The following is a 72,089-nucleotide window of genomic DNA, read 5'->3' as shown; positions in this document are numbered from 1 at the left end:
AAAGCATTGCAAAATGCAAACGTGTAAAAGACAACAAAAAGGGGGGCAATGTTTTGCTTGGCCCTGAGGGAGGGGAAGTGGCTGGGCTGGGGTGTGGGGAGAGGAGGGGAAAAATATGGGGAAAGGGGCTTGTGCTGAGGGGAGGGGAGGAGGTCAGGAGAAGAAGAAGAAAGGGGAAGGCACCAAGGAACAGGGGTGCAGGAGAGACAAATCCCAGGGGGCCAAGTGCAGACAATGAGGAAACGGGCAGAAGGGGAGGTGTCAGTGGGAGGGGGGAACAGGCTGATGCTGGGAGAGGAGAGGGTACGGTCACTGGGGGCTAGAGGGAGGAGGGGGAGGTGCTGGGAGAAGGCTTGAAAGAAGGGGTGGGCATGAGGAAGGCGGGGACGAAGCAAGGCATGTGTGAGGGCACAGGGGCATGAGGGGAATGGGGGCAGAGGGTGTTGAGGGGGTAGGTATCAGGGAAAAAGAGGGCAAAGGGGGCGGGGCAGTGAGGGAAGGGGGAGGAACCAGGAGGGTGCAGGTGCCAGGAGATTCTGCGGGTGAAGCAGAAGGGCAGACACCTGCAGGGGAGGGACCAGCATCAGAGGAGAGAGGCAGGGCAGGTGTGTAGAGGGAGGTGTTAGGAGAGGGGATGAGGAGGGGTAGCTCATTTGATCAGAGTGGGGCTACTGGAGGAGTGGGCACAGGGGGGAGAGAAGGGCTGGTGGAGAGGGGCAGGTCTCAGGAAGGCTGAGGGCAGCGAGAAGGGCAGGAGTCAGGACAGCAGAGAAGGGTGAGGGGTTGGGGGGCAGCAGGCACCAGGGGAGCTGATGGAGCAAGGAGAGGAAACATGGCATCAGAGGGAAAAGGTAGAAGTTTATTTATTAATAACTTGGGTGATATTTATTAAGAACGTACTAGTAATTACTGTTCTTATTCTTATTAGGAATTTATGCCATTAAAAAAAAAACACTTTTTGGGGGGTGGGGTTGGGGGGAGGGTGGCGAGTCCCTTTTTTGTCTGGCAATTAGGCTTTTCCATAATTTGTCGAGCCCTGGTTATTATCATCAAGTTATTAAAATAGTCTTTCATCCTGACCTGAATTAACAAATCAGACACTTCCAGACTGCAAATGCACAGACTTTGAATGAGTTAATGTTACTGTATTTTTTTCCCCTGTGGGACAGGATACATACGAAGCTTGATCTGTAAGCAAGTATCATCTCCATGGGTGCAGGTAGCATTGGTTGAACACAGCAAAGGACTATTTGCGCAAGTGTAACACCTCAGAGCATATCCTAAACAAGAAAAGAATATTTGTCATTACATGCGAACTAGTTACTTTCCTAATACAAATTCAAAATTCTCATAATGAAGGACTTTTCAATATCTGTTAGACCATTTTAAATCCTCAAATAAAAAAGACTATACTACTTTAAGTAGTGCAAGAGCCTCTTAGATTGCAAATTATTTATAAGTCTCTCAGTTTTTCACCCCAAATTCAGAAAAACAGCAGCTGCATATGAATAAAGCAAATTGGGACTGCAGCCAACTGCTGCAATGCATAGATTCAGCCCTAACCTTTACCAGTCCAGGGATGTTAACCTTGAGTTCGCTACATCTTTGTTTCACTGGTGGTATCAATGCAGAACTTCTCATCCTTTTAATCAGGTGATTTGTCCTTTCTCGTTGCTGTTTGCCCCACACCTCACCCCTTCTTTCTTTCCATCATCCCATCTCTTCAGTTCCCATGCATGTGCCCATAAATCTTCAACACCATGATAGTGACATTTTTCCTAATCCTGACTGCTAGCACATCCCCTTCCTATCATTAACCTTTTTGTATCTCCTGGTCTAATTTCCTTTTTCTATCTAAATTATCTTAGGCATGAAGTAGGCCTTAATCCTGAGGCATGGGTTATCTGTAGTGGTATAAGAAGGATCTTATGTGACAAGTGAGGCTTTTTTTTTAATTCCATATTAGGGGGCTGCCCCCTGCTCACTATGCTCACCAACCCCCTGCTCTCTGGCTGTGAAAACTCCCTGCTTGTTACACTCACCAGACCCCCTCTCTGACTGCTTTAGTGGCTAGAGAGCCTGATGAAGTTATTGTGTCATAGGAAAAAATTTTTTTAATTAATTTAGAGAGAGAGAGAGAGAGAGAGAGAAAGAAGTTGCATGATAAGCCTACATTTGAGCAAAGAGCGAAGGAAAGATCTTGAAAGGCAATTCACTATAAAGTTAAACCTCATTTTTGGACAGATACTTATTTTAGCTTTTTCTGTTCTCCTAGATATAAGGATAGAGGGAGGAGACACCACTTTTCTATGTCCCTGGAAATTTCTTATAATAAACACAATGTTGGGAAGATTTGGGATTTTAATACATGAATAAGTTATTTCCTTGCACATTCAAAGTGCAAAATGTTGAAACTGAGAAGAATCTGGTCTTTTGAATATATTTATCTCTGATTTAGTCCAGTCAATGCAAAACCCAGAGATCTTTCCAAAATCATCAACTACAGGCAGTAATGATGGGATAGAAGATGGATTCTTCAATGGTACAAAAATGTCATTATCATATAAACTGATTTAGTTTGCTTTCCTGATTATAGCCAGACTTTCAGTGATGGAGTGATGAGGAATACTGTATACAATATTACCAGTGATTCGAGCGAGACATTAAAAGACAGGGGCAAAAGTAAGCAGTATAATTCCATTAGTTGATCATGAAGCAAGGGGAGAGTTGTACACTATAATGGACCCAATTTGGGAATACAGATCAAAATCCAAATTTGTTTAGGATAGCCATTAGATAAGATCATTCAACCCTATCAATTCTCTGCACCTAGAGATAATGCAGTGGAGGGGAAATCTGACATCTGAGCTTGCTGGATCAAGTGAGTGATTTTTTTTCCTTGTTTTCTTAGCAGCCATTCTTCCTTTAAGGAAAACAGCCTGATCTGTGGGTATATTTAATGGGGTGATGTGTTCACTTGTGTAGCTAACTTTTTTATATTGATTTTGCCATCTGTGATCAATAGAAATATGAGACGGAAGGCATCACAGTTGCAACCACCCTTATTCTTTTTAATATTAAAGTAATGAAAATGCGTATATCCTAAGACATGGTTCCTTTATGGAATATTTCAGTGAAGACATTTGAAAAAATAGGTCTTCTAGTTCAGTCCCCTGCACTCAAGGCAGAACTATGTATTAACTACTAGACCATTTCTGGCAGGTGTTTGTCTAACCTGTTCTTAAAAACCTCCAGCAACAAATTCCAACACCTAGGAGGCAATTTGTTCCAGTGCTTAACCACTCTAACAGTTAGGAAGTTTTTCCTGATGTCTAACCTAACCTTCCCTTGTTGCAATTTAAGCCCTTTGCGTCTTTTCCTAGCCTCTGAGGTTAATGAGAACAATTTTTCACCTTCCTCCTTATAAGTAATCTTTTACAGACTTGAAAACTATTATGTCACCCCTTAGTCTTTTTTTTTAATCAAAACTAAACAAATTTATTGTTTTAGTTTTTCCTGATAGAAAACAAGACCTAAATAAGGACTTTTCAGCTTGGAAAAGAAGAGACTAATGGGGTATATGATAGATGTTTATAAAATGATGAGTGGTGTTGAGAAAGTGAATAAGGAAAAGTTATTTACTTGTTCCCATAATATAAGAACCAGGGGCCACCAAATGAAATTAATGGGCAGCAGGTTTAACACACATAGAAAGAAGTTCTTCTTCACACAGCCAACCTGTAGAACTCCTTGCCTGAGGAGGTTGTGAAGGCCAGGACTATAACAGGGTTTAAAAGAGAACTTGATAAATTCATGGAGGTTAAGTTCATTAATGGCTATTAGCCAGGATGGGTAAGGAATTGTGTCCTACCCTCTGTTTGTCAGAGGGTGGAGATGGATAGCAGGAGAGAGACCACTTGATTATTACCTGTTTGGTTCACTCCCTCTAGGGCACCTGGCATTGGCCACTGTTGGCAGACAGGATACTGGGCTGGATGGACCTTTGGTCTGATCCAGTATGGCCATTCTTATGTTCTTAAGCCTTTAATCATTTTTGTTGCTCTTTTCTGAACTTTCTCCAATTTGTCCAGGTCTTCCCTGAAATGTGGTACCCAGAATTGTACAGAGTACTCCAGATGAAACCTTATCAGTGCAGAGTATATTGGAAGAATTACTTCTCGTGTCTTGCATACAAGATTTATTTTGATATATCCCAGAATGATCAGGGTTTTTTTGCAATTGTGTTACACTGTTGATTCATATTTAGCTTGTAATCCAACATAACTCCCAGTCCTCTTTCCTAGGCATTGTTCATTTTGTACTCCTAGGTGGAGTACTTTGTTTTGTTTTCATTAAAATTCAAAAGGATCTGGACAAACTGGAGAAATGGTCTGAGGTAAATAAAAATGAAAGTTCAATCTCTTCTTCTAAAGCACTTGAAACTCAGATTAGTATTGTCTGCAAACTAAGTGTATTCTCTGTGTCATTATTTAAATCACTTATGAAGATATTGAACATAACCAGACCCAGGACCAGTATGCCCTTCCAGCTTGACTGAACCACTGGTATCTGCTCTCTGAGAATGATTTTCTAATCAGTTATGCACCCACCTTGAGCTATCTTTCCCTAGTTTGTTTATGAGAAAGTCATTCAAGACAGAAAAAAAAGAGGATAAAGGATAAATTCTGTGGCCTTTGTACATAAGTGTTTCAGCTTTTCTGGCAGCATTCATTAATGTTATATTATCTTTGAACTTCAACGTCTTGAATATGATGGGTTTGAGACTGTCTTGCACCAGGCATTTGAGACACTCTTTCATTATCTAATGGAGGCAACTGTGGTGCCAATTTAAATACGTCAGAGAGCAGTTTCTGAAGGAAGCTGATAATATCCTTCTCCTCTAGTCTCTCAGCAATGCCCAAGAGGCAAAGATTGTGTCTTCAAGATCTGTTTTTGAAATCATCCTATTTATCCTAGTCTAAGCTTTAAGGAGGCAGTTCCTTCTTTAATTTCCTTAATTTCAATGGCAGCCTTTTGTAGCTAATTTTCCAAGTGAGTTATTTGGGATTTTACATCACATGCATCTTGAGAGAGGCCACACATATCTTTTGAGATTGAATCCAATATATCAGTTCGGCAGGGCTCGCCAGGTGGCGGCGAGCTCTGTTTGTGTGCTGTGTGGAATAATTTAAAATCGAGGGCAGAAACTTATTACCAGTTTGCCAGGAAAGTAACTGTTAGAGATGAATTGATGTGTTTTGGAGGTCTGAAACAAGGCAGCCATTCTCCTGCCAGGTGCCATGTGACCCACTGCTTCTTCCTTTCCCCAGTCCTTCTTGGGGAAGGAAACAAAAGCTCCAAACCCAAATTTCTTTTTCCATAGGTTGCCAAAGGACTAGATAGAAAAATCAAGCAAGAAGGGAAAGGATGGGAAGGGCTAAGAAAAGAATGGAGCAGGAAAAGTGCAAATCCTACCCTTAAAAAAAAAAACCCATACCCAGTTCACACAGAGAGACAGACAACTTTGAAAAGTCTATTTTTAAAAGTTTTTTTTAATTCACAATTCAGATTTTTAAATAAAAAAATTAATCTTGACCACACCAAAGGATGATCTGTAAGATTTCTTTAGCAAGTACCATCCTCCTGAAGGCAAAGTCTACTCTACACAACAGAAAAAATTATCCTATTTAAAAATAGAATCTAAAAAAAATAACTGAAATTTAAATTTGCTTCCACCAAATATTGTTTTTATCCCGTTGTCCCCCAATTCTGCCCAATACTTTGTATCCAGTTTATACTTGGCAATCTTCTGCTGATATTATATCAATGAAACAGGATATTTTGTTCCTATACTGTGATGGGATGCTCGCTGTATATTTGCATTCCTGCTTCAGCTTGAAAGCTTTCTGTTACAGAAATCCACCTCCACCCTTGGACCTGCCCTCACCACAGAAAGCAACACTGATATGTTTATATAAGCTGCACTGCTCTCTCCCTCCCCAACTATCAGTAACCACATTTTGTACTTTTGTAATGTGTTCATTCAAAATCTGCAGGATACCTACCAGAATTGCAATAAGCAATCAGAACAATGAAGACAGTGAACAGGATACAGTTCATTTTGTTCATATTTCTTCCAGATTCTGGAAGTAAGAATAAATGAAAAATGGTTATATGTTCCTTAATTTATAAAACTGAAAACCAATGAAAGTTCTGATTCAAAAAAAGACTAAGGTCTAGTATTCTGAACATGTGAATAGGAGTCAGGAAGTCCCAAATTCTAATCTTGGCCCAGACAGATTATTTTTGTGACATTGGGCAAATCACATTACTTTTACATGCTCAGCTTCCTTCATGTGTAAAACGGGGATGATAGTCACTTACCTTACAAAAGGGATGTACTGAAGAATAATTCACTGGTATTTGATACAAAGTTTATTGACATCAGAAGGCTTTGGACAAAGCCCTTGACATTTGCAAAACATTAAGATATCACATCTGCAAAGAATTATTGGATACCAGAGACAGTTGTGGCAGATACCCAGGAAAAGAACACTAGAACATTGTGTCGTCATGAGGCAGTGCCCAGACATGCCTAATTTACTGACGTCTGCTCTCTGTGTTTTCTATTTTTTTCTTGATAGCCTACCAGACCCAAATTAGACTTGCCTGTTGGAGCACAATACAACTCCTGTTTGTAGCACATTTCCCCCCTCCCACCCATCTTTTCATCTCAAGTTGTTTGGCTGTTTGAGTATGTGTCACAGAGCACCAGGGGCTTTTTTTTACAGCACATCTCATCTTTACTAGATGCATCATTTCATGAACAAGCTTTTAAGGCTCAGTACAATTCCAAAAAGAAAAGGGGAAGGGAGAAATAAGGGGACATCCACATATATGTATCCCTAAGACAACTGTGCCAAAACCAATGGCACAAGATTTCATGGGCAAAAACTAAGACTGGCAATTAGTAGGTGTTAATGCCTGGGATTAACACAGGGCAGAATTAATGTGTTAAAAAAATTAACTTGCGTTAATCACAGATATCTGCAAACCAGCATGAGCTGCTCCAGAGCCTCTCTGGAGAGGCGTAGTAATGCAAACTGCCACCAGGGGGAGAATGGAAAAACGAAGCAGCCAAAAAGGAGGAAAAAACCCTGAAGCTCCAATAGAGGAGTAAACAAGAAAAGTTTACCCAGAATCCCTTACCCAGCTGTTCTGTTCCTCCTGTGCCTGGCTCGGGGGCGGGGCTCGTTCAGAGGGAGGGGTGAGTTCATTTGGATGGAGGCTCTGTGGGGTCTGGCTCAGGGGGAGGGGTGAGTGCTTTGGGATGGGGGGCTGGCTCTGTGGGAAGTGTGAGTGCATTGGGATGGCTCTTGGGAGAGAGGTGGGTGCATTAGGGTTACTTATAATTTTTTAAAATAAAAGATACTTTATACCACTTTATACCAAAAAGAACAACTTTAAAAAATAATCCGGTTACATTTTTAAAAGACTAACAAACATATAGATCAGGAATGTCAAACTTGAAGCCCACTGAGGGGCACAAATTAAAACTGATAGCTTTCAGGGACACCAAAGAAAATGTACTTCCATTGGAAAATTGTAATTATTTATTTTTATAGATTATGTTTTAGGTATATTTTATAATACTTTTCAGGTCTTGTTTTAATATAGTACAATAATTTGATGTGTAAAATTGTTATTTACTCAAAATAATTTTTAATTTAAATATAAATTTAAGGTACTTTTAAATTTTGTACATGATACATAATTCGTTTTGTTGAAATAAAAACAAGTATAGACCATGGTCAATCAAATAGAACAGGCTTCTGTAAAAATTTCAGATACTTTGTAAGTTTGAGATTTTGCATAAACATAATTATTCGTGCAATTGCAAAAAATTGACATATATTTGATATAAAATTAATATACATTTTGTGATTTTATTTGGAAATAAATAAATAAAACCCAAAACATTAACAAAATATCTCCCTCCACTGCCCCAGAGCCAGGCACTCCCAAATCCCCGTTCTAACCCAATTCCTCTCTGTTCCCCCAAAGAACCCCCCTCTAACCCAATGCCTTCTCCCTCCCCCCCAGACCCAGGCACTCCCAGCCCCTCCCCCCATACCTAATACCTGGGTCCCAGAGCTAGTGTCGCTGCTGCCACACATTCCTTCCTCAGGCACTGGGGAGGTGTGAGCACAGCAGCCAACTGTGAGCAGGCACTTGATGCCTATGCCAAGCAGCTCAGCCAGCCGTGATCTGCACTCGGCCATGTGCTCCAAGTGGCCAATGAGCCGCACTTTATTCTTTTATAAAATCTTGTGGCAGGCACAAAAAATTTTGATTGGGCCACATGCAGCCCGCCAGAAGCCTGTTTGACATGCCTGATGTAGATGGTATCATGAGCTTTTGTAGGCACAACCCAGTCCCACCCATGAAAGCTCATGATACCATCTACAAAGGTTGGGCAAAAATTTTTGCCCGGGGGTCACTTCAAAAATGTTTGAAGTAGCCCTGGATCACCACGGAAGGGGTGGGCACTAAACAGGAAGGGGTGGGGCTACCCAGACCATGATTGGTCTGGGGTGGAGGAGCCCCTTTGCCTCCTCCTTCCCACTAGGAACCCATGTCTCTAGTAGGGCAAGAGGAGGCATTGTGCGCTCTCCCACCCTAAGGATAATCAAGACTTGAGGGCGGGGGAGCGCGGGAAGCCTCCTCCTGCCTTGTGAGGAGTACGTGGTGCTTGGAAGTGCCATGTGCTGCTTGCTGGGTGGGGGCAGAGCAGAGAAAGCTTCATGTGCTCTCCCACCCCAAGCCCTAATTGGCCTGGGGCGGGGGAGCAGCAGGGCCTCAGCAGACCAGATCCGACCCATGGAAGCCCTTTTGCTTACCTCTGATCTACATGTTTTGTTAGTCTTTAAACTACTACTAGACTGTTTTGTTGTTTTTTTAAGTTTTTCCTGTTACAGATTAACTCAGCTACCCTTCTGAAGCTTATAAAAAGGGTTCTGTACTATTACATTCCCTTTTGCCTCCCTGTTTCCTTTCTCCTTTGATGAGTTGGGCAGGCAGGAGTTTTGGTAAAAATTTATCAGACATGCACACAGTGCCCGCTCTGCCTCAGCTGGTGCTGGATAATCAGAGCCTCAATGCTAAAGGAGTTGGAATTACTGAAGTGATAGATCGCCCCACGTTTTGTTGCCGATTTTCCATCTCCCAGTCATAGCAGAGACTTGGGATTATCCTGGCTTTCTCATCTAAAAGTCTTATACATGTTTGGATGTTGTGATTGTGAACACCTGGAGAGGCAGTCTGCTCAACGCAAAGTTGGCCTTGAATCTTGATATCTATGGCTTCAGTTGAATGGCTTGTGTGAAATTTGGAAGAGTGGCTCAGAGACCTCTCTCCTGTACTTAAGGATAGAATTTCATGGCAGCCTGAAGGAAAAAGTCCTCAGGGCAGACAGAAAGCCACGCGTGCAGGGTATCCTCAGCCTTAGGCTACTTATTGCTTCAAGTGCCTTCAAGAAAGTGAGGGTGTGTGTTAGTTTTATTTAAAAGTTTTTTGGAGTGTTATTGTAACAGGTAAGTTAATCTCTTACATTGATAACTCTCGTGTAGTTTTTTGCTGTACGATAATGTGAAAAAATTAGATTAACTAGGTAAGTAAATGGGCAGTTAGGAAACATTACAGATTGCTTATAATAAATGTATTAGGTATCTTGTTAGTATTTAAAGTGCTACTTAACTTTTTTCTTTTTGTTTTACCAAGATTTGACTAACACCGCTACCTCTCTATTACAATACATTTGATATGCTCAAAATCTTTTTTACTTTTATTCTTTAAAGCAATGTGTTACCCATTTGCTATAACAGTGGTTTTAAATGCTTGAATGAAATATAGTGATGAAATTCATATTTAGGTTGTATAACATTAACTTCTCATGTTTTATAAAACTTAGATATTTAAGAATTTGACATTTTTTATGTAAAAGACATGAACCTAATGAGAACGGGATATGAACAAATTAGAGAGAAAAAGATATTTAACAGAATGTAAACCACAAAACTATATAATTTATATGTCTATAGTTAGGATATTTATTGTTTAATTAATTACTTATTTTACTAAGAGGTGGATTATTTACAGTGGTGTAGTGAGGAGGGTGCAGGGAGGGGAAGTGGCCGCTGCGTGCCACACTAGTCATCCCTCTGCTCCTCCTCTGCTTGCCACCACCGGCTGGAGCTATCTCCTCCCCATCCTTCTGCCCCCAGTCTGACTCCCTCCACGTCCGCCAAAGGATTAGTGCATGCAGGACCCAGCCCCAAACTGGAGGGGGTCGGGTAAGACTCGGTACAAGCTCCCCCCACTTCTCCCAGGGTCGAGCTTAGCTATGCGCCAGGTTTGGGGCCCTACCATTTGGCAGGATGGAGCACCAATTTTGCCTTCATGGGCGCATAAAACCCTCGCTACGCCTCTGGCCTCGCTCCTAGGGGTGTGAAAATCAGTGTGGGGACCTCTGTACTACTTGAAGAGTGGGAATACCCAGTGCTTAATTTTTGCCTGGGCTTTGCCTTCGCTGAATCCCAGCACCTGTAGGCTTGGCATTTCATAGCTAGAGTCCTATAGCAATACAGGCAGTCCCCGACTTACGCGGATCCGACTTATGTCGGATCCGCAGTTACGAACACAGCTTTTCTCGCCCCGGAGGACACGGACTGCGGGACCTCGCGGTCCCGCCGCCCGTGTACTCCGGGGCGAGAAAAGCTGCTCCGCGTCTCCCTGGTCTGCAGACCAGGAAGACGCGGAGCAAAGCTGCGGAGGGGCTCGGGCAGCCGGGCAGCCCAGGTGCGCGGTGCTCGGGCAGCCCCAGCCCCGGGGCACATGCAGGCGCGCGGCGCCGGCCCCAGGTGCGCGGCTTGGGTGGCGGCAGCGGCACCAGGCCCACGGCACAAGGCGCTCGGGCGGCTCCAGCCCCGGGGCACATGCCGCAAGAGCATCCCCGCCCCTGGCATGCCCCAGGACACGCGGCCTCACCCCCCTGGGCACCCGGCGCGTGAGTGTCCCTGCCCCCGAGAGCCTCTAAAGGTTGGGGGCCACTGCTCTAGAGCAGCAAGGTGGTGATTTCTGGGGGACCCAAATCCCATCCCACCAGGTCTGAATCGCTGCCTCAGAAGCAATGGGGTAGAAGGGACAGACGGGAGCGGGGAGATGGGGTGAGGATGGCCTGGAAGAATGGGAAGAGCAGGCTGGATGGCGGAAGGAGGGTGAGGGGAGCGGCAGGGGGAGCCAGGGGTGGCGGGGTTGGGGAACAGGCAGGACAGTAGCATGAGGGGGAAGCTCCGGGACAGCTTGGACGGAGCCAGGCTCGATGTCCGCTCCCCTGCGGCGGAGTTTGCCCCTCCCCACAGAGAACTTTCTTCGAGGGCCCTTGTTCCCGCATGGCCCGGGGAGAGCCGAGACCCCAGCGGGAACTGGCCCTGCCTCCCCGCCCCGCCGCAGAGCCTCTGCGGCAAGCGCGGAGCCCCTCCCCGCCGCCCCCAGCTGCCCTTTTGCTGCAGCGCCCGGAGAGGCGGGGGCTGCAAGCTGCCTCCCGTGGGAGGGGGCGTCCGGCCCCAGGGAGCGGGGCACAAGGACGGGCTGCCTGCTCAGCGATGAGGGGCAGGAGGCTCTGCTCCCACCACAGCACAGCCTGTTCCCCTGCCTGGGGCAGCCACCTAGCCCGCCCGCTCCCGGTGGGAGAGGGGACTGGGAGGAAGAGCACACTTCGTGGGCAGCTGCAACCCCCCCCCCCCCCCATCCCCAGCCCGCGATGCGGCCGCTGCGCCTCTGCCCCGCGCTCCGGTCCCGCAGCCTCTACCTGCTCCTCGCCTCCACCCGTGCAGCGCCCGGCGCGTCCGCTGCGGAATGCGCTGCCCGGCTCAGTCAGCAGAGCGCAGCCAGCCCCTTGGCTTGTGCATCCCTCCCCGCCCCCGTTAACCCTCACACTGGCGCCACAGGGTAAGTCACTCCGCATGCGCGCAGAAACTGGGCTCCCTTTCTTGCCCAAAGGCTGGCGCAGGCGGATAGGTTCCTGCGCTGTGTGCGCGCCTCTGTGCCGGGGTCTCTTTCCCTCCCGCTAGCTGGTGCAGGGGTAGCCCTGGCCCCTCCAGGCAGTTTCCGCACTCCCTGCCGCCTCGGGGCAGTTTGTCAAGGAGCCGCAGGGAATGCATTCTGCCCTCCACACACAAGCACTGTAAGAAGTGGTACCCTGGCCTGGGGGCGCTGCACTCTAAGAAGCATCTCGTCCTTCTATCCCTTGCAACTAGTCCATCTGCTCCTACTTAAAGTAGTGGTCAAGGAGCTGAAGAAGCAAACAGCACATAGACGAAATGGATAGATGAGGCTAATACATATGAGAGTGAGAGAGAGAGTGTGTGTGTGTGTCCAATTGCTTAGGAGAGAGAGACTGTGTGTGTGTGTGTGTGTGTGTGTGTGTGTGTGTGTGTGTGTGTGTGTGTGTGTGTGTGTGTGTGTGTCCAATTGCTTAGGAGACACCGACCGATGACATAATGCAGTGGTACAAGCAGCCCCACAGATACATAGAGGTCTTCCATGAGGTACATCATCTCATCTAATTAGTTGACTAATTTAACAGACTACATAAAAAAAAGCATCAGCAAAGTCAGTCCAAACTTAGAATTTCATTCAAAATGCAATCTTTATACGGTCTATATGTACACTACACTCTGGAATGTAAGTACAAAATTTATATTTCAATTTATTTTATAATTATACAGTAATTCCTCATTTAACACATGCCCGCTTAACACATTTTCACGATAGCATGATTTTTTTTTTAGGGAACATTTTTGAATTACACGACTGTCCCCAGCGTAACACGATTTCCCCAGCTGATCCGTCACCGGCAGCAGAGGGTTCACCACTTGCCGTGCTGTTCCCCAGCAACCCTCCCTGCTTCCCCGCACATAGTGCAGGTCCCAGCAGACCCGTCACAGGGGCAAACTCCCAACCCAATTCCCATCCCCTTCCCTAGAGCCAAACACCTCCCCTCCCTGCTGTAACCCACTCCCCTTTCTTCCCCAACCTTATGTCTAGCTCCCAACAGACACCACCGCTTGAAACACAACCCCCGCCTTTTCCATTATTTTCAATGGGAAAATGGACCTCACATAATATGTTTTCACTTAACACAATCATTTTCTGAAACATATCTATAATGTTAAATGAGGACTTACTGTATAGTAAAATGAGAACAAGAAATTTTTCCCATGAGAGAGAGAGAGAGAGAGAGAGAGAGAGAGAGAGAACTACTTGTTCAAACAGATGTAAAGTGAAACTTGGTGTACCCAAAACACATCAGACTCCTGAAAGAGGGACAGTCTAGAAAGATTGAGATCCACTAACAAAATGGACAAGTGAACCCTCTACAGGTGTAGACATGAAATCTGGAGATGTAGCACACTCATACTACACAAGGATATTACTGCAAGCAATAGGAAGAAATAAAATGTAAAAAATTCAGCTCACAGTGCAGTGCTTTATGCCAGGGGTTCCCAAACTTTTTGACATGGGGACCAGTAAATCCATTCATGAGCTTTTGGAGGACCAGTAACGTTCATTTGCAAATTCAATAAGCAAATGATGAATATTCAAATAAAGTTGTTTCTGGTCCTCCCAAAGCCCCCAGTGCCAGCATTAGCAAAGCTTTTGATACAGTCACCCACAATATTCTTGCCAGCAAGTTAAGGAAATATTGATTGGATAAATGGACTGTTAGGTGGATAGAAAGCTGGCTAGATCCTAAACTTTTTACTTTAGTTGGAACCCGGTTTTTTTTTTCAGTACTGTCTTTTGCAGCCGAAAAATATAAATGCATATAAAAAATGAAAAATTAATAAATTTTCAGTGTTTCACCCAGCTGCATCCTCCACCCAGCCTGGGCCAGGGCTTAGGGGACCCGGCGCCACATCAGCACTTCAGGAGGTGGGAGCAGGAGCACATTGGGGGTAGGGTATCTGGCTAAGAGGGAGGGTGCAAGGAAGGGTAGGGTTGCCAGGTGTCCGGTTTTGTACTGGACAGTCCGGTATTTGAAGGTTTTGTCTGGGAAAGAAATTGGGAAATTACCAGACACATAAAATGCCTGGTATTTTCTAATTAGGTACGTTTTATTATAATTAGGTGTATTAGTCCTTAGCTGCCTGGCTGGTAGATGTGCTCACGCTGTCTGAGTGTGTCTACCTGCCAGGCAGTTTTCAACTACTCCAGGGAGGGTATGTGGGGCGGGGAGGGGCAAAATGGAATCCCCAGCCAGACTCACTCGTCTGCCAGGGTCTGCATGTGCCCAGGTCAGTCCCGCTCCCCCCCCTTTCTCTTCCCGATCTCCCCAGTCCAGTCCTGCTGCCCCCATCCAGCCCTGCATCCAGTGGCCGGTTCCCCCCCCCCCATTAATCTCCCCCCGACGACCGCCCCCCCCCCACCAGCCCCGCTTCCAGCGGCCGGTTCCCCCCACCACTCCCAGCCCTGCTTTCGCCGCCTACCCGGATCTCTGCGGGAGACCCGTGCCGCTCCCAGCCCTGCTTTGGCCGCCTGCCAGTCTGCCCAGATCTCCACTGGGACAGCCCTGCTTCCCCCACCACTGCTTCCCAGCGGCCGGTTCCTCCCTGCCTCCTCCCAGCCCACCCCGCTCTGCTCTCCTCCCGGCAGCCATGCTGAGGCCCGGTATTTTTTCCCCAATGGCCCGCTACCAGGCTGCGGCCCATAGTTTGGGAAACACTGCTATGGGAAAGCACCTCAACAAAAGTAGTAGAATCCCATAAATTTGACTTTTGTGAGCAAAACACTAGAACAATTAATGGATCAAAACTTCTTTAAATACAAGGTTAAACAACACTGAATCCAATATTCTAGCAGAACATGAATCAGTGTTGCCATTAGCCAATGTTATGAATAAGACTGTTATGGGTGCAGTTCCTGTTGCTCAGCAACTTTGTCTATCATGTGGCTAATGAGGAAAGTTGTCGCTACCTGGTTTTATCCAGTCACACACAGCTCCACTAGTCAGGAAAGGAGTCAGGTGCATGCTTACACAGTGCTAGCGCTAATGCTTACTCCAGTCTTTCCTGTAAAAGGTGCTGTTTTCCTAGATGATATTTCAGAGGACAATTCTGAGTATGCATGTTGATTTTAGAGTATTTAAGTATCAGTTCAAACCATAAGATAAGCTCTGAGGGCAGGGGTGGGCTATAATTTTTGACAGGGAGTGCACAAGAATTTGGAAAGTGGTTGAGGGCCGCACTCTTCCATGATATTAATGGAGGAGGTGTGGGGTCTGGGATGGAGGTTAGGTGCAGAAGGGAACTTGGGGTAAGGGAAGGAGTTTGGGTGAAGGAGGCAGTCGTAACCTGGGGCACTGAACTGGGGTGCAGGGGGTTGGATTGTGACCTAGGGCAGGGAATTGGAGTATAGGAGGGGGATGCAGGGGTTTGAGTTCTGTGCTGGGGTAGGAGGGGAGTGTGATCTGGGGCAGGGGATTCAGGTGCCAGATCTGGGTGGGGGGTAAGGGTGCAGGAGGGGGCAGAGGATTTGGGATGTGGAGTGGAGGGGCAGACAGTCAGGGAAGGGAGAGGCTGGAGTCCCAGAGGCAGCCTTTGGCCAGGAGCCTGCTGAATCAGCCTCCCTGCCTGCCCCACCCCTGTGCTCTGTGAATAACTATGAGTCCCTTGTGCCTCATGGCTGCCTTTTATTGAAAGAGGCAGCTCCTCCCATTGACCAGTTTCTGGCCAAAAACTGACCAATGGGATTGTGCTGGGGGGCAGGAGCAGCTACTAAAGCTTCCCCACTCCCCTCCAGGATCAGTTTTTCAAGTGAAACCACCCTGCAGCCACATTTCTGAGCAGTGTGCGTGCGGGGCAAGGCAAGCAGGGAGTCTGCCTGGAGCTTCCGCAGGCCAGATCCAGTGGCTTGGTGAGCCAGATCTGGTCCGCGGGCCATATTTTGCCCAAGCTTGTTGTAAGGTAAAATTTCTATAAATCCTTGCCAAATACAGGCTGATGGCAACTAATCTGCACTATACTCCCTCTCAGAAAGCTAACTTTCCCGTAGCATATTGTGTCCTTCAGAGGTGCATAAATTCAGTCTCAGGGTTAAATAAACATTCTACAAACAAGATTCAGAATATTTGTGGATAGAATTCTAGTCATATGTAATTGGAAATATTATTCCTTTTATCATTCACTATTCTCAATATCAGATCCTAACTAGTGTTCCCTATAAGCCTGTGGTCACCAACCTGTCGATCGTGATCGACTGGGAGGGCTCGACCAGTTGATCGCAAGGCATTTGGGCTCCCCCCCCCAAATTCCCTCACCCACCAAAAAGCCCCACTACTTACCTCTGAAAATGGAGGTAGTGCCGGCTTACCTGTGGCGTGCCTGGAGGAAGTAGGAATCCTGGAGGAAGGCACATGCTGCAGCTTGGGGGCTGGAGGGAGGCAGAGAGAGGGGAAGGAAGGCGCACACCCTGGCTCCTCTCCTCTGTGGGGGAGGAGGTAGGAGTCCCGAGGGCAAACATACGCTAGGGATGGGGGGAGGCACGCACCGGGGCTCCCCTCCTCTGTGGGGGAGGAGGGAGGAGGGAGGAGTCCGGAGGGGAAGTGCAGGCCGGGGAGGAGGTAAGAGTCCCAGGGGGAAGCATGCACTAGGGCTTCCTTCGGGGGGGGGGGGGGGGGGGAAGCGAGGCACACATCGGGGCTCCCTCCTCTGCAGGGGAGGAGGTAGCAGTCCCGGGGGGGAGCGCGCGCCAGGGAGGGGGGAGGAGGAGGAGGAGTCCTGGGGCAAAATGCGCGCCGGGGCTTTCCTCCTTTGCTGGGGAGGAGGGAGGAGTCCCAGGAGGAGGCTCTTGCCGGAGCTTCCCTCCTGGGAGGGGGGTGAAGGCGCATGCCGAGGATTCCCTGTCACAGCCAACACCTTGCCCCCTGTTCACACTGGCATTCTGCTCCCACTGGCACCCTGGCTCCACCCCAGCATCCTGTCCCTTGCCTCCACTGACACCCTGTCCTCTGCCCCAGAATCCACTGGCCCTCTGTCTCTTGCCCCAGCAGCCCCTGACACCCTTCCCCAATACCATGTCCCCTGCTCCCACCAGCACTATTGGGGCCACATTATTGAGGCTTGTGGGAGTTTTGGAGGAGATTTTATTTTGCATCTCACTTGTGTGGCCCCAGTTGACTTTTGTGGGTCAGTGACCCGACTCAAAACAGGTTCCCTGCCCTTCTCAAATAAAGACAATGCAGAAACTTTGTGTTTGACATAGTATTTTATTTAAAAATAAAGCCTGGCCAACAAACCCCCAATTGGGGCCAAGCCCCCATCTGCCCACAGCATCATAACACTCCTGCACTCCCCCTTCGCCCAGACCCTTGATCTGAACCTATCATACACTGGAACCCCCTGCCCTGAGCACCTCACATACCCTAACCCAAATTCCTGCACCCTCACATCCGCAAGCCTGTGGCTTGCTTAGTACCCTAACCCTACATCTGACCAGCCTGAAGCCCCCTCCCCGACCCAGCGTCCCCTTCTCCACCTCCTCCTGCATCCATATTTCCTCCCAGAGCTTGCATCTCTCACCCCTCCCCACACCCAAATCTCTCATTCCCACCCCAGAGCCTACACATCCTGCTTCAACCCAGCGAGGGTAAGGCTAGACTGCAGAAGTTTTTCAGGATTCCGGAGATATCCCAAAAATACTCTTCTGCATCCAAGGATGCATTTGTTCTTCTGCATTTTTTAGCGGAAGAACAAACATGCTCTTTAGGTAACCCCTATATTCCTCTTTCCACAAGGAATAAGGGGGCTTCCAAAAGAAAGGGTTTTTTTTGACATTTGGTCCAGTTTAGATAGGCCAACTGTTGGAAAAAACCTCTTCCTACAGAAGAATTGGGGGGAAAAGCAGCAGTATAAGGGTTGGGGATAGCAAGTGATGGAGAGGAGGAGAATAGAGAGGAAGGGGTGGGACTTTGAGGAAGGGGTGGGGCTATAGATCTTGGCTTGTTCTGTCATTTAAACAGTGATCTTGGGTGTAAAAAGGTTGGAGACCACTACTATAAGTTGTATGCTTGAGCTGCTGCTCAGGAGAGATTCAAATGCCTCCCAGCTGATCAGCAGAACTCCCACAGCTAGGTTCTGTTTCTACTGGTGGTGCACTTTCACACATGCCTCAATGCACATACAAATTATTCCACACACGGATGGAAAAGATTAAAGGGACCATTGATCCTAACCATTTGGGCAAATATATACTAACAACTGCATGACCACACATCCTCGCACATCAAAAGGCATTCATACGCCAAGTTTTTAGCAGTAAATGTCAAGCCTCTGCTAAGGTCACATTATCTACTATTGCTGTAGAATCCTGACCTACATAGGCTAGTATACGGAGTAGGCAAGGCTTATAAGCAGACACTTCAGAAAGGTGGTTAAAGAAACACACTGGCTAGGTCTACAGTGGCAGTTTCTTGCACAAGAACAGCTGTTATTGCGCAAAACCTTGCCTGCTGTCTACACTACACGAGCAAATTTACAGTATTGAGTTGTAAAACAGGGCTTCTTCCGGAAGAGTTATTCCTCTCCGCATGAGGAATAAGCCCTCTTGCGCAAGAGCTCTTCCACAAGAGGGCAGCGTAGACAGGCAACATGAATTTCTTGCGCAAGAAGCCGCTACAGTTAAAATGGCCATCAGAGCTTTCTTGCGCAAGAAAGCATCCACACTGCCATAGATGCTCTTGCGCAAAAGCACATATCTTGCGCAAAAGCACATGGCAGTGTGGACGCACTCTTGTAGAAGATTTTTTGCACAAGAACTCCTCCACAAAAGAGTTTTTGCGCAAGAAGCAGCCAGTGTAGACATAAGTACCATGTCTAGCACTCAATACTTTTAGAGACTAACAAACCTGGAGATGGTATCATGAGCTTTCGCGGGTACTTCTTCAGATGAATGGAGTTATCAAAGGTCCAGTTTTTAAATAAATAAGGGATAGAACTGGGAAGAGAAGGAAAAAAGGAAAAAAATAAAATAAAGAACAAAGGGCCAAGAAATAGAGTGTGCATGCTACATGAAGCTACTCCTTGTTCTTAAGTACCCATTGTTTAGTTTTTTATGTCATTAGGATGTCATTATAACAGAGATATGAATAAAGACATGGGCCATCTGCCAATGTCTTTATTCATACCTCTGTTTTGGAATCAAACTTGTAAATTAAGTTAAATTCTAAGGCTTCCCTGTGGAGTTGGCTTGTGAAATTGTCCTGAAACAACACGGTGAATTTGAGATCCATTAATGAGTGCCTGGGCAAATTAAAATGTTCCCCAACAGGTTTCTGTGTGTTGCCTTTTTGGATATCTGATTTGTGTCATTAATTCTCTTTTGTAGAGACTGTGCAGTTTGGCTAATGTACATGGCAGAAGGGCACTGCTGGAATTTGATGGCATAGATCACATTAGCGGATGTGCATTTAAATGAGCCTCTGATGTGGTGGTTAGGTCTTGTGATACCACTTGTATAGATGTGTAGACAGAGTTGATTTCAGGCATGGGTTCCTGGATGAGGATGATGCAGGTGTCCTGTGTGGTTACTGAAAAGAATTTGTTTGAGGTTAGGGGGCTGTCTGTATTAGGGTTCTGCAATTTTATCCTAGCTGTAGTGTAATTGCATAAGCTATCTTTATTCATGTGTCTGTTCCACTTGTGAACATACCAAGATCTTTGCTTTAAAAGCCTATAGAAGTGAGTCCCATGAGGAAGTGGGTGTGGCCCACGAAAGCTCATCACCTAATAATCCATCTTGTTAGTCTTTAAAGTACTACATAGTCCTGTTTTTTGTTTCAAGTAAACTAAAAGTTAGCTTTAATAGCTGTTATCCAAGTTCAGCACTTCCAATACAAGAACTAAGGAACTTGTGTTATCTGCACAAATTTCTCTATTCTTTCCACACTTTAGGAACACACGCCTTTATCCAGTTCCTAGGGCTCAAGGTGCAACCCTGGTAATTTACACACACACTCTTACCCAATTCCTAGGGCTCAGGGCGTAACTTCCTGCAGGTTTGCAGGATCTTTTGCCACTGGAAGAGCCTTACACAATAATATTCTTATTCTCTATTGACAATTCCCAAGCAAGCAGAATACACATGTTAAGCACACAGTGTCATGCTCACCAATCCTGATAAAGGCAGGCAGACTTCCCCTGTTGGCCAGGAAAGGTCAGTCTCTCTGGATCTTAGCTGCTGCACATTACGTTCGTGCAGAGGAGGCTGTGTCTTGGAGGTGAGTTTTCAGGTCTTCCCTCCTCCCTCTTGGTGTTCTTTTTTCTTTTTCTTTTCCTCTTCTTACTTTTCCCCCTTTACTTCTTTGTGTCCTTCTTGGACCCCAGTTTATATAGTGAAACTTTAATCCTGCTTAGCTATATCATAACCAATTATTTTAGTATAATTTTACTAACAAGTTATAACATACTGTAACAGAATTACCTAACCAATCATACCCTACCACCTTCGTTGATTTACACCTAGCAAAAATTAATTATCCAGCAGACAGAAAGAGTTACAAACCCGACAGATCACAGACAAACAATAGGACAGTGAGGACAATGATCACAGAATGCGAATTCCACAACCTCAACTATTGGTAAACAACAGCATATAACATATGTTGGGGGAAATCTCACTCCCCTGGGGTACAGAGTCCCCAGGAAGGTCCGAGGCTGGAGGTCAAAGCAATGAGGCAGGAGAGAAATCTAGAAGGAAAACTTTATTATGCATGCATGCAGGCTGACAGCTACCAGAGTGAGAGCAGCAGCAGCCCTGACAGAGTTTCAGGGATCCTTTATACAGCATGATCAGACCGTTTAGTTGTTGATTGTTTTCTTTAACATATCAAAGTCTCAGCAGAAGTACTCTGAGATGTTTCTGTTCACACCAGAAGTGCTAGAAGTAAGTTTTACAGTACAAAGGCACATGATAACCAGAGTGAGGAGTCTACAAGGCAACTGTGACAAAGGTAAGAGTTTACATGACAAATTGTGACAGACTAGGAGTCTCCATGAAGTTGAGATAGGAGGCACTGTAAGGGTCTTGATTAGAGTTAAGATGATTTCTCTCTGTTACAGGGAGAGAGGCCTGGAAAACTTTTAACCCTTACAGCAGTTTTCTTTTAGAGAGTTTTGATTTCCTGCACAGTCCCCCCATAGACACAACTGGAGTTACTTGATTTTTCTCCCACACATATAACCTCAGTCATGCAGAACACAATACTATACACAGCTTCAAAAACAATTCTAACATCATAATCAAAGAGGGTACTGTAACAGAACAGATTATGACCAGGAGGCAACCAGATAACTCACCAATATCAGATTCTATAAGCCTCTTTCTTGTGATCCCACTAAAGAATACCAAAAAAACCTGAAACAACTGTTCATGAAGCTCCTTGATCCAGCTCAGGACCAAAATTACACCAACACCCCCCCAATCTCCGACCAGGAGTTTTCTATACGCTACCCAAGATAGACAAACCTGGAAATCCCGGATGACCCATCATCTCAAGCATTGGCACACTTACAACAGGCCCTATGCCACCAGCACTCCTAGCTACCTTTGCGACACCACCGACTTCCTGAGGAAACTACAAAACATCAGTAATCTACCTGAAAACACCATCCTGGCCACCATGGATGTAGAAGTCCTTTACACCAACATTCCATGCTATCAGGAAAAACATCCCCGATGACAGCACTGAAAACCTGATTACAGAGCTCTGCGACTTTGTCCTCATCCACAATTACTTGCAGTTTGGAGACAATCTGTATCTTCAAGTCAGCGGCACAGCCATAGGCACTCGAATTGCACCATAACATGCCAACGTCTTTATGGCTGACCTTGAACAACATTTCCTCAGCTCTTGCCCCCTAGCACCTTTACTCAACTTAAGCTACATGGAGAACATCTTCATCATATGGACCCACAGGAAAGAGACCCTTGAAGAATTTCACAAGGATGTCAACAATTTCCACCTCATCATCAACCTCAGCCTGAATCAGTACACATGAGAAATCCACCTCCTTGACACTACAGTACAATTAAATGAAGGACAAATTTCCACCACCCTATATCGGGAACCTACTGACCACTACACTTATCTTCATGCCTCTAGCTTCCATCCCAGACACATCTGTCGATCTATTGTATACAGCCAAGCCCTATGATACAATCAGATTTGCTCCAATCCCACAAAGACAAACACCTTCAGGATCTATATAGAGCAGCCATGGCCAACCTGAGGCTTGCAAGCTACATGCTGCTCTTCCCCCCCACACACACCCCTGTGGTTCAAAAGCCGCCCCCACACCCCAAAAAACGGCCCTCTCCTCCCGACTCCCTGCGCTGACCTGGGCATGAAAGCTGCAGAAATAAACCAAACGTGACTGCGGGGGGGCTCCTTTTAAAGGGACGGGGGGGGGTTGCACTCTTGCTCAACAACTTTGCCCCAGCTCTTCGCACTGGATCCACTATCTTGGCTCTTGCCCAGAATGGGTTGGCCACCCCTGATATAGAGCGTTCTTAGAACTGAAATACCCACCCAGAGAAGTGAAAAAACAGATTGACCAAGCCAAAATAGTACCCAGACGTGAACTACTTCCAGACAGGCCCAAAAGAGAAAAACAACAGAATTCCACTTATCACCTACAGTCCACAACTTAAACCCCTCCAATGCATTATCAACAATCTACAACCTGGAAAATGACCCCTCACTCTCGGAGGCCTTGGGGGAATGGCCAAGTCTCGCTTAGAGACAACCCCTGAACCTGAAACAAATTATTTCTGGTAACCACGCAACACACCTCCATCATAAGCATCCAGGAACCTACTTCTGCAATCAGCCCCAGTGCCAACTCTGCCCACACGTCTACACAAGGAATTTCATCACTGGACCCAACCACATCAGCCACCAAATCAGAGGCTCATTTAACTGCACATCCACTAATGTGATCTATGCCACCAAATGCCAGCATTGTATATTGGCCAGACTGGGCAGTCTCTACAGGAAAGAATTAATGGACACAAATCAGATATTCGAAAAGGCAACACACAAAAACCTCTTGGAGAGCACTTTAATCTTCGTGGACACTCATTAATGAATCTCCAAGTTGCTGTTTTGTTTCAGACCAATTCCACAAGCCAAATACACAAAGAAGGGTTGGAATTTAACTTCATTCCCAAATTTAATTCTCATGCAAATGGTATGAATCGTGATATCAGATGGCTCACACATTATCAATCAACCGAACAATGAAGGTGCTAACCATTCTTGATGTCTGTGTAGAATTTGGTGTTTGTCATCTTCCTTTCCAAGTCCTAATGGTTCTTATCAGCCTCTTGTAACTATTTAGTCTTTAAGGTGCTACTACTAGACTATTTTTTGGTTTTTTACGTTTTTCCTGTTAGACTAACTCAGCTATCCCTCTGAAGCTATTGGTAAACAGTTTCTTGCCAGACGAAATGCTGTTAAGTTTTCTTTGCCCATCTTGATATCCATTTCTTTATCTGGTGACAGGGGGGCCCATTAGGACAGGATCCTCTTCTCATAGCCTAGTGTGACACTATTTTAATGCAATTTAGATGGAATGTGAGTATAACTCCAGGCTTTACAGCTAATGGCTGCTGCTCTTCAGTCTGGCTGCAGAAGGCATTAGTTTTTAGGCCTTCCAATATGGCTACAGAAAAACCATATTGTTACACTTAGAGCTGTACTGTCTTCACATGCCAGGAGCGAGGCTGAGTTATCAAGATAGGATGTTAGGGTTTATAAACATACCATATTCACATTTAGAAAAATACTGCATTTGTAATCCTGATTTATTATCCCATATATCCCATTATGCAAATAATGAATATGCAAATATTAAAAGATGTTACCAGGCCACCTCTAGGATTTTTTAACCCAACCCTCCCAACCCAATGCACTGACCACAGGGCTGCAGCCACACACTGCCGCACTGCAGGGCCCCTTGACTCCACCTCCCCTGGGCTGCTTCCCCCTCTGCCCACAGAGCTCAGCCTGGCAGCTGCTGGAACCACCACTCCCCCTGGGCTTGTGAATCTCTGGCTTAGAACAATCCTTACAGCCCTTGCAAAGTCCCTCCCTGCCATTACTTTTTGTCTTCCTGAAGCTGAAAATGCTGTGGATGTGCACATGCTTTTCTGTGCCGTGACACTATAGTTATCCCACCACCAGCCATTCCTGCTAAAAGCCCATCATTACTTTTTTTGTTCAGGAGGGATGGTGATGTCCCATTTTTTGAAAGTTGTTACTCCAGACGCTAAGGAGCCATTTTCTGGTTTGATTTTTTCTATTGTTTGAGTTTTACTTATTCCAGGCACTTTGGGTACTGAGCCAACAGACCTGCTTGCTTTCTTCATTCTGTGCCGCCTCTTCGTGATGCATTTACAAACATTAGGTAGTGCTGCCTCCACTCTTGCCTCCTCATAGGGGAAGCTGGGGCTGCTCCGAGATCTGACCTTGGTTGGGGGAGGTGGAGAAAGGAGATGGGGGAGTCACAGCAGCAATCATCACTCCCCTCCCCCAGAGTGATGCCACCACACAGAAGCTAAGCAGGGAAGCCCAGAGTGGGGTGGGGAAGGGGCAAGGCTGAGACTACACAACAAGCGCATTGAGAAAGTACATGTGTAGCAGCTAGGGGGGTTCCCGCACTTTAAAGGCAGACATGGCCCATTTGTTTGGGCCATGCCGCAGGGGAGGTGTGCTGGAGGGAGGGAGGGGGAGAAGAGAGGGGGAAGCTACAGTCAGACTTGTCCTGCAGCTCAGCCACATGCCAGCCCTGCCCCCAGAACAAACAGCCGGCTTCAGCTGTGGCAGCTGCCAGGGCCCAGCAGCCAGAAATTCATGGACTAGCACCGGTCCACGGACCGGCAGTTAGGAATGATCAACCACAATGGGAATTTTTTTTAACAGTCTTGTTCTTGAGAAGACTTGAGATTCAACACAAATAAAGCATTAAACACTCAAAAGGTATGAAATTATTTTCCTTCCTAAGACACCACGGGTGCGTCTAGACTGGCAAGATTTTGTGCAAAAGCAAAATCTTGCCATCTGCCTACACTGGTCTCAAGTATTTGCGCAAGAACACTGACTTTGTACTGTACAAAATCAGTGGTTCTTGCGCAAATACGCTGATGCTCCCACTCAGGGATAAGCCCTCTTGCGCAAGTATTCTTGCACAAGAGGGCCAGTGTAGACAGGCAAGTTAATTTCTTGCACAAGAAAGCCCGATGGCTAAAATGGCCATCGGAGCTTTCTTGTGCAAGAGAGTGTCTACACTGGCACGGATGCTTTTGTGCAAAAGATGTCTTTTGTGCAAAAGCATCCGTGCCAGGCTCTCGCGTGCAAATACTTTTAACGGAAAAACTTTTCCATTAAAAGTATTTGCGCAAAATCATGCCAGTCTAGATGCAGCCCACATCTCTTCTATCGGTTTCTTGCTTCTCTTCTTCCACATCATTCCCTATGAATGAAATGGTCTCCCAGCTCCTCTTCTTGAATCGCTATTCAAGGTTTATTTTTCCCATAAGACTTGAAAGGTGACTCCTTTTCATGCAGACCAAAACAAATTACCCCCTCCAAACCGCCCCTCCCCCCTGCATTTACTCACTAGTTCATGATATATAGCAAAATGCACTGGATTTGAGTGTTTACAGCACAAAACTCTCTAAAACCTGACTTATTGGTGTGTGTAATATGATCATGGGGCATCTCAGTTAACTGGTTTCCTCACCTGTAAAGGAATCTAATACAGATGTCTTGCCTCACAAAAGTGTTATAATGCAATGAATGTTCATATCACAGTATGAAGTGTTACCTGCCTTCCCTATAGACAGCTGTCATAAGAAAATTTCCTCTTAGCTGTCAGATAGTTAACAAGAGTCCTCTCAATCCCACTGTCATCACTCTTCTTAATCTTGCAACTACTGCTGATTGAGCTCAGTGCAACAGCAAAATGCAACAGGCAGCCTTTTATTGATGTAGCAGAAAACCCACCAATCCTTGATAGCAAAACAGAAGATGCTAATTAGAGGCTCAATCTGATCAACAGCACTGCCATACAATTACAGTCATCTTAGCAAATAAGCGCTCCCTGGATGACAACACAGACAACCTATCCCACCATGGGGACTAGGAGTTTTTCCAGCTTGGATTTAGCTCCACTTTTCCCTTCCCTGATCCACAGCTGCCTAAGCATATTTAGGACTGGTCTAGGGATGTTAAAATGCATGTATTTTTGTAAAAGCGTAAGCGCTGAAATTTTCAGCAGTTACACGGGGGACAAGGAAGGGAGAGGTTGTGCTTGTGGGAAGCTGGCTTTTAAGTGGAAGGGGCTCCGCAGGAGATGTCTTTTGAGCCAGCTCCCGTCATGGGGGCTGTTGGCTTGGTCAGAGCCGGTATGCACGAAGAGCCAGCCTGAAAGCTGGCTTGCTGTGTGCGGATATAGAGGCAGCAGCACAGGGTGCATGTGCATGCGTGCAACCAGGAGGATTAACCGACAGGCACAGGCTCATTGTTTAACTGTGTACACATTCACATCCCTAGACTGGTCTGTATCATTTTAGGGCACCTTTATGAAAGCTATGTGTATGTAATATAGTGGATTGAGGTTCAGTGAACCCTTTTACACCTTTAACTGGCCACTTTTAGATATGTAAAGCTTGACTTCTTTATACACAAAAATTGTGTTTGTACTTTATCCTGACACTTGTAATGTTGTTTTAAATGAGGTAGTGCAAGGCTGCTATGTCACAGTTTATGTTCAGTGACTAACTTTACTTCATCTTGGACGCTTGATTAAAGACTGCAACATTTGTCACCCCATTGATTGCCAGGGTTGATTCAGCTGATCTGGCTGGCTAGGCGGGTTCCCCTTCCTCCCTCACCGCTCCATGTGCATCCCTTCTGAAGCTGTGCACTTGGTTGAAGAGGACAACTTTCCCAGAGAGAGGAGTACCGATCTTCGGTCAAGGGTATACGATAGCTTCACTCCCCTACTAGAACCTCCTTTCACTTCTGTTCATGAAAACCAAAAAATGAATATAGTTAGCACAATGTGACCACTCTACAATCCCATAGCAAAGGGATAGAAACTCGCTGGTTCCCCCTATATCACGTTACTCCCAATTTTTCCTAACAGGCTTGCTTATACCTCCATGGAATGAACAGGAGATCCACCTCCAAAACCAGGAGATCTCAGCTGCTGCAGTGACAAACTCCTTAGAAATTTTGGAAGATTTCAAGTCACATGGTTTTAAACAGGGTCCCACTGGCTATGCTAGGAAAGAAGAAACTAATTATACTCCAACAGAACAGAATGGTGACAAGATAAACCTAAGAGGTGGGATGAAAGGGCCTTGCTATCACTCTGAACTCTGAAGAATACAATTAGAAAGCATGAGCCAGTTTTCAGGTCATGTGACCTGGAAGAGTTCGTGTTCAAACACCACTCTCCTCAACTGAGAATGATTAAACTAGTTTCACAGTTGGACAGGAAATCATGTTCCCTTAGATCATCAATAAAGCTGTGAATTAGTCAGGGGTATTTTTAGTAAAAGGCATGGGCTAGTCACCAGCAATAAACAAAAAAGGTTAGTGCCATGATCTATCCATGACTTACTATAAACACCCTTGGATACTCTTAGAGGGGGCTGCTAACTGTAGGGGTGCCCAAGGGCCACCTCTGCCCCCAAAGCAGCAATAGCTGCTCCCACTGCGTAGGAAACTGCCAAGCAGTGGCTGCTCCCACCATCCCGAGCCAGCTGCATCAGCCACTATTCAGATGCTCCTGGAAGGCCAACTGTCTGGGGTTGCTCAAGCAACAATCAGTGCAGCTAGCTGAGGTGAAACCCAAATGGCTGGCTGCGAAGTTGTTCCAGTAGCAGCCAATGCTAGTAGCTGTTCCCAGGATCAGCCACTCTGGCCACTGCAGAAATCATAGAAAGTCATAGAATCCATGTCTTCCCAATCCTCCATGACAGACCCACCCCCCAAATCATCAATAGCAGTGGTAAGTTCTGCCCTTAATGAATATTAAATCTTTTCATTTTAACACTACAGATTTGCGGTTATGCTGGAATTTACTAGTCTCTAATCATTTGTTCACTAATTCTTTAAAAAAATTCTTGTATTTAATTGAAAGAAGTATCAAGGCTCTCTCCTATTACACAATATTTTCCTTTCATTCAATATTTAAGAGGTTATAATAAAAACAAATGAGCAGTTTCAAGTATTCCAATTGTTAGTACAGTTCATCAAAATCAATCAAGGGCCAAGCTCTGCAGATGTAAGGAGTTACATCTTTCATCCACTTCTATAGGCATTTTTTCAGTAACATTTCCTGGTTCTTCATTCTCTCTTGGGAATAACCAACTGACATGAAGACCAAAAACAAAAAGAGTGAACGTACCACACTGAAATCATGTAAAGGAAATAGCAGCCATAATCAGTAGTGGTTGCAGCCAATCTTTACTGAATGAGCTATCCAGCAAATGAGGTTTCTGTTGGGTCCACCAGTGCCACATAGTGGTTTCTCTCCAAACTGGAAGAAATTTGCTGTGTAGGTGTGAAGGACAGGAGTAAAAAGTAACTGAAATTTCTTACAGATACCCCTTGGTGGGCTTCAGGACATGGGATTCCAATGACAGTACCTGCAAGAAAGCATGGGGTAGAGTATGAAGGGCTCAGGGCAGGAGTTTGGGGATGTGCGTGTGCATGTGTGTGTGTACTATTAATAGGTAACCTGTTAAAATCTTAACAGGTGATGCTTAGTGGATAATTGGTACCCAGGAGCAGTCCCCCGCCCAAAGCCCAGCAGAGGGTGGTGGGCTGCTCCATCCAGTCCCCATCGGGCCCCCTGCACAGGACTGTCAGTTCCCTGCCTGGGCTGGCTGGGAGCTATGGCAGCAGCCCCTGCAGAGGGGGTCAGGAGCTGATGGGCTGGAGCAGCCTCTCTCTGTAGCAAAGGTCATTCTAGCCCGACTCAGCTCTACCCTGACCCCTGTCAACCTCCCTTTTAAATTGGTTAAATGTATTGCATTTAACTTGTTAAATGGGATTTTACATCCCTACTGAGGAGGGGCTCAGGAGTCAGGGTACGGGTGGAAGAGGAGGGAGGGCAATGGCACCATTTAGGCAGGCCTGAAACCCCTCCTCCCCCCGATTCATACCAACATGTTGCTTGATTTCCCCTTCCCATCACTCAGGACATGAGAGGAAAGCATACAGCATGGGTCACTTACTCCTCTGCTCCTCCCTTCACCAGTCAGGAGCAAGAAGAAAGCAGGCAAGCTGTGTATTTCCCTGTAGTGATTTGATAGAGATATAAAGGGAATGGCCAAGCAGTGTCTTAGTAAGTCCTTAAAGCAGGGAGGAAGTGGGGAGAGGGGAGGAAGAGGAGAGAGAATCAGCACCTTCTGCACGCGCTACACAGCACTCTCTGTCCAAGCCCCCTTTCACCATCCTGGACCGGTGGGGTTGTACCCCCAGCTAGCCCCTGGTACCTACCTGGTTGCCTGCTGCTTATCACAGCAGCCTGCAGGAGAATCCTGGGAGCCCAGACGGAAGTGTGCTGCCCTGCCTTCAACAGAGCACCACAACCCGCCAGCTTCTTATCAGAGCAGCACTAAAGTTGCAACTTACTTTCATCTCTGAAGAAGGGCAACCAACTACAACATCGCACTAGTTGTGACTTTTCTGCAACTTGCTCTACTCGTATCAAGAAAAATAGTTCCAAGTAACATTTAGAATAAAGGAGGCAATATGTTCATTTTAATGGCAATGGAAACAAAATTAAATGATGGAACAAATATTTCTTTAAATAAGGCTTTTAGACATCTATGTATTGTTAAGCCTCAATTATGAATCAAGAATAATTACAAAAATCCACATAGGATTCAGGAAAACATATGATAATACTTAGTCTTGCACAAAATTTGTGTCACTTACCACAAAGTCAGACAGCAAACATATAAAGAAAAAACAAACAGTATTTACAAATTTATACTATGTAATAATTGAGAAATTGCTTATCAGTTAACAGCACATTATGAATTATACTACACATTCCAAAAGGCATATATCTGATCATCAGATATTTATTATAAACTAAGCCGAAAGACAGATTGTCTGAAAAATAAGTTTTGTTTCATTTCAAACTTATGCACTCAGTCATCAGAATTTTCTGGTATTTGTATGTTAATATAAAAATGTATCAGAGCACCTGAGCTAACACAATGGCGTTACCCAGACCTAACTCCAAATTCCATTCATTCATAGCAGAAGTTATCAACTGGAAATCAGTGTGAAAGACCATCATGCACTATTTTGCAATCTGTTCTCTCTGTTGCTAAGTTTTAAATGCTTGTATAAAAACAAATCCCCATACCATGTTTGTAATATGACCATAAATAGGAAATAGTTAAAAAATGTAAGATATGATTACCCCTATACTGTCACTGTTTTACACTTTGGAAAAAAGTGAACAGAACAAGCCCTTTCCCTCCCTCCCCTCTTTCCAGAAAACACAAGCCCTGTAGTCCTATCAGATGAAACTTGAACTGGCACCAACATTCATGCTAGTTGTCCTGTAGTGGAAAAGAAACAATTCAATTACAATATTCAGAAACTGTCTTATGTAGTAGCCCCACAAAGTTTAATTTGTTCTGTGACCAACAGTTTTTTTTAGAAGATTAATCAGGTATGACGTGGGCAGCGTCCAGAAGGGGCAGGAATATCCAAGACTCTACGTCTGTCTTCATATTCATCAGTATCTGTTGAGTCTTCATCTTCATCCATAGCATATTCATTATGATTAGTTTCCTACAAACAAGACACCTCCATGTTTAAGTATTTAAACACCTCCTAAATCTCACGCTGATTAAGTGCTCTAACAATGTAACCAAATTAAAACCAAGATGTCATTTACATCACATTTAAAAAGCCAGCCTCAGATAAAGTCTAATTACTGCAAATAGTAAATTACTGCTAAATCAGACTTGTTTTCATGTATCAGTTTTATAAAATCGTAATCTACATGGCAATTATATTTCTAACCTGTTAGAACTTTTATTGATAAACTAAATAGACCAGAGAGAACAGAATTTGGCTCACCAACTACTGGAATTGCACTGAATCATCAAGTACTGTGGTTGACAGGAGTTAGGAAAAGTTTGCTGAAGAATTCTGGAGGCAAAGGCTCCCCCCTCCCCCCCCCCCCCCACACGTTAGGCTGTATGAAAACTTACTCGAAGTGCTAACACACTTCACTTGGACACTGACACTATTATGCACTTAGAATCTTTAAGTAGGGGCTCTGTGCGCACTTGTGCTGATGTAAAAAACACTAGATCAGTCAGCTGTGTTTATCAAACAAATCACAAAAAAGCATGAAAATGGTGAACTTAGAACTAACTGACCTGGGTTAACTAAGCCTGTAAAAACAGCACAACCATAAAAGCTAACCCAAAGAGTAATTAATAAGTTAATTATTAATACAAAAGTACGATGTCAGCCAGTCTTTAGCCTGTTCACATTATCCCTTTTAAAATATTTTTCACAAAAACAAGTTATAAAACATGAATAGGGTATATTCAGACTAACAAACCCCTCTCAGAAAATGCTCTATCATTAGCCTACTACCAGCTTGACAGTCAGTGAAGTTCAACTCCTCTGTCCACTGAAACTGTAACAGAGTGGGAAGGAAAAACCTGGTTTGTCAAGCAGGAAGATCCCAATCTATTTAGGGTTTAATGGATACAAATTAGACATCTTAGATTTAAACTCTTTTAGATTCAAAATGCATATTATAGTTCCATATGCAACTGACAATCAAGCACTGCTTAAAATATAAATCGCTATTTCACACAAATTTTTTGACTGATTTAAGTGAAACCTTACATGGAGTGTACTGCAGTAATCCAATCATGAGGCAACATGAATACAGGCAGTCCCCGGGTTACGTACAAGATAGGGACTGTAGGTTTGTTCTTAACTTGAATTTGTATGCAAGTCAGAACTGGCGTCCAGATTCAGCCGCTGCTGAAACTGACCAGCGGCTGACTACAGGAAGCCCGAAGCAGAGTTTCTCTGCCCTGGGCTTCCTGGAATCAGCCACTGATCAGTTTCAATAGTGGCTGAATTTGGACGCCTGGGACAGAGCAGCTGGGGCCCTGCCGGGTAGGTCCCCGCAGCGCCGCACCTCAACGCTGCGGGGACCAACCCGGCAGCACCCCAGCTACTCTACCCCAGGTGTCCCCAAGTCAGCTGCTGCTGAAACGGATCAGCGGCTGATTCCCGCCGCTCGCGTCCTCTGGGGCGAGAAAAGCCCCCTTCGTAACTGAGGATCCGACATAAGTCGGATCCGCGTAACTCAGGATTAAATACAGGCAGTCCCCAAGTGATAACTGTTAGAGTCAATTCTATTTTGTTATATTCCCTTGGCTACAAAGATCACCTCAAAGAAGTAAACGGAACTCAAATTAGGGGATAGGATTTTTTTTGAGGTGTGTCTCACTCTCTCTCACTCTCCATATGAAACCATTTATCTCCAGGTTTAGTAATTCTTGTTTTTGTCCTTTCCCCTAATATGGAATGGTTTACATTATAAGAAGAAATAAAATAAAGTTATAAACTGGAAAAAGTATCAGCATTATTGAGTCTAGTAAGATCTATTTCTAGAGAATGTGTTTTCTGCAAAAAGGTTAGCCTAGCTCAAATAGTAATGCCAACTGCACCTCAGCTTACCATGCGTGCTGTAGACACCTTGAATGTTGGGCACACCATATGAAATCTGGGAATTATGACATTAAAGAACTTGTCCTTATAGTAGAGACAATGAAAGGTATAGTATCCTTCCATGTATCCTGAAGTAGTGGAGAAGGTAGTACAGCTGGTATATTCGTAAACTCTACCTGGGCTGATTATTGGAAATTCTCCTGGGGAGGGGAGGGAAAGGGGGGGGGGGGGGAGGAAAAAAAAAAAAAAAAAAAGCTATTTAGAGTTTTGATTTTTATTTTTTTTAAAAGAATCAATAGTACATACTTCCCCTTGCAATATAGAGAATTGCAATATAGAGAATTTCTACAGATGTTAAATTCAGTTAGCGTTCTGCTGGAGCACACAGGTAGTAAAAGTTTAAGTGCTTTCTGTAACTGGACTAATACAAATAGAAAAAAATAAACTTATTTTAACAAATTCTGTTTTAATTAACTTTCTAGTGACTAATTACAGGTGCATCGTTTTCAGTCTCAAGTGAACAGCAGTTTTTTTTTCCTGAAGAACATTATTCACCAAATCTGAAGTGCTTAACTTGTTCTACAGGAGTCAGTATAATAATCTCAAAGGGTATGTCTACACTACCACCCTAGTTAGAACTAGGGTGGTTAATGTAGTCAATCAAAGTTGCAAATGAAGCCCGGGATTTAAATATCCTGGGCTTCATTTGCATCTTGCCGGGCGCCGCCATTTTTAAATCCCCGGTAGTTCGGACTCCGTGCCCGCGGCTACACGCGGCATGGAGTAGGTAGTTCGAATTAGGCTAATTTGAACAACCGTTACTCCTCATGGAACGAGGAATGACAGTAGTTCGAATTAGAAAGCCTAATTTGAACTACCTACTCAGTGCCGCGTGTAGTCGCGAGCACGGAGTCCGAACTACCGGGGATTTAAAAATGGCGGCGCCCGGCAAGATGCAAATGAAGCCCAGGATATTTAAATCCCGGGCTTCATTTGCAACTTCGATTGACTACATTAACCACCCTAGTTCGAACTAGGCTGGTAGTGTAGACATACCCAAAGGGAGAATGCCCAAACCACATGATGAGGGGGAGAGTTTGGTCTTATTTTTTAAAAATCAAAACTACTGCTACTAATTATTTCTAAACACAAGAACAAGTACTTAAATCTTCTGACATGCACTTATGTTAACCTTAATACCTAGATTAAAAAGCCAGATGGCATAAGAGACTTCAGGACTCTTAGTATTAATTTGTATTATCAAAGTCCTCAGGAGCCCTACTATGCTAATTGGTGTATCAAAGGGCAGTTCCTTCCCAAAGAGCTGACCATCTATTTAAAAAAAAAAAAAAAAAAAAAAATCTTTAAATGGTTTGACTACTTACGTATTAAATACAGATATGCCCAACAATTTAAAATATTTACCCAAAAATTATATTAAATTATTTAAAATTGAAGTTAATGTTTAATAATTCATTTGCACCCCATATGAGAAAGTTGAACAGAGAACATGTTTGCTAAGATCAGAGAATAGCCACCATCTTGCATCATTACAGAGAATGGCTTTGCCAGAAATTACAAAACTTTCTTATCACTGGAATGCCCCAACTGTTCAAATGAAAAATCAAACTCTCAGAATACATACCAACAACTCCAGGACCCTGAACTTCTTCTACATCACCTTTGGCATTTGTTATTCTCCAGTACCGACTATCCAACTGACAGGCTCTCTCAGGAAGAGCATCTTTGGACATCTCAATTCTGTAAGCCAAATCAAAAATTGTTTACTTAAAAATGAATTACTTAAATGTCTAAGACGACCATAAAATGGTCAAAATACTATCCTATGTTCCCTACTGCTTAGAGAAAGCGTTAAGTTCTAGTGATGTCAACAGACCAAAGGAGGAACACAAAAGGTCTAATCCCAGTTTAAGTATACCTCTTAATTACCTATGTCTCCCTAAATCATGACGACATGTGACTGTTTGTGTTTGCCAAGTGATATGAACTATATATTGTTAGTGAAAAGAAACTTCCCAACTAGAACAATAAAACCCATTCCAAGTTTCAAAATAGTCAAGTAGCCTTTTATTTAAAGCTATATTAAAATATGTACATTGCATAGTATATGCCAAGCCCCTTTTATACATGGTATCTAAATTAGGTATGTGAAGGACTCGTCAACTATCCGGTAAGCAAATGTTTATTTGATAGTCGACTAGTCACCCCGCCCCCCCTCCCCTTTCTGCTTCTGATGGAGGCACCAAGGGAAGGAGAAATGAGGGGTACTTCAAAGCCGCAGTGCCACATCGAGCCTGGGGTCAGTCCCCAACTGACCTCAGGCTCAGTGTGGCACTGCTGCTTTGAAACATGCATGGAGCCTGGCATCAGGCTCCTCGTGGCATTTCAAAGTGGCAGCACCACGTGCAGCCCAGGATCAGCTGGGGACTCCCCGCTAACTCTGGGTTGTGTGTGGCACTGCTGCTTTGAAATGCCGCGGTGGTGTTCTAAAGCTGCAGCGCAGCGTGGAGCCTGGGGTCAGCGGGAGATTCCCCAGTTGATCCCAGGCTTTGGCGCTTTTGCCTTTGAAGTGTAGCAACAGCCCTATCGACTAAAAATACATTGACTATTTGATTAGTCAATTACCTGATACTTAACATTCTTAGTCTAAATATACAAATTTCATCATACTTTTGAGTACCATGCATTTGCTCAAGTCATGAAGCTTGAACCCCAGACAACTCTTCTCTGTTACCAGAAAAGAGAGCCAATTTGCTACTCACCTGATTCTGTAAGTGAAGAAGTAATGAGGTGGGTGTACAGAACTAAGTTCAGGTAGAAAAGATGTGGAGACTGAAACAGTAATATCTCCTGTTGTGGCCACACACTCCTTATCATGAACGTATCTGTGCAATAGAAACAAAAGAAATTTCCAACTCTTCATCATGATGTAACTCAATTTCACACGTTCAATAAAAACGCTAAAAGGATATTTTTGAAGATTAAGTATTCATAAACTATGCTAATTGTATTCTGGATTATTAAACCTGAGATTTTTTAAAAATTAGTTATTCTATATAACATTAGCTCTAAATGAAACTAGTCAGTTTCATTTTTATGACTGCACTACAATATGAGTGCAATGCTTCCTTACACCAGGAGAGCAGGTCTGCATCCAAGCAAGGTTGTTTTGGTTGATTTCAGAAATGTCTTCATGCAATTCTTCATATTAGGTTGTATACACATTTATCCTGGAGACCCAAAATATGGTTCTCACAGCATCCCATTAACCTTAAGAGGAACTGTTATACACCAGGGGCTCTCAAACTTTCCAAACTACTTTACTCCTTTCAGGAGTCTAATTTGTCTTGAATAGCTAATAATCGCACAGAATAACTACTTTTTTTTTTTTTTTTTTAAGTTTCAGGTTTAATAATCCAGAATACTTAAAAAGTGTCACAGAATGACTAAAAAAACCCCTCCTACTTTGGCATTTATCGTATAATTATAAAATAAATCAATTGGAATATAAATACTGTACTTGCATTTCAGTACACAGTATATAATACAGAGCAGCTGTCCCTAAACTATTATCTTCTCCCCTGCCCTCTGTTCTTGCATCATGGCATGGGGTTGGAAGCGGGGGAAACAGTGCACAACAGCTGAGCCTGCAGTCAAGTTCAGCTCCCAGCCTTATCCCCCAGTCTTGGCCCTGGACTGGGAATAGGGCTGGGATGGAGTCAGAAACAGAGCTGGGCATGCTGCTGCAGGGCAAGACTGGAGCAGAACTCAGGACACCACATCCACCAAACCTTCCTCCACAGTACCTGGAGGGAAGGGGCACGGACAGGCCCATGCCCCATACTTTGGGGACCTGATATAGTGCAGCATAAAAAAGTCATTATCTGCAGGAAATTTTAGCTTGTATTTACTTTGCTGGTGTTTTTTTATGTAGCCTGTTGTAAAATGAGTCTAATATTTAAATGAGTTGATGTACCCCCTTTACGTGTACTCTTGGTTGAGAAATACTGTTATACACAACCAAAAGAACATACTAGAGAAGTGTACTTTGAGCTTCAAAGTAAATCTATCTTGAAAGCTTGGGTAATTGAAGTGGAGTATCACAATTCATGTATTCAATACAACATTCAAAGTAATGGCAAATAGACGAGATCACTGCAAGAATCCCTTATTTAAAATTTCAAATGTCATTTGTTTACCAGTTTTGTTCTCAGGATATTAGATACAAAGTGGATAAGGTAATATTTATTAGACCAACTTCTGCTAATATAAGAGAAGCTTCTGAGCCACAGAAAGCTGCTCTTCAGTAAATTCCTAAATGATCTACAGTTGTATCTTCCTTATTAGCCCTCCCATTTTGCACCTCAAGTTCTAAGTAGTCAGATGGGTTGGAGCTGGCATTAATCACTATCTCTTCAATGTCATATTACTAGAATACTAGTTCTAATATTTCCAGTAACAAAACAGGATTAAATTAAGCCTCTTGATCCTGCAGCTACAGCTGTTGTATATATTATATACGTCTTCTCTCCATCCGCATCTGTTAACCTTCATGCCAACCAATCCACACCCAGCTGTTTAGGGGTGATTTTCTCTGAATTGTAATTATGCTGCACTTAGTATTGCACTGCACTTAGCACATACTTAGTACTCTGCCTTTCATTATGCTGCACAGAGTAAAGTGACAATACCTGAAAATCTGGTCCCTGATGATGGGATAGCCGCCTGTTACGACATTGTTTACATAAGATGTGAACCATTCCAAATAAGAAGTTCCTAGATGCAAAAGAGGGAATGTTTTTATTTCATCAGTACAGTATAATTTCATTTTTAAACATAGGTAATATAAAAGCAGTAAGCCTAGATATCAACAATTCCAAGACCACTGCAGTTCAACCACTCATTCCTCACTGCTCTATTCAAAACAATGAAGATTGCTTTTACTGGGAACTGGATTGTGGCTTAAATGGTTTGCTTGTTATCCTCCATTCACTTTGTCACTGCTAAAATAAGACTATAATTTTCAGGCCAGGAACCATGGCTTTCTATTTATATTGTGAAGCACTAGCACAATTCTGGATATGGTTATACTTCAATAACTGCCTTTTAGACCTTTCCTGGTGCTGCTATTAACTGATGTGGCAAGGTTGGTTTTACAAGTAATGTAATCACTACATCTATTTCCTAGGCTCTATACTCCACAGTTAATCCAACATTCTAGTTGCTAAGGCTGGTAGGTAAATTACTGGACCTACAAGCTTGGTTTTGGTTTACAGGTATCCAAGTATATACAGGTAAGGTATTAACATTTATAAGAAGTCTACCAAATGTTAAAAGTTTGTGTACTCTCAGTAACAAAACTGGAAGAATGTGCAACATGCATACCTCTTACCACCACAAGCTCAGAGTTTTGGGTTTGTAAGTCATTCAATAGAGAAACTGAGATTTTAAAAAACCTGCAGTCGCCACTTTGTGAGCAACTGGATTTATTGGGATTAGTAGAAAATTCAGTAATTGGACAGATTCAAACCTGACAGACTCGTTTTAATGAACCAAGTCCTCAAAGAGGAGACATTTTCTGGTCTGTCTACAGGGGAGGCAAAGTAGGTAGTTGCCCTGGGCCCCTGTGTTCCCAACCAACACCACTGTTACTGCAGAACTGATGGCAGCCTGAACCCCAGGTCCTTTAAATTGCTGCTGGAGTGTTGCAAGGCATGCTCCAGGCAACTCCAACAGCTGTCTAGGGACAAGTCACATGGGCTACGTCTACATTGGCCCCTTTTCCGGAAGGGGCATGTTAATTTCACGAGTCGTAATAGGGAAATCCGCGGGGGATTTAAATATCCCCCGCGGCATTTAAATAAAAATGTCCGCCGCTTTTTTCCGGCTTTTAGAAAAGCCGGAAAAGAGCGTCTATACTGGCCCTGATCCTCCGGAAAAAGCGCCCTTAACTTTGAAGTAGGAATAAGATCCTCCGGAAAAGGGCGCTTTTTCCGGAGGATCAGGGCCAGTGTAGACGCTCTTTTCCGGCTTTTCTAAAAGCCAGAAAAAAGCGGCAGACATTTTTATTTAAATGCCGCGGGGGATATTTAAATCCCCCGCGGATTTCCCTATTATGACTCGTGAAATTAACATGCCCCTTCCGGAAAAGGGGCCAATGTAGACGTAGCCATGGTGTACTGTAGGCAGCATTGAAGGTTGGCTGTCCCCATCCCCACGCCTTCTGGGAGCATAGAACTGTACCCGTCCCCATTTCCCTCGGCCCCCTTGAAAATAAGTGATGTGTAATTCCATTAATTCAATCAACATATTAAGTGTCTTAGTAATGGAAGATGATAACTCTTTAAATTTTGGTTTATATTACTGATGTGAAATATCAAATAGAATCACAGCACTGCAAGAAAAATTGAGGTAATCTAGTCCAGTCCCCTTCACTCATGGCAGGATCAAGTATTCTCTCCATCATCCCTGACAGGTGCTTGTCTAACATGCTCTTAAAGGCTCCAATGATAGAGATTCCACAACCTTCCTAAGCCATGTATTCCAGTACGCCATCCTGATAGAAAGTTTTTCCTACTGTCTAACCTAAATATGCCTTGCTGCAGTTTAAGCCCATTGCTTGTTGTCCTGGCCTCACAGGTTAAGAACAATTCTTCTCTCTCCTCCTTCTAAGAACCTTTGTATGTACCTAAAAGAAGTGTTACGTCCCGTATCTTTTCCAGACAAGACAAATCCAGTTTTTTCCATCTTCCCTCATAGCTCATGTTTTCTAGACCTTTAATCATTATTATTATTCTCCTCTGGACTTTTTCCAATTTGTCCACATCTTTCCTGAAAAGTGGCACCCAGAATTGGACACATTATTTCAGTCAAGACCTAATCAGTGCAGAGTAGAAACAAAGAATTACTTTGTCTCTTGTTCATAACACTCCTGCAGTGAACGCATCCAGAAAGAAGTTTGCTTTTTTTGCAACAGTATTACACTGACTCATTTAACTTGTGATCCACTACAAATTGCAGATCCTTTTCCTCAGTACTCCTCCTTAGGCAGTCATATCACATTTTGTAAGTTATATGTATACATTTATTATTAAATCATTAACTTAAAATATTCTATTTCTCCCAAGCTATACAGAGTTGCTTTGGCACAAAGAGGAGTAATTTACTCATCTCTTGTTCCTAATTTTGCCCTAAAAAGTAAATTATTCATACTGTCCTGACATCCTTGGGGCTGCTCCAATAATTTCTCTTATCCTTTTTCCGTCTTCTGTCACCCACCCGATTATCTTCAACATGTGTCTTGGCCTTGAAATGATGAACTTTAGGGTGCTCAATTGCTGTATTGAGTCATTCTTCAATTTAAACATGTATTTTTATACAGAAATGGGAACTACTTTGTTTAATCTTCTCATCTATATGGAATGTGCTATGACAGAACACTGGTCTACAACAATTGGAAGTCATTAGTTCTATAACCAAGCCAACCAAAAGTGGTAATTAACACCATCACTGTAGTCACTATTTTCAAAACAGTTCCTCCTCCTCACAAGTACAAGATGCAAATAATTGATCAATGTTCTGAACTTCTACAACATCTTTCACCTGAAGATTTCGAAGCACAAAACATTAAACCTCAACACTTTTGTGAGGAAGAAGATAGTGATTTCATCACCCAGCAGTGCAAATACAGCTACCTCTGGAGTAGAATGAGTGATGTGTTTTCCGATACACAGCCATTGCAAGTCCAAAGTTTAGGAAGTTTTAATGAGTTTCTCACGCTTCTCCTTTTTCCCCATTAAAAAAAGCATATGGCATGGCATCATTGGTGCTGTACCCAAAACAACCTATAATTCATGTTACCATGGATATAAATAATTTATACATCCATTAAGGCACCTTTTTCACTCAATAGGAAATCATTTCAATTAACTGGAGTCTTCCTTCAGTAGAAGAGGTATAAAAAGTATGAGAAACTTCTTACAATAGTCCCCAGCCCTATTATATAGCCATGACTCTGAAATCGTCCTCTCCCCTCCTTTATGCTTTGAATGATACAGTTAGAGTGCGCCAGAAGAATCCAGGAATGTTTTCTTTCAGGTATGATTATGTTTAGTTTAATTGAGGGCACAATATATACGAACTTCTGACATGGTTGCAAAGGTTACTAAAAATTTCTTCTCCAAGGCTACATTCAGGCTGTTTTTAAATCACATATCTGACAGCTCCTCTGATGGGTATCCTAAAAAGTGCTGCGTGTTTTGTCAGACTGACCAGTGGGTTGAATAACTCAAAAAACAGAGGTAGAATATGACAGGCATTAATAGGGAAATAAAATGGTTTTATAAATTTTTATTTCAGTTAATTGTTCAAGTTCCAATAGAGGCTAAAGGCCTGAGCAGTAAGAATACATGTACAAGATTAGTGCTTACTTTGTGCAGGTCAAACATTGTGCAAATATGCTAATCATATGTACAATTTTTCATGAACATATGCAAATCAAGACAGATTGAAGTGGCTCGACATGCTGACATCTCTAAATAAGGTATTTTTAGAAAGAATATTTTCCCCCAATACAGCATGCTCTTACCTGTAATGAACATATCAATAGCAGATGGATTACGGGCCATCTGATCCTAGAAAAAGGAAACAAAATTATGTATGTTGAAAAGAAGATTGATTTTTTTTCTTGCCATCCTCTACACCTGAATATTTTCCTAATATTATCTAGGCCCAAACCTAGCTTCTTCAATAGAGCATCCAAATCCCACGAACTGATGTTCAAATCAATATTTAAAGGCACAAATGTCTAAGTGCCAAATTGAACATTCAAGCACACAATTGGGACACTCCACTAAGATGATCACATTTGAAAATTAGGCTTTATGTATCATTTTAAAAAATGAATCAACTTTAGAAGAATAATCTGCAAACTTATTCAACCTCATTTCAGAACACCTATCTTTACATTCCCCTTCCTGATGAAGCCGTACTGTCTCCAAATGAACAAAAACATTAACATTTAAAGGCCTTCAATTTTTCATAATATAAAAAAGGCAAAATAGACATTTAGAAGAACAAAAAAAGTGCATAGGATTTTTTCAATGTCCCCATTGAACTCCAACTGCTACACATAAGGAAAATAGCTAGGAAAATCTGAACAGCTAAAGTTCTAGAATAAAGTTTACTTGAGAGTTCCAAACTCCCTGAATCTTTCTTCGCAAATACACAGAGAATTGCATGGACATCTAGAATTATATCAGCCGTTTCAATAACCACTTGAAAAGGGGTTTTAATTTTTTAATTGAAATTAAGACTCAGACTATAGCCAAGGTGTATCTATTGTTGCCTGTCATTGCAGGCATGCTGTGATGTCAAGTAATACGTGCTGCAATAATTTTAGTATAGAGATATTTAATAGTTTAATCTTGAATGTGAGTGACCTTACTTTTAAGGGTTCCAGACAACCTTGACGTATGTTTTTCAAATGCATAGTTTAGTAAATAATACACAATCTGACCAATTAGGAAGTTCTGAAAAGACATTTTAAAACCTAATTTATAATTGGCAATGCTATAAACTCAACTTTGGTATAGAGAAGTTCAGGAAATTTGTGTCTGAATTTTCTATAGATTACTAAATGCCAATTGGGGATTTATGCTAAGAATAGTGTTGGTGACAATGGACAAGCAATTCTAATCAGAACAAGAAAATATTTTTATCAATGAAATATAACAGATAGCAGAACCACTTATTGAAGAGATATCTTGACAAACTCTTTTTAAAACTATAATCCCACTTTAATCCCTGAAAGAGACAAAGCTGTTCAGAAACCAAGAGCTTGAGTCTCTCCTTTCACTAGTGAGACTCAGGCATAAACTCCACTGAAATCAATGGAATTACACCAGTACAAGTGAGAATAACCAGACTCTGATATTAAGGTGGCGCCATCGCTGTAGTATCAAAAGCAATTTTTATAAATCTTTAAAAAAAGATTAAATTGATCTCTCAAAAGTATCAGGGCATGTCTATACTAAGGAGTTATTTTGAAATAACTCCCCTCATTTCGAAACAAGGTGAGCATTCATACTACCTAGATCGTTATTTAAAAATTTTTGTTTTGGGAGTTATTTTAAAATAATATATTTCAAAATAACTGATGTATACACTATGGAGTTATGTCAGACTGATATTTTGGTTTTTTTTCATTGTAGAGTAAGCATTATATATTTCCCAAGAAGAGTACCATATCAGTTTTTCGATTTTGTTTGTCTTTGTTTCTAGGAAGTAAACCTGTAACTTGATACTGAATACAAAATCCCCCACTATGCATAAGAAAAAGTTTAACAGTGAAAAAGTTGTGAAAACAAGTGAAAATTTGTTCAAGCAGACTGGGACAAATTCATGCCATTCACAATTCTACCAAATTAAGAAGATTACAGTTTTACCATTTATGACTTAATCTGCAAAGAATTTGCTATAATCACTAACCGCATCACACACTAAAGTCACATCACTGTTGTGTTAAATATTCTTCTTGGGCAATTTGCTGTACACCTTAGAGATGTTAAGTAGCGATTAATTTGCGAGTTGAATAGTCAATGGAATTTCCATTAACTAATCGACTCGTCATTAGAGAAAGGCTGACTTCCGGGTCTCAGCACAAGATACACCCTTCCTCCCCCCACACACACACCTGTTGCCACTCTGCACTCTTAAAGGGACAGAGAGGAGTGGTGCACAAAGGTGCTGGCTCAGTCTCTGTTCCTCCCCAGAATCTCAGGACAACCCTCCCCCGCGCTGCCACTCTGCATTCTGAAAGGCACAGAAAAGCGGCAGCCAGTTCTGCAGGTCTCTCACTTTAAGAGTGCAGAATGGCAACAGGGGAAGGGGGGAGAAGACAGACTTGTGCTGAGAGAAATCCACAGGAAGAGCTGCCACTGCTCTGTCCCTTTAAAAATGTAGAATGGCTGCCAGGGGTGTGTGGGGGAGGAGAGAGATGCTTGTGCTGAGAGATCTGAGGGATCAGCTGCTGCTTCTCTGTCCCTTTCAGAATGCAGAGTGGCAGCGCAGGGGAGGGTTGTCCTGAGATCTGGTGGGGGTCCAGAGATTGAGCAGTGTCTTTGCATGCCAGCTCCTCTCTGTCCCTTTAAGAGTGCAGAGTAGCAACGGGTTGGAGAGGGGAGGGTAAAGTAGTTGATAGTGCTACCCAGTAAGCTCCTGTTTATCAGGTAGTCGACTACTCATTCACATCCCTAGTACACCTGAGGACAACTCCTCAAAGGCATCATCATTTATTTACCAGTTAAATGCTCTCATATACAGAACATTCATAATGTAACAGTTTAATGAGTATTATATCTGTTGCATGTCTTATGACAGGAAACAGATAAGTGCCAGTTTTATCTAAAAAATACATCTATAAACATTTCTTCCTTACTGGACATTGGTAGAAGATCTCATATTTATTACGACCCTCCACGCTTTCCAGAGCCATGTACTGACTCAGGCCAGTGTGAATGCAAAAGGTTAGAGGAAGGCATTGTTTCAAACCAAGACGCTGTTGAAATCCCCCAGCTGCTGTGTCAATATCCAATAAATCCTCTGAACGATAGTGATTGGACAAAGCCATACTGCCCATCAACCTTAGAAAGGACAACAAAAAATAGAAACAATGAGCACTTGAGTAATAATACAAAGATAGCATCTACCTTTACCGCAATGAATAACTTATTCTAAGGTCTACTTCTGCCATTGCTAGGCATACTTATACCCAGAGACACACAAATATAATATCTGCTACAGAATCAAGTCTTCAATTCGTAATACCAGCCTTACAGACTTTTCTGTAAGAAAAAAAATGATGTGGTTTTAATATTGTCTTGCTCTTTTTCCACATTTAGCACAATAAGAAGGGAGTTCTGGGACATTCTGGTGATTGCCAATTGCCCAAGAAGTTAAAGCAGCCTTGAACCATTTGCTCATGACTAAAATAACATAATGGAGCAGCTTCGCAAGGTAGAAATTGGAACTATATTCTGCACTTCAAGTTTTGCATCAACTCCTTTCAGTACTAAAAAGGAACATTCATGAATACTTCATTTCTATAAGCTAATAAGCATCAACTTCAGTAACGTAACTACTTAACAGACATGGTGCCACCTAGATTCATCCACAAAATGTGTTGAGACAGAAGTTAGGAAACTAATAAAATTTAACAACTCTGCTCATCCCTTAAGAATAGTTACTGAAAAACACCAGCAATTATTTTAAGAGATGCCTATTTATGGATCTGCATTTAGGGTTTACTTAGCCTTGAAAGTTATTCAGTTACATTTGGAAGGAAAAAGAAAACCCACATGAAGCATGCTTCTCTTTTTCCATCAGTAAAACCTGTGAAAATTAGTTTGGCATTAACTGGCCAATCTGCTATAGGTTATTAATGCACGCTAAATACAAACAAAGCAGACACCTAAAATAATAATCAAACTTTGATATGTTGCCTTCTGATAGTTTTTTCTGGCACAATTTGATAGAGCTACTGGAAGATCAATGCACAAATGACAATTCTCCATATCATAAACAAGTGAATAAACATGATTGCATATTGTCCAGCCAGAGAACCAGTGCACTTTCAGGCCTCTCATGGTTAGCAATAGGTGTACATCTTTCAATGCAGATAGGGTGGTGAAAACATGTTTGCGGGAAGACATTGGAAAGTGCTTTAATTGTAATGCAATGTAACTGGAAGCAAAGAGCAGGGGGAGAGAAGGAAGAAATCACACCATGCCCAGTTCAAAGCAAGTATTACAGATGTGACAGGTAAACAGCTTTGGAAATTTCTGAAGTGTCAAAAGCAATACAGATCAGATGCTTAAATAAACTGTTTTAGGTCTTTCAAGATTTCCACTGAAAATGTGTCGTCTGGATACTTCAGTAATATTAAGTCAGGATAATAGGTCTTACGGTTCACACGGAATAGCATTTCCAGAAGTTTTTACCATTTCCTGACCAATACTATTACATCAGGGCGTGGCACTTTGCTTTTGTTAAATTACTTTTTCCAAGGGCAACATGGCCTTTCTGTGAACATCTCAAGTCACTCCCACTGCCTAATTCCCTTTTGAAAAATCTCTTCTAGGATACCTGCTTATATGTGAACAGTCATCCTCATGAATAGGAGGAATTCGTCGGTTACTTTTTAAATGCCTGGTGTTAGGATGAGGATGTGAAGACATCAAAAAAGGCTCAAGCTGCCACCTAGTGAGAAGCCAGAATATGGCAAGGCCACAAACATGCAAAAGCCAACTCAAATATGCTCTTAGATTCCCCACATTTTACCATTCATGGCAATAGTAGTTCTAACACTCCTGTCATTTTCCTCAAATACAGTCCAGTGTGCTAAACTGGACAGATTTTAAAATGCACTGGTCCCATGGCTGGACAAATATGCAACCATATTTAGTTACTTGTTTAAGGCATGAATAGTTGTCAAATTTTACATTTCAGAAAGACTACATATTTTTATATGGAAAATTTAAAAAATATTTTTATTTTGTAGGGTTTAAGAGTTTCATTCTATCCTTCTACTTTTCAGGTAATTCTACCTCTCTCACTTAAAGCTATTCTTGTATTGTCAGGTCCAGAAATTAGTTCCCAGACTATTTTATCTGAACTATGTATTTTGCAAATTCTGATGCAAAACAGCCTAATTTGGCTCTCAGAACAACAGAGAATTCAGAATAACTCTGTACATATGGCTGTAAATGAGGGCCATAAATATCCAGAGCTAAAATTTTGCAAATTACGGAATGTATAACTTTCAAAAAGTGTCAGTCCCATTTTCAAAAGTGACTTGGGCATTTAGGATCCTAGATCTATTGGCAAGGCACTTAGATGCCCAGGTCTCACTGCTAAAGCACTGCTGACGATAGAACACAGCTATTATAGTGTTGGGGAAAACTTTTAAAAGAACCTAACTTCTATACTGTATATAATATTGTGCATAGCCTGCTTAGCAGGCATTCCAAACCTCACTCATGTCTCAGTTTACCTGAAATGTCCACTATGAAGAGAAATAAACAAACAAACATAATTGATAGAATGTTTAACTCCTTACCCAGGAACAACTAGCTTCTGTCCATTATGAATACGAAATGAACATCGATAATCATCAGGGAGTTTGCAACCTATTTGTGCTTCCACGGCATCTAGATCTTTCTCCTGCACACTATCTGGAAACATTAAAAACATTTTTAGCGTGGCAGCTTCAGACAACAGAAACAAGAACCGTTGCTTCAAAAAAGTCTCTCAGTGAATTGAGTCCTTCTTAAAGTACTTTATCATGTGTAAACCCCACCTCAAATTTAATTGACAAAATTTGGTGCATCTCTTAAGACAACAAGAGACAAATGTTGCTTTCATTTACACAGTCACTTGCAAACCTCATTGGTTTCAATGCCAGCTACATCATTTCAGTGGAGCTGCACTTTTACATGTCAGAGCAGAATTTGTCCTAACTAGATGTCAAATTTTTCTGTTATGCTTTAGTAGCAATGGAAAATGCACACTTAAAAATAAAAATCAGCTCATTTAAAGCCCCCTTCTAACCACCACCAGGACTAGAGGGTTTCAACATTTAATGTTGTCATGATTATGAGGGTTAGCCAGCAGCCTGGGGATTAAGGGGTTAACTACACCTAGCCAGGTGGAGTGACCAATAAGAATGTAGGTGGGATTTTTCAAACTGGGACAAAGGAATTTGGGTTTTTTTCCTTTTCTCCCTTTTGTCTCTCAGCGAGCGCTCTGCAGCTACAGAGAGGGACAAGCATGTCTCTCTCTCTCCAAGACACCATTCTTCATTTTCTGTGAGTAGGGTAAAGTTTAGGCCAGGCATGTCCAAAGTCCGGCCCGCGGGCCAAATGCGGCCCGCGGTCGGATTTAATACGGCCCCCCGCTTCTCCCGGCTCCCCGGTGCTTTTTTTAACTGGCGCGCTCAGCGCGCCGCTTCGGGCCGCCGCCGCCGCGGTCCCAAACCCTGCCCCTGCACTCCGCTTTGGGGCTGAGAGTGCAGGGACAGCCCCCGCTTCCTCCCCCTCTCCTGGCTCCCCGGTGCTCCTCTGACTGGCGCCGCTTCCGGCCGCGCCGCCGCCGTCCATGGCAGCCGCTGCGGTCCTAAAGTCCACCATGTAGGCATGTAGCCTATGTACTGCAGTCCAGATCTCAGTTTCACCCTTCACATTAGTGTAGGCAAGTTTTTTTTTCAATTGAGATGAATACATTGTAAAATCTCAATGTCAGTTGGGCTAAATCAGTTATAAATATATTTGGACACAACATGTATAGTTGGTGTTATGTCGTTTGCCGTTTGCAATAAACTTTGCATAAAATAGTTAATTTGCATTTAATTTTAATGGTTCAAAGAATGTCAGGCAAAATGGTCGGCCCTCACGCATGTTCACTTCATCAAATCTGGCCCTCTTTGAAAAAAGTTTGGACACCCCTGGTTTAGGCAGTTCCGTTAGGTTTTATTGTTTTAAGGATTGGGTATGGGATCTGAGATCTGGCACTGTTTAAAAGATGTTTTGGCTTTTCTTTGTAACTAAGTTCTAGGCCCATGGAGTTTCTCCATGAGTATATTTTGTTACCTCCCTATCTAGTCATTATGGTTGCAACAGGAATATTGTTGTAATAATAAAGGTTCTTTCTTTTCTTTTTATTAACCTGGCAGTGGTTAATTGTGTGCCTTGATTTTTATTTTAGGGGTAAGATTTCCCAAATGATCTTTCCCCTGATTTCTTTATCAACATTTGGGTGGTGGCAGCGGAAGTTTTATTCCCAAGATCTAGGTTTTTAAGATCTTGGGGGGAAGTTTTATACCAAAGCCTGGTAGATAAGGCTTTGGGGTACACTTGCTGGCCCCCACTTCTGCATTTATCATGCCAGAGTGGGGAAGGAGCCATGACAAATGTTACAAAAGAAGAGTGAATAAAAAAATGTTTTAAGAGCAGCCCTACTAAATACCCAAGAGAAATTCAGAATTATGGTTCTCATTCTCCTTATTCATCCCATTGTGACTGTCAATTCAAAAAGTTGCATTTTTTAAGAGACTCTTGATAATAGTACAAATAATATTCTTTTTAAAGTTTTATTTTATATACTACTTGTCCTTATTCTCTGTATTATGCCTAACAAGTACCATTAACTCCTTGTCCAAGCAAAAGGGAGTTCATTACTTGATACTAATCCCAAAAGTATGCTAGTGTGTTAGGTAACACAGACTACCTGTATATCACAAAATTCAGATCATGATATAGAAGTAAAGTAAACTTCCGATAATCCGGCACCTTTAAGACCCAGGGGGTGCCGGATTATCAGATATGCCGGACTATCAGAAGGGGGGGCTATGAGGGGTCTGGGATGGGGTGGGGGGATGCTACCTCAGACCCCCTCATAGCCCTTCCTTCTGATAGTCTGGCTCTGCCCCAGGAGTCCCTGATTCAGCCGCTGCTGGTCAGTTTCAGCAGCGGCTGAATCTGGGACGCCTGCAGAGCAGCTGGAGTGCTGCCGGGTTGGTCCCGCAACCCCGAGGGGCAGCTCTACTGGACCTACCCGGCAGCACTCCAGCTGTTCTGCCCCCTGCTTCCCAGATTCAGCAGTGGTCAGTTTTAGCAGCGGCTGAATCGGGGAAGCTGGGGGCAGAGCAGCTCCAATGGTCCGGCTGCCCGGAGCACTTCCGGGTTCCTGATGGTGCCGGATCATAAGGAGTGCCAGACCGTCAGATGCCGGACCATCGGAGTTTTACTGTAGTCTGTTTCTGCTTCCTAAGAGATTGTAAAAAGACTATCAGGGTGAGTTTCAACAGCACTGACTAGAGAAACAAAGGGATTTACTTTTAGATCTTCCATGAAACTAAAGAAACATTTCCCCCATCACTGTAAGTTAGTTGACTTAGACCTGACTCGACCACTCTCAGCCAACCGTGTAATAGCTCCTAGTTGCTATCATAAAAGAACGGCCTGTTCAGATGTCCTTTTTTGATAAATACCATACAGGTTGAACCTCTCTAGTCTGGCATGATTTTATTAGCTCAATGGCCACTTATCATGGGTGTGGTCAAGTTTTCCTTAGTCCCATAAAGTTTATTTGCAGCCATCAGTTCTGGCTCTCAGTGTACTGTGCTGTTATTTAGCTCTAATTCACCACTAAATGTCTTGTAAGAGCCTAGTCAGCTGTGGAAGTGTTGGTAATGCTGCTAGACAATATGGACCTCCCATGGTCTGGCAAATGCTCTGACTCAGCACCTGAGGGTGCTGGACTAGAGGTTCAATTTAGAAATTTTCACTGAAGGAGGAGATAGAGTCTTTAAATGTCCAGTTAAAAGACAATGAAAAAAATGAGTCTCAGAGATTCTTCCATTACTCTAAGTTCCTGATACAATGTCTATTTCAAAATACTAGAAGACATCTGCTTTTCACACTATATAAAATTGTGATTACACTGCACATAATGTATATTTCTTATGTTATGAATTCCTAGGTCTAGCCAATTATTTTCTCAATGGGACTATATCCATTTAATTTCAGTAGAGTTACTCCTGAACTTGGCCTGGTGTTTATATAAGTCACATTAAAGTTATTAGGCTCAATTCAGGAACAAGATGAAATTCTATAGCCACTATTATACAGGAGGTCAGATTTTATGATCTAATGGTCCTTTCTGGTTTAAAAAAATTATTACTGAATTGAAGCATACTGAGACTAGGGATGTTAAATTTAGATTAACTAACTAGTGAAATAGTCAATGGGATTTCGATTAACTATTCGATTAGTCTATAAGGATGGCTACACCTTTGAAGTGTAGCAAGAGTCTTGCCGGGGCTGAGGACTGGCCCTGTGCTCTCTGCAGCACCTGAGTCTTTGAAATGTACTAGAGTGGGGCTCTTGTACGTTTCAAAAGCAAAATCGCAGCAGAAATGGCATGAGCGGACACTGCTTCAGTCTCTGCTCACGCCGTTTCCCTCTGTGCCTCTACTTCCCCTGTCCCAGACAGAGACAGTGCTTGGGGGAACCGGCTCTTAAGCCGGCTCCCCCAGCACTGGCTCCTGCTGCCTCTGATAAAAGCAGCAAGGGGAGGGGAGCGACTAATCGCATCAATAGTCGACTATCCGATAAGCTTATGCTTATTGGATAGTCGATTAGCTGCTTATATCCCTGAGGCAAATGAGGTAGCAAAACCACAAAATGTAATAGTCACTGTAAGTATTTGGAATGAAATATGTTTAACTATTCGTAATTTAAGAAAATATCACAACCTAGTGATTAGACACGTAAAAATCGCCCAGAATAGTTAACCAGTTAAATTATTTGTTTGACTAGTTAAGCACCGGTTCTGGGCAGCAGGGCCCAGCTTGGATCCACCTCTGATCCAGATACATAGTTGTGAAAGACTAGCCAGATAAAAGAAAACACAGAAACAAGAAAAAGTAGTTAACATGAAGTTAAGATTTCAGAACCTCAACCCTATTTTATGTGAAACGTGGCACTTATTACTGCAGCATGCAAGTGCCTTGATCTTTAATGTATTTATCCTCAACACTTCTGTGGGGTAGGAAGTACTATTATCCTCATTTCACAGGGAGGGAACTGGCACAGACACAAAGTGACTTGCTCACACAGGGAGCATGTGGCATAGTAAGGAATTGTCTGAGCATAGAAGCCTAGTCATCCCTTCTTCTACACTACCCCGAGCTATTTGAGTCTTCTAGAACATAGAAGAGTTGGGATTTTCAAAGCAGCCTAAGACAGTTAGGCAGCTGAGTCCCTTAAAAATTCCCTTAGGTTCCTTTGAGAATCCCAGCCTAGATTCCTAAAATTAAAAAATTCCAAAACAAAGACATGTAGAGTTAAGAAGATTAATATAAGAAAGAAGAAACCATATTAGAAAAACCAAGAAATGCAGGGTGACACTTCCCACATAACAGTCATGCAACTTGAACTAAGCCCTTTTATCCTTGCCTGAAGTATTTGCTCAAGGAAATCAGAATACCTCACCCCCATCTCAGACTTCTTAAAATGTAGCTGGGTAGCATACATCATAACTATTCCTCAAGATAATGGTGCTGCAGCAAACACAGTAGGTGTCTGCAGGAGTTCCAGGTGTTGAGGAAGGCATATAAGTAGCAGCCAGGTTTTTGTCAGTGCTTTGGAATCTGTGCTGTCTACAAACAGCTCCCCTGTTGAATTTATGACACTTTGCGGACATGACTACTTAATAATTCACCTTCTCCCCATAACTCTTAAAACATGTACACTAATGTAATAAAGACGGACCTGGGCAGCCAAGGTCACTCACGAAGACGATCAATTCTGAACTTCACTTCATGCCTTGGTTCACTTGACCCTGGATTTGAAGGCCTTCAGGACAGACAAGATTCCCATATGTTTTCTCACGCTTGCCCAACAAGTTTGGAAATTCAGTGAAGGAAAGGGAAGGTCAGGACCACTTTTAAGATGGGGTAATATTTTTGGAGTTGAGTTTAATAAAAGTTGGCTTATGCAGTAAACCTAGATTGTGGAATAGGCGTAAAAGTTGAAGAGTATCTATCTATCTAGGCTTTAAAAATTAAAGAAGCGTTTATACGGTACCTTTCAAAGAACCAATCATCCGGGGACACCGCTGTCCCAAGTATTTCTCTAGATCATCCCAGGCTTTTTTAAGAGTAGCATAATGCTGAATATACCTTCCTAAATCAGAGTAAATACTTAGGAAGATAGCCTTCCAGCTCTGATTTCGCTGTGTCTTCTCTGCCCTGAAGAGACAAGAATAAAAATATAAGTTTCTAGTCTAACAAATTTACATTCGAAAAAAAAAACTTTTGTGAAGCAACATTAGGTCAGGGGTGGCCAACATGAGCCTGAGAAAGAGCCACTGTTTACCAATGTACATTGCCAAAGAGCTACAGTTATGGAGCTACAGAAGTCACCATCATCTTTTGCCCACTAGCAGCCCCACCGATCAGTGCCTCCTCTTCCTTCTCTGTACCTCCTGCCCACAGCAATCAGCTGTTTCATTGCACTCAGGAGACTCCGTGGGGGAGAGAAGGAACAAGGGCACAATACACTTGGAGGAGGTGATGGAGCCAGGAATTGAGCACTGGAAAGTTGGGACCTGTAGCTGCAGTCCCAGAGTCCATGCCTGAGCAAGGAGCCATGTATTAACTTCAGAAGAGCTACAGGTGGCTCCAGTGCCACAGGTTGGCCACCCCTGCATTAGGTTATAAAAGTGTGCATAGATACAACTTCAGTTCTATGAAGGTATGGATGTTCAATTACTTCAAGAACTATGCATCTTTTAAGTTTATTTTTCAGGTAACTACATTTCAGCCATTTTTCTAGGATAACTCAGATATGCTGCTTCGTTAGTCACCCTTTGGCCATTTATTAAGCCCAGGAACTTGTAGAAAACCAAATCAGATCAATTTTATTTGTATGCACAGAGGTATTTAAGTAAAGAAAAAGTCCAATCTTGCAGTCCTCTCTCAATTCTGCCTAAATAAGGACTGCAAGACCAGAAACCAGGTCACAAAACAGAGGTGTCAACTAAAATAAACGTTTCATGTGTAGATTAAATTTGCACCTCCTCCCTCCCCAAGAGCACCTCCTGCAATAAAAAACAAATATCCATTATAAATTGAGACAAACAAGCTGGGGATTCAGATTTTATTCATTTATAGAACAGCAATGAATAGATCAGCATTTAAAGATACAACCTCAGTCTTGCAAGTGTTCACAATCTAAAATACATACAGAGGGAACAGAACACATTAAGAAACAGAAGAGGTAAAAATGTGGAGCGTTTCTTAATAATCTCTTCATTCTTCTAGGCAAAAATAAGAAGTATTTAGAGGAGCAGAGTGAGGAAAAGGTGGTCAGAACATGGTAAGGGAAAGCATGTGTCCTTACTTAAGTTTTCAAAATAGCTCCCATAAAAATAAGACTTAAAAAACAACCATGCCTCAAAGTAAGTAACACTGAAAATGGACTCCCAAAATAATTATCACCTTATATCTTTTAATACAAAGAAGTTTAAGATCAAACCAGCATGCTTGGCACTGCCAGTTAAGAGCCTCGGATACAATAGCTTGGCCCATCCACTAAGGCTACTTCTTATAGACTCAGACTCTAAGGCCAGAAGGGACCATTATGATCATCTAGTCTGACCCCCTGCACAGTGCAGGCCACAGAATCTCACCCACCCCTCCTAGAATAATCCTCTCACCTATATCTCAGATATTGAAGCCTTCAAATACTTTGAAGGCCCCAAGATGCAGAGAATCCTCTAGCTGTGATCTTCCATGCTACAGAGAAAGGCGAAAAACCTCCAGGGCCTCTGCCAATCTACCCTGGAGGAAAATTCCTTCCTGACCCCAAATATGGCGATCAGCTAAACCCTGAGCATGTGGGCAAGACTCATCAGCCAGACACCCAGAAAGTTCTCTATAGTAACTCCTATCATCCCTCCATTGACCTATTTCCCACTGATAATGAATGGTCAATTAGTTACCAAGATCATGTTATCTCATCAAACCATCCCCTTCATAAACCCATCTAGTTTAATCTTGAAACCAGATAGATCTTTTGCCCCCACTACTTCCCTTGGAAGGCCGTTCCAGAACTTCACTCCTCTAATGGTTAGAAACCTTCGTCTAATCTCAAGTCTAAACTTCCTACTAGCCAGCTTATATCCATTTGTTCTTGTGTCCACATTGGTATTAAGCTTAAATAATTCCTCTCCCTCCCTAGTATTTATCCCTCTAATATATTTAAAGAGTGCAATCATGTCCCCCCTCAGCCTTCTTTTGGTTAAAGTAAACAAGCCAAGCTCCTTGAGTCTCCTTTCATAAGACAGGTTTTCCATTCCTCGGATCATCCTAGTGGCCCTTCTTTGTACCTGTTCCAGTTTGAATTCATCCTTCTTAAACATGGGAGACCAGAACTGCACACAGTATTCCAAATGGGCTCTCACCAATGCCTTGTATAATGGCACTAACACTTCCTTATCCCTACTGGAAATACCTCGCCTAATACATCCCAAGATCGTTATTAGCCTTTTTCATGGCCATGCCACAATGGCGGCTCACAGTCATTCTATAATCAACCAGGACTCCGAGGTCCTTCTCCTCCTCCGTTACTTCCAACTGATGTGTCCCCAGCTTATAACTAAAATTCTTGTTATTAATCCCTATATGCATAACCTTACACTTCTCACTATTAAATTTCATCCTATTGCTATCACTCCAATTTACAAGCTCATCCAGATCTTCCTGTATGATATCCCGATCCTTTTCTGAATTGGCAATAGCTCCCAACTTTGTGTCATCCGCAAATTTTATTAGGACACTTCCACTTTTGGTGCCAAGATCAGCAATAAAAAGATTAAATAAAATTGGCCCCAAAACTGATCCCTGAGGAACTCCGCTAGTAACCTTCCTCCAACCTGACAGTTCACCTTTCAGTATGACCCGCTGTAGTCTCCCCTTTAACCAGTTGCTTATCCACCTCTCAACTTTCATATTAATCCCTATCTTTTCCAATTTAACCAATAATTCCCCATGTGGTACTGTATCAAATGCCTTACTAAAGTCGAGGTAGATTAGATCCACTGCATTTCCTTTATCTAAAAAATCTGTTACTTTCTCAAAAAAGGAGATCAGGTTGGTTTGGCATGATCTGCCTTTCGTAAAACCATGTTGTAATTTGTCCCAATTGTCATTAGCCTCAATGTCTCTAACTACTTTCTCCTTCAAAATTTTTTCCAGGATCTTACATACTACAGATGTCAAACTAACAGGCCTATAGTTACCCGGGTCGCTTTTTTTTCCCCTTTCTTAAAAATCGGAACTATATTAGCAATTCTCCAGTCAAATGGTACAACCCCTGAGTTTAGAGATTTATTAAAAAATTTTGCTAATTGACTTGCAAGTTCATGTGCCAGTTCCTTTAATATTCTTGATGAAGATTATCTGGGACCTCGATTTACTCCCATTAAGCTGTTCAAGTTTGGCTTTTACTTCGGATATGGTAATATCTACCTCCTTATCTTTAGTCCCATTTGTTAACTTACCATTATCCCTAAGCTCTTCATTAGCCTCATTAAAGACTGAAGCAAAGTATTTGTTCAAATATTGGGCCATTCCTAGATTATCCTTAACCTCCACTCCATCCTTAGTAATTAGCGGTCCTACTTCTTTCCCCCCCCCCCCCTTCCTATTTATATGGCTATAAAACCTTTTACTATTGGTTTTAATTCCCTTTGCAAGGTCCAACTCTATCCCACTTTATCCCTACATGCTCTAACCTCAATAAGGTAGCTTTCTTTACTGATCCCTCCCATTTTCTACTCCTTATATGCTTTCTGCTTTCTCTTAATCACCTCTCTGAGATGCTTGCTCATCCACCTTGGTTTAACACACCTGCCTATAATTTTTTTCCCTTTTCTAGGGATACAGGCTTCTGACAGCTTCTGCAACTTTAATTTAAAATAATTCCAGGCCTCCTCCACTTTAAGATCCATAATTTCTTTAGTCCAATCAACTTCCCTAACTAATTTCCTTAATTTACTAAAGTTAGCCCTTTTGAAATAAAAAACCCTAGTCTCAGATTTATTTTTGTTTATCCTTCCATTTAATTTAAACTGAATTAGCTCATGATCACTCGAGCCAAGGCTGTCTCCTACCACCATTTCATCTATGAGGTCCTCGCTACTCACCAAAACCAAATCTAAAATAGCATCCCCCCCTTGTTGGTTCAGCAACTACTCGAAGGAATTCATCGGCTATCACCACATCTAGGAAAATCTGAGCCCTATTATTATTACTAGCACTTGTTCTCCAGTCTATATCTGGAAAGTTGAAATCTCCCATGATTATGCAGTTTCCATGAGTATTTACTTCATTAAAAACATTAAAGAGGTCTCTATCCATATCCAAATTGGATCCTGGTGGTCTATAACACACCCCAAGCACTATCCCAGGGGAGGATCTGATAGTTTTCTTCCCCAATGTGATTTTTGCGCAAACGGACTCCGTCTTCTCCATTCCATCACTTTTTATTTCTTTACAAGCTACCTCATCTTTGATATACAATGCGACTCCACCACCTTTACCCTTATTTCTGTCTTTCCTAAACAGCACATACCCTTCAATACCTGTATTCCAGTCATGCCTAGTATTCCACCAGGTTTCTGTTATTCCTATATTATCTGGTTTCACTTCCTGGACCAATAGCTCTAGTTCCTCCTTTTTGTTCCCTAGGCTCCTTGCATTGGTGTACAAACATCTTAATTTTTGCTGTTTGGCCTCATTCACATTCTTTACCCAATTTCGCACGGACGTTATACCTCCAATATGACCTATTAGACTAGTATCCACCCTACCCTTCCTCATGTTCATTCTCCTACCCCCAGCTATATTGTTTCTTACTACGTTTTCCTCCCTCAGTGTTAAAATCTGGCCTAGACATTACCTGGGCATCTCCCAACCGTCTCCCCCAAATTCCTAGTTTAAAGCTCTCTTAACAAGTTGAGCCAGCCTCCATCCTAGAAGTCTATTTTCCTCCCTACTTAGGTGAAGTCCATCTCTAGAGAACAGTCCTCTGTCCATAAATGCCTCCCAGTGACCATACATCCCAAAGCCCTCCTTATAGCACCACTGCCTAAGCCATCTATTGATTATCATAATCCTGTCACATCTTAGTTGTCCTTCTCTAGGAACAGGCAGAATCCCACTAAAGATCACCTGAGCCTCATTTTCCTTGAGCATCCTCCCCAGCCTAGCATAGTCTCTCTTAATTCGTTCCAGCGAGAATCTAGCCGTATCATTTATTCCTACATGAAGGATGATCAATGGATTCCTTCCTGCTCCCTTAATCCTCTTCAACCTCAGTTCCACATCTCGTATCTTAGCACCTGGCAGACAGCACACCCTTCTATTCTCTGGATCAGCTCTGGTTACAGGCCTATCTATTCTTCTCAATAAGGAGTCCCCTATCACATAGACCTGCCTTTTCCTAGTGACAGTGAAATTCTCTGGTCTATCTCTAGCTTCCTCTGGCTGCAAGTCCTTGTCATTCCTATTTTCCCTTGTAATCCTCTTTAACCCATCCTGTATCCTCCTAATGCTCATTATTGGTGTTGTCTCCATTAAGTCTTCCCCTTTATCTATGGGACTAGCCACTCTTCTCTTCTTCCTTACCCTTCCATCTTCATTATCTACCTGCTGTACTCCTTCTTCATTTTCCAGCTCCACATACCTGTTCTTGAGCTCTATTTTTCCTTCACTGACCCATCTTTTCCTCTGCCTGGCCCTCTGAGTCACATGCTTCCACTGTCCATTTTCTTCGCCCAGCAGTCCCCCCTCTGAGGCCCTTGATCCTGCTTCCATCTGCATATCTAAGCTTTCCCCTTCAGCCACGTCATGCCTTTGCCCCATCATCTGCTCAAACCCCCTTCTAAACTCCACCAGAGTTTCCACCTGCATCTCCAGTCCTTGGATCTTTTCTTCCATCAGCTCTATCAGGCGGCACTTCATACAAACAAAACTCCTTTCAGATACCCCCTCCAGAATCATGTACATACCGCAGCTACCACATCCAATCATCCTCCTTGTGTTCTCTACTACTTGGGCCATGGCCACTAATGCCTCTGTGTTTTATCTACTTTCTCACCAAAATCCTATTAGTCCGGTGAACACAAGAACAAACCAAAACACCCTCTCCACAGCAAAAACAAACTCCAAACAAGTTCCAATATGCAAACTCCCTTTACAAACTCCCACTCAAACTCCCATTTACAGCTCTGTTTGTTCGCTCCTGTGCCGCTGCAGCTATCTATGCCGCTGCCTGACTAGAAGGCTACCTTTATAGGACCCCTAATCAGTGAAGCCCCGCCCCCTAATCTGCCAACATTGAGTGTCCCAGAGCTGCCAGAGGGTCGGGACCAGCAGCAGATTAACACAGGCCCAGGGGTCCCATGCCTCCCCACAGAAGCACTGGAATGTATGTAGAAGTGAAAGCCACTGGTGCTGGAATTGTTGCCCTACCTCCTGCTCCTCCTCTTCTTTCTGGGATCAAGCCCTCTGTTCTGGCTGGAAGGCAGATCATGTTAAGAGCTGCTAGGCAGCCCAAGCTACTGCAGAGAACCTCAAACCCTGTACCTGACCTGGGTGCCCAAGAGCAGCCCCACCCTTAGGGTACACACCCAGGCTAGATGGAGGCTCCAGGGCTCCCCACAATCTCCGGCTCTCTAGGCAGTTCTTACTTAGGATGTTAAATATCCATTAACTTACTAGTATAGTAGTTGATGGAATTTCCATTGACTACTTGACTAGTCGATAGACACTTCTGCATTCCACCTTTGGAACTCCAGATGGAGCCTGGAGTCAGTGGGACTTCCCATTGGCCCCAGGCTGCACACAGAATACCAGCTTTGAAATATACAAGAGTCCCCGATGTGTGTGGGGAGGGGGAGCTCTAGTGCATTTCAAAGTCGCAGCACCGCAGGGAGCCCAGGATCAGCTGAGGAGTCCCCAGCTGACTCCAGGTTCTGTGGAAATGCAGCACAGAGCACTGGGTCAGGTAGGGAGTCCCCAGCTAACCCCAGGCTCCACATGGTGCTGCTGCTTTGAAACACCATGGCGGCATTTCAAAGGGGCAATGCCGCACAGCTGACCCCAGGCTTCACGCAGTGCTGCTGCTTTGAAACGCCCCCATGGCATTTCAAAGCAGCAGTGCCGCACAGAGCCCAGAATCAGCTGCATAGATCCCGTACCCCAGGCTCTGTGCAGCACTGCCACTTTGAAGTATCCCTTCTCCCTCCCCCTTTTCTGCCTCTATCAGATAGAGGCAGCAAGGGGGGTGAAGCGACTAGTCGACTCGATTATCTGATAAGCATTTGCTTATCGGCTACTTGACTAGTCCTTAACATCTTTAATTCTTACCACTGCTGGGCTCGGATTTCTGTCCTGGTCAGGGCTCCCTGGTGGTGGTAGGGGCTACAGCTCACCTCAGCACTTTAATCAAGTCAGTGGAGTATCATCCATACAAAACATTTGCAGGATCATGGTCTTAGTTTTAAGTTCTTTGGGACAGGGTTTTTGTCTGAAAAAAGTACCACACAAAATGTGGCACCAAGTAAAAGTTATATGAATGGCTCTCTGATTCCATCTCAAGTAGGGAGCTGAGGCATTCCCACAGACGAGGTCAAATCCACCATATAACATAAGAGTAACAATATTAAACAGATCTCTGGTAGTATCTTCTATAACTGAAATTAGCTTTGTTCAGTTTATATCAAAGTGCAGCTTATCTCATCTTCTGGAAATATTGTATCTATAAAGCATTACTTAAAGACCACAAGAGGCTACAAAGCAATATTAGTCTGAAAAATCTTATGCAAAACTAGTGCTATTAGCCAAATGAACTAGTTCAAAAGGATTACTGCAAACTAAACGTTTTGTTCTTAAGAAAACACCCGTACTTACTCAGATAAGAGCCAGTATTTCTTGCAGTGTCTTTTCCACAATGGATCATGACTGGATAGCTGATTTAATCTTCGACTTACATGGCAACAGCTATAAATACAAGCCTGTGTTAAGTCTGATTATAAATAATAGTAACATTAAAGGACAAATGCAAGTCAAGATATTAACACATTTAAGATTATGTCATGAAATGAATGTTAGAGCTTTAAAATGTTACCAAATTTCAACTTTTTTTTTTTAAAGAGAGCACAAACCATTTAAAATGTAATATAATTGTCATTAACACATTGTAACAAGGCCATCTTGTCTGTCTAAGTAAGGAGAGGACAATAAATGTTACAGAACAAGTCAGAAAAGCACATTTTTAATCCTGATAAATACGCAAGCAAGAACAGGATTCTAGAAATGGTGGAAGGGTTACCCTCTCCAGCTACAGAATAGTGTTATGTGTGGTATCAACTGGCAGTCACTATAATCCACCACCAGCATCACTAAATAATGACAAATTAATCTGGCAAATGTCTTCACTACTGCTGCAAAGTGGGTGAGACTTGCTAGTGTAGGCACAGCTCTAGAGTAAAGATGTTAAATTGCGGTTAATTGAGTCCCCAGCTGACCCTGGGGTGTTGCAAAGGGGCAGCACCGCACAGCCGAGCCGCGGATTAGCTGTGCGGCAGCTCCCCCCTTTGAAACTCCATCTTGGGGTTTCAAAGCGGCCACACAGCTGATCCCCGGCTCAGCTGTGCTGCCGCTTTGAAGTACCCCTTCTGCTCCCCCTCTGATAGAGGCAGCAAGGGAGGGGAATCAACTAGTTGACTGACTGTCCAATAAGCATTTGCTTATCAGATAGTCGACTAGTCCTTAACATCCTTGGCGACTCCTTATTCCTATTCTCTCCCATCCCTGTTTATATATCCCAGGGTTGCATTAACCTTTTGGCCACCGCACTAGGAGTTCATACTCAAATGCTTGTCCACTCTGATCCATATAACTTGCAGTCCCTAATGTTGCAAGTACAGACCACATTCCTTTTTCCTAGATATGTCTCTTTGCTTTTATCTTTATTTAAATATTTGTTTGACTGGACCCAGGTTACCAAATGGTCCAGCGATAGGACAAGAAGCAATAGGCTTAAACTGCAGCAAGGGAGGTTTAGGATGGACATGAGGGAAAACTTCCTGTCAGGGTGGTTAACCCATGGAATAAGTTGCCTAGGGAGGTTGTGGAATCTCCATCACTGGAGATATTTAAGAGCAGGCTGGACAGACATCTGTCAGGGATGGTCTAGATAGTGCTTGGTCCTGCTGTGAGGGCAGGGGACTGGACTAGATGACCTCTCAAGGTCCCTTCCAGGTCTACTGTTCCATGATTCTCAGTTTCTATGATTCTCCTCTTTTCATTATTTATCACTCCCCCCAGTCTGTCTTCCACAAATTTTATCCACACTGATTGTACATTTACTTTCCATCATTGATAAAAGTGTTGAATAGTGCCAAACCTGGTACCTATCCCGGTAGACCTCCACTAGGATCATAGCCACTCATTATTCCACAGTGATAGCTACTTAGAGATCTATTATTTAGCCAGCTCCTAATCCATTTAATATATGCTTAATTAATATTGTACAGTACTTCCTTACACAGAAAGTCATGCCACATGAAATCATATACAGATGTCTACATATATTACATCATCTACACAGTTCCTATTATCTACCATTATTTTCCATAAAGCCATGTGAATTTGCATTACAGAGTTATAGGCTAAGAATATAATTATCAGTTAAATCCTGTATCAGCTAGGGATGTAAGTGACTGTTCGACTATCCTCCAAGCATATGCTTGTCGAGTAGTGACTTGACTAGTCGCTTCCCCCTTTTCCCCCCACACTGCCTCTATCAGAGAGAGGCGGGGGGAGGGGAAGCAGAAGCCAGTACTGGGGCTCTCCCCAGCACTGTCTCCAGGGTGAGGGGGGCAGAAAAGGCAGAGCAGGGGACCTGGCGCAAGCCTCACGACTCTTAACTCATTTAAAAAGCAGCAGCACAGTGGAGAGGGGTTGTGGGTGGGACTGGGAGCAAACTGGGAATCTCAGCTAACCAAGCTAGCTCCTAGTCTTCCCTCTCCTCCCTCCTGCTGCACATCTGCTTTTAAAATGAAATGCTGAGGGGAGGGGGGAGGAAGAGAGCAGGTACTGGGATAGAGCCAGGACAGCTGATTCCCAGTTCGTACCTAGTCCCCCAGCAATGCCTCTGCCTTTTAAAGGTATTAAGAACCTGGTGGCTCTAACTACCTTTAAAAGGCAGAAGCACAAAGGGATTAGCTCCCAGGCTAGGCAAAAACTCCACTGGGGCTCTGCAATTTCCCCCTTATCGACTACTCAATTAGTTGATTATGCACAATTTAACATCCCTAGTATCAGCTCTCACATTAGTCTGTCAAGGATTGATATCAAACTAGCCAATCTACAGTCACCCAGCTAATCCCACTTGTCCTGTAGGAATACTGGATTTTTTTCAGTCTTCTGGAATTTCCAACGTATTCCAAGCTATATTAAAATTTTACATTAGCAGACAAGAGATATCCTCAGCCAATTCTTTGGCACTCTTAGTTGCAAGTTACCTTGTGTTTAGATTAGATTAGACTAGACAAGACAGAACTGGAAAACATTTGATCCTCATATGACATAATCATATCATCCTTCTTAATTCCACTTATAAATATGTATGGTATCTGTGTGGAAAACACAACACACATAGACTTCTGTAAGGCAGTTTATTTAGTGGGGCATGATGTTCTGTTTAAGAACACACTACGCAACATTCAACACATTAAAGGGATTAAGAACTGGCTAAATAACCCAAACTCCCAGCAATCACACCTGAAGAACTGAAACCGTCTTCTCCGTACCGTGTTTGCCGCACCAATGTCCTGTGCTCACGGCACGCTGAGCCTCAACTTGCACTAAACGTTTCCCTGCAGCGCCCCGGGACGCTCAAGCGAGGGGAGCCAAGTCTGAGGCCAGGCGGGGCGCAGGGCTGGACAGCAACCCAGCGCTGCTGTGCTGAAGCCAGGAGAATCCCCGGGCGCGGGGGCAGCAGCTCAGGCCGGCGCTGGGGGCACCGCGCGCAGGCTGCCAGCCCCACCCGGGGGCGCGGTCAGGGAGAAGACACCTGTTGGCGCAGCACGGGGCGGGGGCACCGCAACATCCCCTCGCTGCGCGACTCTACGTCCCTCCCTCCCCTGCCCCGGGAGGCGCCGCACGGGCAGCGAGAGCCCCGGCTCCGCTGGCCGCCCACACCTCCAGGGCAGCTACCGCCGGCCGAGCCGCATCAGCGCCCGCCCGGGAGGCGCCGCCCCAGCCCAGCAGCTGAGGGCAGGTAGCGGCTGAGGCGCGTCTGGCCCCCGGGGAGCTGCCCGCAGCGCAGAGGCGCCCGGAGCCCCCGCGCCTACCTCAGGAGGTCCCGGTAGTCCAGGAAGCTCAGGATGAGCAGCAGCGGGTCGGTGGGCAGCAGCTCCAGGCTCAGGGGCTGCGGCTCCGGCTCCACGGCCGCCGCCATCTTGAGAGGCCGCCCTCCCTCCGCGCCTGGCCGGGCCTGCCCCCGCGCGCAGCCCTGCCCCTCGCGCCGGCTTGCTATCAACCGCCGCGCAGGGGAGGGCGGCGAGGAGGAAGCTCTTGACGAAGCCGCGCCTCAGCCTGGAGCGCAGAGCGCCCTGCGGGCCAGCGCCGGGACTGCAGCCTGGGCGGACTCCTAGTTTTCATAGGGTGGGGGCGGAGAGCCCCTGAACCAAACAGCAAACCCCGTATATGCTGGGAACCACGTCAAGCCAAGGGGTGCAGCCCCCCAGCCTCAGCCCCTCTAGACCCAGCGCCTGGCTTACCCCTGGAAGGGGGCCTTTACATGGAGCTGAAGTCACAAGGGTGGCCCCTTAGCAGGGGAGAGCTCCTGCCCCTGCCAGACGTGTCAACTCTCACTGGGCGTGCCAGTCACTTGTCAGCTTGCAATCTCATGCTCAAAAGACACATTCCTAAGCTTAGCTCACTAGTAAATAGCTAAAGATTTAAAGTATTGTTACTCAGGGCTGAAAGAGACTGTAATATACAGGCCCAGACGCAGGCATTTCTGTGGGGGCTGCTTTTTTTTGTAAATGTGGACCACAAGGGTGAGAACATTCCCCCTGGTTCCCCAAGTAAGGGTTCTCCAGTTGGGGGAAGGCTGGGGCTGATTCCCCACCCCAGGGCGAGGCCCAGCCCTTGCTCCTGGGGGAGGAGAGAAATCAGCCCCAGCCTTCCCCCGCGGACAGGAGCAGGGGGAAGGAGGCTGAGGCAGTGCACCACTCATGTCTTCTCCCAGCCAGCTGGAGCATGCTTATTTGGCAACTATGGGAGGTGTCTTTACACACATACCACCTACATATGAGCATGATATATCCAGAGCCTCAGGCATGGGGTTTCGCGCTTGGAAAGATGCTTTGGTACTCTGGTAAACATAGAGGTTGTGTCTACATTGGTGCGATCTTATGTCTACATTGGCGGTCCCATCAGTACCGGCATGACCTAGCAAGGCACTCCACTTACCATGAGGCTTCTAATGGTTCCTGTCAGTCGGACCAAGGCACACTCAAAAGAAGGGAAGGGGATAATGGGAACAGGGCAGGTGAGAAGAGGATAACAATGGTAGATGTGGAGTGACACAGGTGGAAGAAACTGTGAGGGAGGGGAAGAGTTGGAACAAACAGCTAATTAGTATAGGCCAAAGAAATCCAGTTAAAACTGAAGATGGTTCTGCAAATACCCAGGGAACCCTGCTGTAGCTGCTTCTTGGGTTGCCAGATGTTTCAACATAAATACCTAACGCACTTGACATTACATCACAATCTACATTACATCTTATTTAGAAAATACCGGACATTTATATTTTCTCATTTCTGTTGGTTTCCTGAACAGAAAGCTCAAATACTGGATTGTCCGGTTCAAAACTGGACAGCTGGCAATCCTAGCTGCTTCTGGTCCTTCTCATCTCTGACTTACATTTCTTTTACATTGGTGTAATCCAGGGGTGGCCAGCCCGCGGCTCGCAAGCCACATGCAGCTCTTCAAAGGAAAAATTGCGGCTCCCGCACCCACAGCTGTTCTGCGTTCCCCTGCTCTGACCTTTTTCCTTGTCTGGTCAGGGCTCTGCTTAGGGCAGTGAGATCTGACGCTGCAGCCGATGGAAGCCTGGTTGGGCCACACGTGGCTCTTAAAGGAATACGGGTTTTTTTCATTTATTTGTTTTTTTGCTCAACAACTTCTTTCCCTCGGCTCTTTGCGCTGTAATGGGTTGGCCACCTGTGGTGTAATCCCTTTACTTCAGAGAAGCTAACTCCTATTTATACTGGTGCAAATGAGAAGAGAATCATGTCACTTTTGTGCCGAGGACAAAACACGTCAGAATGTCAGATAACCAGAAGTTACAGATAACTGGGTTCAGATGATCGAAGCTGGACTCCAAATTAAATTGTATTTTGCTTTTAAGGGACATAATGATTACACCCCCTCCCCCCAAATTAAAATGTATAATAAATTGGTCTCTGTGGGTATGTTTACACTACAGTGTTATTTCAAAATATCTTATTTTGAAATAGTTATTTTGAAATAGCTTATTTCAAAATAACGTGTCTACACACAAAATGCATTTCGAAATAGTATTTTGCTATTTCGAAATAGCGTGTCCACACTGAGTGGACTCTGAATCGCATTTAAGGCTGGCTGGAACCACTTCCAGCAGGGCACCAGGTCAGGACTCACTGTATGGGGCTGCTGCCTGAGGCTATCTGAGGTCTGTGCTTAAAGGGACCCCCCCTGAAAAGCCAGTTCCCAGGTTTCCCTGCTTGCTTGCCTACCTCGATGAGGGACAGCAAAGCATTTTGTCTCTGCGTGCATTGGTTGCCCTCACTCGGGACGCCACAACACTCTGCAACCTGGAGCCAGAGCAGCACCTGGGCACTCTGGTGCTTCTCTTGGACACACTTTCTGCAGGCTTCACTTTCTGCAGGCTGCAATCCGGGAGGTCCATCGGGGGCTGTCAGTATCCAGGTGGCCCTGTGGGAGAGCTTCCACCCTGAGGAGCACTAAGAGCCTCCCTGCTCTGCCCCACTGGGGGCTTGTGCCTCATTCCTCCCTCACGTCCTTCCTTTACCCCTCCCTACTCCCCCTTCCTGATGTCAAATAAAATACATGTATTTTCATGAACACAAACTCTCTTTATTTAACAAAAATGAGGGGGAGGGAATGAAACTCTGGTGAGACTGGGGAAAGGAAGTGGGAGAAGGGAGAAGAGAGGGTGGGAGAGGGGAGGGGGAAACCTGGGAGGAGGGACCTGGAAGGGGGAAGCAAGGGGAAGAACGGGGAGGGAAAGCTGAGGGCTCAGGGTTGGGGGTCTCGCCGGACCAGCTTGATTGTCATGCAAACCTGCTCCTGGAATCACATGTGGCCTTTGGTGGCCAGGCTGGCAGCTATCCTGCCATAGATGGCCACATTCCTACATCTAGAGCAGAGATCATGGATGTTGGGGGCATCCCCCCCAAACCTGAATAAGGTCCATGATCTCCACCCTGAACCAGGAAGGCGCCCACCTTCTTCAGGCCATGGCAGGCACCTGGGAGCTGGCAGACCGCTCCTGGGAAGCGGTGGAGGGCTGGCTGCCAGTGGCTCATGTTTTGGGGCCACTGGGTCAGGGGCAGTGACTGTGGCCAGAGTCTACCCCTTTAAGGGCTCTGGGGATGGGGGAGTGTTCTTGGTTGAGGCTGGAGTGGCCACCAGGGCACCCTGGGAAGGCTGAAGGCCCCCTATTTTGAAATATGTGTCTACACAGCACTTATTTTGATATAGCTTTTTCGAATTTGGCGTTATTCGTCATAGAATGAGGTTTACCAAATTCAAAATAAGTGCTCCGCTATTTCAAATTTATTTCAAAATAGCGGTTTGGCTGTGTAAACGCTAGGAAAGTTATTTCGAAATAATGGCTGTTATTTCGAAATAACTTTGCTGTGTAGACATACTCTGTGGGATTATCTGAGCCAGTGAGCGTGCATACTCATAAAAATTGGTAGAATCAGACCCATTGGAATGCTCACCATCTCCAAGAATGTGCTCCATATTAGAGCACAAAGCCACTCATATTGCTTCATAGCATTATTCCTATATTTCGCACAGCAACAAGAGTAACCCTGTATGTGGTACTGATGGTGGTACAGGAGAACTAGAGTGTCTAAGGAATTGCTGTATGACTTCTTGCTAGCTTATGTAGTGAATAGAAGTGCTCTTTGTGACTGGTTTGGGTGTGCTTTATAGTAGAGGACCTCCTGTCTTGGGCTATAAATAGCTATGTCTCTAAGCAATTCATCCTAAAATGACATTCTCAGCAATGACCCCTGAAAACTCTCCTTTATTACGAGCAGCAATACCATTTTCCCAGGAGTCAAGGGATGGGAGCAAGGCCGGCTCTAGGTTTTTTGCCACCCCAACCAAAAAAATGTTTGGACCCCCTCCCGGCTTTTTTTTTTTTGGTTGGTTGGTTTTTATACATTTGCACTTTGGAATAAGTTTGTTTGTTTGTTTGTTTGTTTAAATTTTTTTTAAATGAAAACAGAAAATGTGTAGTTAGTGAAATAAAACAATTTCCTACTAGTGTACTCATTTAATTTTAACAAAATCACAATTACCAAAACCAAATTGATAGATCAGAGAGGGAGATCCAAAAGCCATGCTTACAGAAAAAGGCTAATAAGGAGAAGTCCTGTGGCACTTTACTAACAGATTTGTTGGAGCACACGCCTTCATGGGCAAAAGACCCACTTTTGCCCATGAAAGCTTATGCTCAAATAAATCTATTAGTCTATAAAGTGCCACAGGATTTCTGGTTGTTTATGCAGATACAGACTAACAGGGTTACCCTTCTGATTCTAAGCTAATAAGGATTGTGAAACCTATTGTGTCAAATGTATTGGTAAACTCCTTGAGGGAGACTATATGGATTTTCTATACCTGGTATATACAGTGCCCAATAGAGAATACCTCCATAGTTTATCAAGCACAACAATAACAGCAATCCATAATTGCCCATTAGAAGGCGAAGAATAAATTTACCACCCACGTAGAGATGTTTGTAGGCGCAGCTCAGGATGAATTCAGTGGTTATAAAGTCCTGTAGACTAGCTGCTTTATCTTCTCATTTAAAAGTATATTGGTTGTCTTGCTTCTCTGAAAGACAAAGAGTGTGTATGAGTTTTAGCTGGAAGGTTCCCTAGGCTGTGTAGGTGTGTTTCTTTCTAACCAGCTCTTAATCATTCACAGGAGGAGTGATTTTTTTTTTTAACGGAGGGAATTGGCTTGCCTAGCAACCTTTTCCAGGTTGTGTAAGTCTGGAGAATATTTGGGCTTCTACTTCCGAACTCCGAGTAGTGAGAGAAAAAGGAAGTAAGGTATATCCCGGGAGCCATAAATCTGTGTGCACCAGAGCAGAAAGCTCCTCTCTCTCTCTCTCCTTCTCTCCCTACGAGGCTGGGGATTCACTTTCACCCAAAGCATCTCTGTGTCCAGTACAGAAGGAAGGGCTGGGAAGAAGGTGATGTTACTGCTGAGGCTGAGCTCCCTGTATTTACACAGGACTCTGACTTCTCTTGTTCCTTTGCATCCCACCCCAACTTCCCCACCGTTAGCTAGGCTGCTGGAGAGACACCCGGGGAAGTAGAGGGTCGGGATTGCGTGCGTGCCTGGCCACTATTCGCTGTCACCCTGCTCCCTAGCCGCTTCGCAGTGGCAGGAACGGCTGTCGTTACCACTCCACTCGCTGTGGCTTCCCTCCGAATTAGCGCGTTCACACTGTGCCTGTGCGACGGTGAGAGGCGAACGGGTCCTTTTATAGTACATTCTTTCGCCTCCCCCTCCCCTGGCTCTCCCGCCCTTGCGGTGTCACCTTTGAAAAATGACGAGCCTGCCTCCAGAAGGAAGATCCCTGCAACTTTGAGCCGGCGGGCAGAGTAGAGGATCCACGGCTCCTGGTTCAAGCCGGCCAGCTTGGGACCGCATGTGGGTGTGGGTGTGTGAGGGGGAAAAGGGCTCATGTGCATACGGGAGAGAGCAAGCCAGACCCAGCCGCCCCTGGGGCTTTGGCAATGCCTGGGATTAGCCAGCTGCCTCGCCCTCCCTCCAGCCAGAGCAGAGAGTTTGTGGAGGGCACGCCGGCAATCAAGGATCCCCAGCGGGGAGCAGAGGCGGCTGCTGCTGCATGGGGACCCATTGGAAATTAGCAATTCCCCCTTTCCCAAAAATAGTACCAGCCCTCTCTTATCCCCCCCCCCCCCCCCCCATTTTTCTCTGCTGCTGCTTTCCTGGCTGGAGGGAACCGCGGCGGAGGATGGCACCGCGGAGCAGCTGCGATCGCAGCTCTCCCCCAGAGCAGGTGATGGCTGTCTCCAGATGCTGATTCCTCAAGCACTTGGCGGGCACCGGGCAGGAGGTGGCTTTGGCGGCGGCGGCAGCGATGAGAACCGGCTGCTGAGGGGCAGCCGGGGGAATGTGCCTGCCGCCTGCCTCGAGCCGGAGCGCAGGCAGGTGGCACCCATGGTGGGGGGCCCATGCAGTGACAGCGCTGGGCCACAGGTGCCCCCTGGGTGCATTTGTGGCTGGAGGAGCTGGAGGAGGGTCTCGCTTGCTCCTGGCACTTGGGGGATGGGGCCCATCGAGCCCCTGAACTCCGCTCCAGTGAGCTGGGAGCTGGCTGCCAGGAGCAGCCACCATGGCCGCAGCCTGCCCCACTGGGCTCAGCGTCACCAGCAGCAGCCGCAGCTGCCCCACGCCGCCCTTCTGGAAGCACCCCAGCAGGGGCCGCGCCTTGGGGCTGCCTGCGCAGAGCTCCCAGTGTCCCGCGGCCAGGCGCAGGCTCCAAGCAGCCAGGCGCGGGGCTCTCAGGTCGGGGCAGCCTCCGCAGGGCTCCCTGCCTGCTCCTCCTTCGGGCAGGAATGCCACCCCCGGCAATGCGCCAACCCAAGCACCTGCTTGTTTTGCTGGTACCTAGAGCCAGCCCTGGATGGGAGAGCAGAAAAAGCCCAGCAGCAGCTCTCTTTTCCCCCTCCCCTTTTATGAAAAAGGGTCATGTACCCCTCATCCGTCACACTTCTTTGTCTCCAGGCCTGAGATGTGGGAATAGACAACTGCTGCTGGAGCAGTCGTCTCCCTACTGCTCTGAAAGGTGGGTGGAGAATAAGGAGCCCCTGGAGCTGTAGAAGCAAAGGTGTGCTGAAGCACAACATTAAACAACATGGGAATGAGGGGACACATAATTGGTGTGAATCTAGGGGTGAATAGAGATGGGGCTAGAGGCCACAGAATTAATTATTTAGCATTTTGGGATTTGAGGAGAAGCTGGGAGTTTCCCACTCGTTTGAAGCAAGTAGTTAGAGCTCAGTTGGGTCTAACAAGATCTTCGAACAAAATCTCTGTCATTTTGTGAGAGATGGCAACACCAAGGCCTTATCTGCACTAGAAAGGGTTTGCCACTAGAGCTGAACTGACAAGCCCTCCTAGCGAAGGTAAATTTTATACCAGCAAAATAATTTTTGTTTGCCAGTACAATTTGTACTAGTTCTCTAGTAACAAAATAGATTATACTGGCAAAAGACATGTAAAGTATTAAAGCAGTCACTGATGGGTGAGCTGGAGGATTGTGAGATTTCACTGGGAGGACTAACTGAAAGACTGCAGCTATTATTGTACCAATAATTTCTATATGCTCTGGTACTGCAGTTCTTTAATCTCATTCAGAGCAAATGCAATCACAATTGCATGAACAGTTGTGAACTAGTGGAAGCACTTTGTGGGAACACTTTGTGGGAACACACAATATGTCATGTAAGAAAAGGTCAGAGAATGTATAGACAACACAGTGGTAAAAATGCCAGTAGGCACCACAAGCTGGTCTATCCTAGAGATCACACCATTGTTGTCAAGACTGTTCCCCTCTCTGGCACTTCGAGTGCAGAAAGAAGGGGCCTGCAAGAGATTTTAAAAAAAATACCTTACCTCTTTCTGCCATCACCGAACTACAAAATCCCCTTTTAAAACTCATGAAGACACATTTGGGAATTTTTTCCCATGAGATACCCCAAGCTCTTTAACCCTTCCCTAGGAGAGAGCTTGAAAACAAACCATTATTCCTAATAGCTGATGTTCAGTGTTGGGCACACAGAATCTCCTGCCTTCTAGGACACAGGAACCAGATCGTAGTCTTAAAAAGGTAATTTTATTAACAAAACAAAAAGATATATTTGGTAAAGCTTATTTGGTTGCTAGATGTCACAGAGCAACAGAAAAAAGACTTGCTTCTCTGGGATTCAATTCAAAAGATACAGTATATGGGGCGTACATCAGCCAGGACAGAGGAGTTCAACCAAACCCAAAATTAAAGAAAATAATCGGATTATGTCTAACTAAACATTCCCCATTCATTTACAATATCTGTTGTTCCAAGATTCGGTCTTTTTCTTAGGTATGGATATCTCTGGAAAATCTATGTCTTGTTCTTGGTTAACTCAACTCTCCTAGCTCCTCCTCTCACAAAAAGACTGAAGCAGGTAGAACCTGTTTTGATTCAAATCTTATGCTCTCTTCCCATTGACTCTCCTGGCTCCCTGC

The 72,089-nt window shown here is 44.1% G+C and overlaps 2 protein-coding genes across 2 annotated transcripts in view; both read right to left on the bottom strand.

The window, feature by feature from the left end:
- The window catches only part of LOC102451598 (CD59 glycoprotein-like), a 19,018-nt gene extending 7,094 nt beyond the window's left edge, over positions 1–11,924 (bottom strand). The window contains exons 1-3 of the mRNA XM_006127307.4: positions 11,870–11,924; positions 6,066–6,143; positions 1,179–1,280 (exon numbers count right to left, since the gene is read on the bottom strand). Coding sequence (XP_006127369.2) covers positions 1,179–1,280; positions 6,066–6,129 — 166 coding nt within the window. The 5' untranslated portion in view covers positions 6,130–6,143; positions 11,870–11,924. The remainder of the gene's footprint in view (positions 1–1,178; positions 1,281–6,065; positions 6,144–11,869) is intronic.
- Positions 11,925–29,874: 17,950 nt separating this feature from the next.
- FBXO3 (F-box protein 3) lies at positions 29,875–64,037 on the bottom strand. Its single transcript, XM_075927668.1, has 11 exons — positions 63,866–64,037; positions 60,417–60,506; positions 52,525–52,688; positions 46,998–47,112; positions 44,319–44,523; positions 41,469–41,514; positions 37,573–37,657; positions 35,644–35,766; positions 34,506–34,621; positions 32,870–33,060; positions 29,875–30,946 (listed from the first exon to the last, which is right to left on the bottom strand). The coding sequence occupies exons 1-11, from the start codon at positions 63,970–63,972 to the stop codon at positions 30,821–30,823; spliced, it is 1,368 nt and encodes a 455-aa protein (XP_075783783.1). The 5' UTR covers positions 63,973–64,037; the 3' UTR covers positions 29,875–30,820.
- Positions 64,038–72,089: the final 8,052 nt, after the last annotated feature.

Source organism: Pelodiscus sinensis, chromosome 4 (genome assembly GCF_049634645.1).
Source record: "Pelodiscus sinensis isolate JC-2024 chromosome 4, ASM4963464v1, whole genome shotgun sequence".
Taxonomy (NCBI): domain Eukaryota; kingdom Metazoa; phylum Chordata; order Testudines; family Trionychidae; genus Pelodiscus; species Pelodiscus sinensis.
Note: the sequence above shows the minus strand (reverse complement) of the source record. Positions and strands in the feature narration are given on the sequence as shown.

Excerpts from the sequence above, each read along its gene's own strand:
- FBXO3 (XM_075927668.1), bottom strand. The coding sequence starts at position 63,972 with ATGGCGGCGGCCGTGGAGCCGGAGCCGCAGCCCCTGAGCCTGGAGCTG. Across the intron at positions 47,113-52,524 it reads GATGATTGGTTCTTTGAAAG|ATAGTGTGCAGGAGAAAGAT; the intron begins GTACCGTATAAA and ends TAATGTTTCCAG. Across the intron at positions 37,658-41,468 it reads TATTGATATGTTCATTACAG|GAACTTCTTATTTGGAATGG; the intron begins GTAAGAGCATGC and ends TTTTGCATCTAG.